This window comes from Zeus faber, assembly GCF_960531495.2.
Source record: "Zeus faber genome assembly, chromosome: 3".
Classification (NCBI taxonomy): Eukaryota; Metazoa; Chordata; class Actinopteri; order Zeiformes; family Zeidae; genus Zeus; species Zeus faber.
The window spans coordinates 16,834,130-16,896,629 of NC_137190.1; the positions used below are offsets into that span (position 1 = coordinate 16,834,130).

A 62,500-nucleotide genomic window follows, 5' to 3' on the forward strand; every position below is an offset into this window, starting at 1 on the left:
CGCCCTCGCGCCGTGTTTTTTCGATCGGCCTCACCGCAATCACCCCGCTCGCCCAGGAATCTAGATTAGACAGATCAATGAAGGGGGGGCCGAGGGTCAATGTCTCTTTGGGTGAGTGTAATAACGGTAACGGTAATGGATGAGGACATTTAAAGTTAGCGGCTCCTCGGGCCCAGACGCGGGCCCGTGTGCGCTTTTGTGGTTAGGAGTGTACTGGAGTGAGTAAAATGTTCAACTCCGCTGTCCCTCTGATCTTCCTCCACTTCCCGGTGCCCCCGCAGAGAGAGACCAAAGAGAAGCACTTCTTAATCAAAGTCCATTGGATTAGCGAGTAGGGGAGAGAGAACATCACAGAAATATCTCCTCACAGCCATCAGACGGATTGGAAAATAACCTGAATCACAGGAAGCACCGCTTCAAATGATTGCTCCGCGACCCCGAAATAAAAGGACAGCGTTTTAATCTTTCTGTTAGTTGGTCCACATATTAACATCTACTATACAAATGAAGCAAGCGGTGCAGATGCTGATGCCAAGTGTGTGTGTGTGTGTGCGTGTGCGTGTGCGTGTGTGTGTGTGTGTGTGTGTGTGTGTGTGTGTGTGCGTGCGTGTGCGTGTGCGTGTGTGCGTGTGCGTGCATGTGTGTGTGATTCTAAGCGTACGTGCATAACGGAACGCCGTTTCCGTTGTTTCCGTTTGTAAAGTGTAAATTTTAGCCGGGGCCGCGTGTGCGTGTTTCGATTGCTTTTCTAGATATATGACATCATTAGCCCGCGGAGCCGTGTCGCCGCTCGATAACATCCAGGCATGTTTTATTTACACACCTGCCGTGGCTCGATCGCTCCGACTCTTATAGACTCGCACACAAGCGAGCTCACACACGACTCCATCCACTCCGTGTATTTTTGATGGGCCGTGCCACGCTCCAGCCTTCCATGTTTTGCTGCTTTGCCTGATATTGGCATGTTTGCTGTGGGATCTCAGCATCAGAAGGAGTTGAATGATCACTTTTTTAAGGCAATTATAATCTGTTAATAATAGACTCGTGCAGTGGGGTCAGTAGTGCTTGAGTATTTGCTCAAATAAGGCCTGTAGAGCATGAGTCTTCGCATTGTACCCGCTCAAAAGGTCTATACTGCCATCATGTGGCCTAGAGTGGAACATACACTGACTGGGGGTGGGGTCTCAGTGTGTGTGTGTGTGCGTGTGTGTGTGTGTGTGTGTGTGTGTGTGTGTGTCTGTGTGTGTGTCTGTGTGTGTGTGTGTGTGTGTGTACGCATGTGTCAAAAAGCTACTCTGGGATTTTACTTTTACACAAAAACCCTCAAAGTTACTCCAATAAAAGTGAATATACCAGTGCCATTTAAATAAAAGAAAAAGTACTTGCTCTTTAATGTACTTAAATAATTAAAAGTAAAAGTACAAGTCATATCCACTGCTCTGATTTGACAGAGCAGCATAATACTGCATAAAGGGCCTTAAAGGGCCCTGTACCTTTTTTTCTACAAAATGAGAGCCCAAATCTTAAGGAATATTTACTATAGTAATAGTATAGATGGTTTCATAGTCATTTTTGAACATAAATCCTGTGTTTTTATACACGCACAGAAATCAAATGCTTTTGAGTTCTGAGAAAAGCACTTTGTATAAGTGTATAAGCACTGTATAAGTACTTCCCTGTTGTTTTTGCTCAGATTCTTGTTTTTTATTATTCTCCTTGGCATTGTTCGCCTTATTTTTTATTATTCTCCTTGGCATTTTTTGGGCTAAAAGTTTCTGGCTCACGATAACTGCTGAAACCACGGACATGGTCGAACCGGGACGTCTCAGACATCTCGTGGTTCAAGTTTGATCCATATCGATCTGTATTTGGAGCAGGAATTAGTAAAAAAAAAAAAAAAAAGTGATCGAAAATGGCGGAAAGTTGGCGTATCGCCGAAGATCTACAACTGCCGGTCATGTGCTGGAGCGAGATGAGTTTGTGGAGCGTGAACCCGTTATGACATCACCATCCAATTCGTTATTCGTTATCTATGTGCAAATTGTGGCCGTGGGGGTGCATTGTCTTCGTGCAAGGGTGGTGTCGACTCCATCGGTCCGTAGTGGTTGCTTGGAGGAGTATCTACGCTGGGTCGAGACAGCCTGACACATACTCTCCTTTGATGGTTTATCTCTTTTGCCTTTTTTTGTAAATAAACACATTCTGTTCTTATTTTGCAGCATTCGAGCCAGTCGTAACTGGGGTTGGGCACCGAAACCCAGGGCTTAATTTGTGCTGGATCCTGCCGGGACATGGTCCGGGACCTCCCAGATTGGGACCGGCACCAATTTGATTTGACCTCCACCTCCGCACAAGCTGCGGAGCTGTGGCTCGACCTTCAAGCTCCCCGTTTCTCCATACAAACCAAATGGGAAAGAGTGAGTTCTGAGATGATTATTTTTTAGGGGCTGTACCCGACTCGAATCAGATTGGCACCCGTCTCACTCTCCGACGGTACGGACGATGCGTGAGCCAGCGACGGGCTGCCCGCCGTCGTCGCGGCAGAACGGTGTGTTTTTATTTGACGTCTCCTTGCGTAAAAGAAACATGCGGGTGTGGAAGGAAACCGCGCGTAAACGGGGACACTTTCTCCGTGACTCTCTCCCCGATCGTGCCCTCTCCATGCGTTATGCGCAGAAAACAAACTTCACGAGTCTACGAGTCGTGCCCAGTTTCCTCTGCGCCCCGTCCCCACACTGGTTTGAGTTGTTTTATTTGGAAGAACGGGGCTCGGCTCTCCGTGTTGATCTCCACCATGGGGGCGCACAGAGACCTGTGTCCGGGTTCGTGTCCGCGTCCATGTTTGGACGCAGAGGATTCACGCATATAAAAATATATTTATGATTCCCCTTATTTGTAAATTCCTCATTGAAATGTTATCCCTGTGCATTTTGTAACTTTCATCTGTTTTATCCTGCTATTGTAATGCACACTGACCGAAAAAAAACAAAAAACAAAACTGCTCGACTTGAAGAATCTCAGTGGACTGACTGGTTTCCGACCCGTGATTCGACTCGTCGACTTTCAGGGGGCGGCCCTATTATTTTTGATTTACATTTCCTTATTGAACAAAACAAAAGAAGCCCTGTGCATCCCGTGCCGCGTCACGCACGGCAACCTAGCCCTCCCCCCGTGTGTTCCATGTATACGTCCCGTGACTTTTCTCCTCCGCCCGACGCGCGGGATCGGCAACCTCTCCGTCTTCTGTGGCACATTTCGGTGCCTGAGCTGTCGATTTAAAGGTCTGCCCTCTGGAACACCAGCAAGCGTATTTTCATCGTCATCGCGATGTGAACATGCGCGATAAACACATCGCAAAACACTGAAACGCGACGAATACGAGAAATCATTTCACTTACAGGCGACATGCATTGTAAGCTGGCGGAATTTAAATGCTGACATTCCTTACTCACCCCTCCCCCCAAGTCAGTCAAAAACATATTCCGTCTTCGTGTCCTCACACATGAGGTTTGCTTGCAGCTCCAGAGGAAAAAGGGTCAGTTTAATTTTTAGTCCCAAAAGTGAATGGAACCGTGTTGTCGGGAACTCGCACAGGCAGTGATTTGCTGCCACAGAGACACCGTGAGGCAGGACTCTGTGGACTACAGGTAGTCGACAGCCACAAACTGTTATGTAATGGCTCAGGCTTTTACTTTCTCCTTTCTACCCGAGTATTCTACAGGCAACGCAAAAAAAAGTTATTTTCAACATTATTTCATTTCCGATCAATGAGAGCAGCTGTTACATGTACTTCAAGAATAATGACCTTTAAATCCATAATGATCTGTGGCTCGATTTTAATTTATTAATACATTCCAGTTCACTCTGCGGCTTAACTCTGAGCTTTTAATCAAATGGTGATCAATTATTAATGTAGAGACACTGAACTTTGTGCCGGATGCCACTTTTTACACTTTTTTACCGGATCACACATCAGCCAGGATCATACGTTTGGAGTTTTAAAGGTAATTAACACTCTTGGGTATCTAGGAATCGATTGGATCAGCAACTTTGCAATAGTTTTTCATTTGCATTTTCATTTAAATTCTCCATTGAAGACATCACACATTACATGACATTAAATTATATAACATGTAATTACATGTAATTACGTAACATAACATTTACTTATCTATCTATCTATCTATCTATCTATCTATCTATCTATCTATCTATCTATCTATCTATCTATCTATCTATCTATCTATCTATCTATCTATCTATCTATCTATCTATCTATCTGTCTCTTGCTATCTATCTGTCTATCTGTCCGTCTGTTTGTCTGTCTGTCTGCCTCTCTGTCTGTCCACAATTATAGATCTAAAGTTTAACAACACAGTTTGTCTGTCTGGCTGTAGTTGTGTTTTCAGTTTTATATATGATTTAATGGAATTTTATTTTATATCTATCTCACATTTAAACAAGATTATCTTGCTCATAAAAAAGGTATTTGATGAAGGGATAAAGGGACAATAGAATTTTTAATAAATGTAATCTCACATTTCATTATTTAGCCATCTGAGTTAAAGTACAGAAACTATTAATAGGGGTCGAGGCCGCAGCCCTCGTTGTCAATGCTCTGGGTTTTTTTTGCAAAAGGAGAGGGATGAAAAGAAAGAATCCGCCATTTTCAGTGAGGTCTGGTCAGATCAGACCCTCGGTCAAACGACCCCGCATATGATCACAGAGCGCAGATTTGGGAACCTCAGAACCTCGAAAACCTGTAATACATATCTAATATGACAAAACTGAAGCCTGTGTATTGCTTTATGTATTATTATTTAAAAAATCCAGATTTTTGCATATATATATAATTATTTTATATATATTTATATATTTTGTTACTTATTTGATTTTACTTTGTGAAGCCGTTTATTACATATCACTTTTAATGTATACTGTATATTGTCTATATATATCATTCCCCCTACTGAGGTGCTGCAATGCCTGAATTTCTCCTACGGGGATCAATGAAGTATTATAATTTTATTTTCTATTATCTTCAATTCTGACTACCAATATATTAATTTATTAATTTATTTATGTAACTGTGATTAAAATGTAGCAGGGTGAAAAGTACAGATGTTTGCTTTGAAATGAAGTGCTGAAACTCAATATACTCAAGTAAGTACAGATACTTAAAAAAGGACAAAAGTAGAATAATGAAGTACATGTTACTTTCCACCACTTGTGTGTGTGCGTGTGTGTGATTGTGTGTGTGTGTGTGTGTGTGTGTGTTGCTGACACTGAGATATGTGTCTCCTCTAATGAGTTCTCGGGGCTCCAGATGTTCCTGGTTAGGGAGATGTGTGTCAGAGATTTAGGACGGTGAGACCTGCACCCTGTCCCAGTCACAGAGGAGCGCTGTTTTACTGTCTGACCTGCATCACACCCACACCTCCACACACACACACACACACACACACACACACACACACACGCCGAAACATCCATCAAGCCCACATTAGTCTTACTCAGACAACACTGTGGATCAACATTTATTACAACTTACAAAAACATATAAAATACAAAAAGGAATGTTAAAAAAGAAGGCCAGCCAAAATATCACATATATACAGAGAAACAGAATGAATGTCATAATTCATACATCTATGGTATAAGAAGTTCATGGTACCCATAACAAACAAAAAAAAAATCTCTGCGTTCCACTTATTCTTGATTAAGTAAGAATCACATTCATTTCCTAAATCCAGTTTTAATGTTCAACAAAATATTCTTGGTGAAAAACAAACCCCCCCCCCAAAACCCCCCCCCCCCCAAAAAAATACAACCCAGTGCAACTAAAATGAAACATTCAAAACTGCATATCAACAATTTTCCATCCTAGGGACGAATCTTTTATCTTGGCTCAGAAGTGTTATTGTAGGTTCGACATTTTCTTTAAAGGCCCTCAATAACAAACCGAAAACGACCAGAATAAATGCTAGGAAACTTTTATTCTGTTTTTTTTTTTTTTTCGTTTTTGTTTTTTTCATTTTGTGCTCGTGGTGTCTGGCGAGACAGCGCATCGCCGTCCTTCTCCGCCAGTTGGCAGAGCGCGGCGTCGGCCATGTTGTCCTCCGGCTCCCCCTGCCTAGAAGACAGACTGCAGCTTGTTCAGGTTCCTCTGGTGCATGCTGTGGTGGCGCACCAGCTCGTCAGAGCGGGCAAACTTCTTCTGACAACTGGACCAGCGGCAGGTAAAGGGCTTCTCACCTGACGGGGCGGGGGAAGAGGAGGGAGACAGTGGAGAGGTTCTTTGAGTTAAAACCGAGTCTGCGTCCTGCTGCACTCTGGCTGAAACCTCGGGCGACTGGTTTGAAAACTGTCAAGGCCGTGACTAAGACATCCGCGGAGAATAGAGGAGGAGGAAATAAAGGTATACGCACTTGTTTTACCTGTATGAGTCCGAGTGTGCGTCTTAAGGTGGTCTGACCGTGAAAACTTTCTCTCGCACGTCGCACACTGGAAAGGCTTCACTCCTGCTCAGAGACGACAGCGGTGGTGGTGTTTGGGGAGATGGAGGAGAGGGGGGAAACACAATGTGACAGAGGGAGGTGAAAGGGTCACAGGGAGAAGCGTTCAGTAAGATGCGGCATCAAATTAGCAAACAGTGTCTCCTCATAAGACTGTGGGAGGGGAAGTGAAGGGAACAAAAGCTCGGTCGCTGCGTACCTGTGTGTCGGCGCTGATGTCTCTTCAACTGGTCCGACCGAGAAAACCTGCGGCCGCAGTCGGTGTAGTCGCACTGGTAAGGTTTCTCTCCTGCACCACCCACCCCAGATCCCCACCACAGTTATCACCAACATAAACACCATCATCATCTCAGATTCATTTGACACAAGAAGCGACATCGTGCCAGAACATCTTCCAGGGAGGCTGAAAGGCAGGAAGGCTTTTCTATTTTTCAACCCAGGTCTTCAAATATTGTTGGTTAATGTTGGTTCCCAACATTCACAACTTTTTATGGCACACCCTCGCTGTGCGCTCGACTATTGAGAAACATACCACTCTGCTGCAAGCTCTCACTGTGCTTCAATGCAGTCCAATGGGGCAAACGTTTCCACATCTCCTTCTCGGAAATGGAAAACTCACATTACAGTATGTGGTGCGGGGATGGTGTGGTATGAGCGGTCACACCTGACCTGGATCTCGAAAATTTGGGACCCAGGATCAGAGTGGCCCTTAACCTGTTGCTCGTTGGTTGGTCTAACGAGCAACAGGCATAAACCCCCGTCCCCACACACTCAGGAGAGAGGAGCCCTGTCATGACATGTGTCCATCTGCTATGGGGCTCGTTCTATCAAGCTCCCTTTCCATAATAAACGTGTTTGTTTTCTACCCCTTCATCTGTGTCTCTGTGGGCCCTGAATACACCACTTGGGTGGCGTGTGGCAGGGGAAACTGCCACACTGGCACCTGAAAAGGGACTCTCCGGCACGGGGGAGGGACATAGAGGGGCCGTCCGAAGATGCCCTGGAGCCAGCACATGGGTCAACGGGCAGCCCCAGCACCAGCCCTCTCCCGACTGGCAGAAGCCGCACCCAGGGGTCCGGCGGAGCACCAGGGGGGAAGCAGCCGCGGCAACCACCACAGCTAACCGCTGGCAGCTAGCTTCTCCGCCCAGCAGCCACCGCTGGGACCATCCAGCAGCCCAGCAGCCAGGCCACCCCTCCAAGCAGCTCCCACAACAGCCAAGCGTGACTACACCTCCACCAGCCAACACAGCGGCTCGAGGCCCCACACTCCCGAAGGGAGGAAAGGAGTCTGCATCGTCGACCCGGGGGAAGGAAGCCGGTGGGCCATGCTGTTCCGGGGAACCAGGTCCTCTGGAAGGGGATCAGTTAATTATTTATTTTCACTTTTGTTGATTAAAGGTATGGGAACCCTGTTTCAGAGAGCTTAAACGTTTGCCCCATTGGATTGAATTGAAGCCCAGTGAGAAGCTGCAGCAGAGTGGTGAGTTTCTCAAGAGTAAATCATTCATTTAAGTTGTGCTATGAACTGTTGTAAATGATGGAAACCTACATTTTAATAAGGCCGGAGTTGGAAAATTGTGCAGCTGTCCTTTAAATGTGACGAGGTAGATTCCCGTTTCACCGCTATCATCCAGATTTACCCCCAGGTCTGAGATTTGACCACAGAACTCAAGTACAGTAACGTTTGGATTACAAAGTGGTGACCTTTGAATTTTTTTTACTCTTAGCTGGAAAAGTGGCATATAATTATATAAATTCCTGTCACCTGTGTGCTTGCGGCCATGCATCTGCAGGTGGGACAACTTGAAATATTTCTTGCTACAGCCAGGATAGGCACACACAAATGGCCGCTTGTCATTCGTCTCTGTGGACCTGCCCATTGGTGCAGCGACAGCAGGCATCCTTCTGACGTCCTGCGAAAGAGAAACAAAGGCACTAGTTAATGGTTGAAATAATGTATTGAATCAACTTGCTTTGCTTGTGTTTGTGTGAGACTGACCTGAAGTCCTCTGAAGACGCCGTGTGTGTGTATGTGGTACTGTGCACTGCAGCTGAGGACCACAGGCTGGGGGGGTACGGGGGCCTCGCTCTCATAGCACGTTGAATGGCTGGTGGCACGAAAGTAGGGAAGGTCATGGACGGTCTCATCAACCTTCTTTATTAAACATATACTCGCACATATTCACACCCTGAAATGCAATAACCCGAACCCTAGCCCCTTAGCCTAACCCCTAACCCTAACCCTAACCCCTAACCCCTTACCCTAACCCTAACCCTAATTCTAACCCTAACAGCTAACCCTAACCCTAACCCCTAACCCTAACACGACATGCCCTTTCTGATTTCCACAGAAAAGTTCTCACAGTTAATTTCATTCATCTAACTATATGTCTCTCTGTCTGTCTGTCTGTATGTCATTCAATTTTCTCGACAACCCGTTCATCCGATCTACTTCACACTTCCAACATGTGTAATGATAATAAACAGTATGCGACCACCCAGCTCTATGCAGTAGGGCGGGGCTTCAGGGCTCTGCGACTGAGTCACAAAGAGTGGCGGCCCGCAGGGTTTGCTGATCAAGCAGGCTTCACACTCTTGCTCAAGGTGAAGAGACAAAGAAGTGCGGCTTTCTCAGCAATGTTGTTTATTAAGGGGTGCTGACGAGACAACGGATTTACAGTCCGCATAAACTGAATCATTCACAGAAGAAGCCTGCACTCGACTGATCCTCCTGAGGTTCTGTTGGTTATTGTGGCAGGTACACCTGCAACAAATTACCGAGTTGCTTTTTCAAGGCCCCTTCAACACAGAGACACAGGCGACGGTGTTGAAACCTATCAGTTTATTAAAGAGAGTGGGAGAGATGGAACAAGCCCGGAGCAGATGGAAACATGTCATGACAAAGGCTCATTTAATGTGTGTGGGGATGGGTGATTTAACCTGTGCTTGTTGAGTGCTTACGAGCAACAGCCCTGATCCCAGGCCCAATGAACTAGACCCAAGACAGCTGTGGCTGCTGAAACCACACCACAGTTCTAATTTACAGTCTGCATCAACAGGACTGAATCATTGACAGAAGAAACGGGAACCTAGTGCCTTTCAATTCCTGTTGTATCTGTTGTGGTGAAACCCACCTTTTCATGGAGGAGGGCAGGCTGTTCACTGGGTTCCACGACACACACTCCAGCTGAGATGCCATTTGGTACAAGTTGTCACTTTATGAGAGATAAAGTCATTGGTTCAGTGTGGGATAAATGCGATTCTACTGTGTAAATGGGATAAAAAATTGCAATTTAGCCTTTATTTCCCTTTGTACTGGCACAAAAAAACACATAGCCACAGGTGCAATTTTTCTTGTGTAATTTTGAATTCATTCATGGATTTATATTCACTATGGAGGTAGGAATTGCGGACTTTCCAGACTCTTATTAAACTGTTTCCTAAAGTCATCATTTCTGCTGCCATCTATACGTGCTCTGAGGGCGATAATGTGTGTGTGTCTCGGTGTGTGTGTGTGTCTCTGTGTGTGTGTGTGTGTGTGTGTGTGTGTGTGTGTGTGTGTGTGTGTGTGTGTGTGTGTGTGTGTGTGTGTGTGTGTGTGCGTGTGTGCGCGTGTGTGTGCGTGTGTCTGTGTGTGCGTGTGCATTCCTCCTGCTCTTCCTGTGGCCTTTTATGGATATTGTAATATAATTCTGGGAAAATCCAGATAGTTGCCTTGTTAACAAATCCTGTCCGCTGGGAGATGTGAGGCGAGCGTAGCCGTGCCTAGCACACCGTAGAGCCGTGCATGACATCACTCAGTCCACCGGGCGCTAAGGGTGGGAGAGAGTTTCGGGGGGGAATTTTCGGGAGAAATTCTGTAATGCGGCCTTGAGTGGAAGGAAGGATGGAGGAATGGCCGTGACTCTCTCCTAATCAGCTCGAAACTATGCTAAACTATGAGACACTCCCTGACATCTCAGTCGTGTGTGTGTGTGTGTGTGTGTGTGTGTGTGTGTGTGTGTGTGTGTGTGTGTGTGTGTGTGTGTGTGTGCGTGTGCGCGTGCGTGGGTGTGTGTGTGTGTTTGATGGTTCCGAGTTCAGAGAGTAAGTTCTACAAACGTGGAAATCTTATGTTTCAATGTTATGTTATCAAATGCTGTTCCGGTATTTGAGTTCCACATGTTCCCCCCCAGTAACAACAAAAGGGGTGTAGGCATGCCAGGAATTTTGTCTTAATTTGCCCCGTGAGATGTTTTGCGTCCAGTCGAAAACAACCTTAAAAAGCATAACAGAGGCAGCAGCTAAAATGAGAATCTTCCCAGCCTTGAGCCTGCTCCTCTTTTCTTTTCCTTTTTTTTTTTTTATGGGTCCGTTTGGAACTGCTAGGCCTCTTCTCACCAATCCACTCTCCTCCTCCCTCTTCCTCCCGGAGGCTCGGGGCAGATCAGGCAGCCGATCGCCCCCGGTGTTGGCTTTGGCCCGCCGGGCTCCGACACGGGGCTTAACCCTCAGATCAGAGGGAGTTTACACCTCTGGCCCGGAATAACAAACAACGTGTAGAGCGGAACGTGGGGATGCTACAATGACCACCAAGGATCCATTACCAAACGGTGGAACTGTGTAGTCGGGGTCAAATGCCGCGGGAAGCGCAAGCGTACCTGTTGTAGTTCCTGAGCAGCAGGGCCTGGCTGCTCGGACACGACTCTCCCGGGTTGTGGCAGCCGAACATGGAAGGGGGGACGGGGTACTGCTGGTCAACTGGAGGCAAAGGAAGTACATAGGCCGTCAAACATACTCACCCAGTCCTGCTGCGACCCAGATATCCGCTCTCTCACGGAGTCGGTTAACCATTTCCAAGAGCTTATTACCGCTTCTCCAGAAATGCAAGCGTACGGCCGTAAAAAAAAAAAAAAAAAGTCATCCCAGTCCTCACCGTCACGACTGAACTGACTGGGGCTGACACCAGCGGTGAGACACAAAGCCCCTTTTTCAGGTTCATAGACCATATCACCCCCGAAGGAATTGCGGACTTTCCAGACTCACATTCAACTGTTTCCTAAAGTCATCATTTCTGCTGCCTTCTATACGTGCTCTGAGGGCGATAATGTGTGTGTGTGTTTCTGTGTGTGTGTGTGTGTGTGTGTGTGTGTGTGTGTGTTTTCACGGCCTGTACGCGTGCTGCCAAGTCTCCCGAGAGAGTTGAGAAAGAAAACGGATGCTATCATTCTTCCACACACGATGGGTTACTCCGACGGCCGCCTTTGGTGAGATCATGCCCGGCGGTGGGCGCTCTCCTACCCATGTTGGTCTGTGAGGGAAGCGGCTCCTCGTGTTTGAAGGCCAGGCTGGACAGCTGAGGGGTGTGGTGCGAGGGAGTGTGGCCGTAGCTGGAGGTGCCGTCCAAGCCCACGGCGCCGTAACCTGAGGGAAAGACAGCGCTCTGGTGACTTATCCACTTTGCGTAGTATTTAATAGTTATCACTTTGTTATTACCTAGTAGCTTATTAACCGTCAGGCCAGATATCCCGACGGCCTGGAAGCTCCGTTAACAAGCCTCTGGATTTCATTATTACATGCTGTTTATCTCACTATCAAACTTCCACCGTGTTCAATTTTTTCACTTTTTTTTTTTATTTCTTAGGCCTTTTGCTTGAAATATTTTTGAGACGGAAAGATGGAAAAAGGAAATTTGGAAACAATACCCAAGATATTTTTAACCACAGAACCAGGAATGTGTGCTCGACAAGAGGCTGAGTGATCGAAATCACTTCAAGTAGAAATTACAGAAGTGCAAGTGCAACATTGTTATATGTATCACTTGTGGAATTTAAACAAGACAGAATATTAATTGATATACAGTAAGGAATGTGACTTATGATAACACACATACTCAATATAGACACACACATACATACACACATGAATGCACAGAGCTTTAGACCTATACTTTCACAGCCCTTGAAAAGTACATCTGGTCTAAGTCAATTACCTCAGGACTCATCTTCTTTTCAAACTCCCACAGACTGAATAACATCACAAGAGAATGCGGCAGCCAATGATAATTACTTTCTGCATTTTTGTGTTGTTTGTGGGAAACTTTGCATCTTTCTAAGGTGGACACAAGTCGTTGTCATGTCGGTTCCAAGAAAAACAGCACACGGGTAACAAAGAAAATAACTTTGAATGAATATTAATAACTAAGTCCCCCACAGTGAGAGATAAGCAACAGTGCCACTTGGCTGAAAATATCCATTTGTAATTAATGGCAGTAATGATAAAAACAACAACAACAACCTGATAAATAGCTTATCACGCCCACACTTGCCGCGAAGGAAAGTGGCGAAAAGATTTCCTTTCCAAGCTTTTTTGTCCTGGGATTCCAGAGACGGTCTGAATAAAAAAATGTTGACCCTGCGCCGTTTATCTTTTCCGTTTGCTGAAGGAGCAGCTTTTTGTGCTCAACTTAGCAGTTGCGGGTAAGAGTTCCTTTGTTATGAAAAGAGGCATTCATCAAGCGAAGCACAAATACAGAGAGAGGTCAGGAAATTGTCTGCAGCGCAGTTAAGAAAAAGTTAAACGTCAAAAATAATCAAACAAACACAGTACCCCTTCCCTCGTTTATTTCTTAATCAATATGCCCCTTTTCCATTCAAAATAAATGATCCAAGTGCTCGGCCTTCAGAAGCCAATGGACACGTTATTCCGTATGCATTGCAGGAATATCCTCAAGCCGTGGGAATATAAAGATAATTAATTGAGCAATGAGATAATAAAAAAAATGTTGGTTTTCAGTATCAGAAAGAAGGGTTCATCAGGAAATCATCCGATTCAGCCCGACAGTATTGATTAGGTACGGTGGGGGAGAAGGTGCATAATGTAGATGCAATACGTTTTGACGTAAAACCCCAACATGTTACACGTCATTCCTACGCCATGCATTTAAGGCGACGGTTTGGAGCTGTTTGAGACGTCAGTGTGACCAGTGAGCAGGCGGCTTCACTCCCAACACAGAACGGAGTGACCTAGCGTAGGACGGCGCTTCCTGTTCAGACACAACACTATCCGTCATATCGAAACAGAGTGAACCGGAATTCTGCCGCTGCCGCAGATCTGCCACAAGCACGTCCAGTGCAGTGCACCGTTTAAGTACCAACAACACATGAGGACTCCTGGTTGCAATGGTAGACAATATACAATATACTCAATGTCATACATTTTTCACAGCAATTTATCGATTCTTGGATTCATTCACGGATTCCAAAAATGAATGAATTGCTGTGCAGATGAGCGCGGTGTAGAGTGGAGTTACCCTGGTTCCGTGGTGCCGGAGGACTGTCCATGCAGCTTGGGAAGTAGGCTCCGTTAGAAAACACCCTGGGTTGGCCGGCGGCGGACTCTCCGAACGCCCCGACCCGGCAGGGGCCCGGCCCAGTAAACTGTCCCGAGAAGTGCACGGTGAAGGCCCCCAGGCCGCAGTGGGGGTCTTCCAGCGGGTCCGGGTTGCCCCAGCCGGGCTCCTGCTTGACGAGGGCGGGGTGGGAGCTGTAAGTGGAGCCCGGGTGGAGGTCCAGCAGTTGGGTCCACTGGCCGGCGCCGACAGACATGCCGCAGCCGCCGCCGGCCCCCGGTATGGACCCTACGGGGGGCCCCGGAGGTAGGAGAGTCAAATCTCGAATGTCTGACCCCACGGAGCCCATGGCCCCACACGGCTCAGTCAGCATCGTGGAAGTGCCGTCGCAGGTATTCCACAGGAGGAGAGACGATATCCAGAGGGGAGTGTTTCTGCTTAAAACATATACGGCGCAGCTTGTCAACTTGTCCTCAGCCAACTCTTCAACGGGATCCCAACTTGCTCGGTCCACTAAGGAGCCATGGCTCCCTTCTCGCTAAAGGCTGTGGTTGGCGGCGTGAGAAGCAGGAGTGGGGCCGGCCGGTGAAGGAGCTGCCCAAAGTTCTGGATGATAAACCCTGAGCCTTGACTGCCTCAGTGTGCAGTGGACCGCAGCCTGGAGTAGGAGTGTCAGCGTGTGTGAGGATACCCACGTCTTGTCCCTCTCTATCTGAACTCTGCCTTTTCTTCCTTCTCAGAAGAAGGGCTCCGACGCTGCATAACTTGGCAGTGGGAGGAGTGAGTGCCTGGGAAGGGGATGACTCCATCGCTTATTTTTTCGCCAACAGAGAAGCTGCACTTCTGAGGTTATTCTGACTAATGTCCCCTTTGTGCTTGGGCGGGGGCGTTTTTTTAATATTTTATTGTGCAAGGCCATGTGGTATGTACGCCGTGCGTGTGTGCGTGCGTGTGTGCGTGCGTGTGTGTGTGTGTGTGTGTGTGTGTGTTTGTGTGTGTGTGTGTGTGCATGTGCGTATGTGCGTATGTGTGTTTGTGTGTGTGTGTGTGTGTGTGCGTATCTGTTTGTATCGTCAAGGTTTGAATGTTTCGTGTGTTTATAAGGAATACTTATTTCTTTCCAATTTTCTTAGTTGTCTGCAGAACGAAAACAAATTCCTGCTTCTACAGTTGAAAAAATGTATTGTGCATAGTCTGTCCTTGGGTCGAATTTAAACCCTGATGTGAATTAATGCAAGCCGCAAGATTTCTCTACAGTAATGTAGTTCTGTTATTTTGCATGTATCAATGGAGTGATCAGGCTACATGAGTTAGGAGTTCAGCACAGCTGCATTGGTCCATTTGTTAATATATAGTTTTATTATTTAGCGTCACGTTGCGGTTGTGTCAATACATCAACACTTTTAATTGTTAATGCCCAATGACCCTCGAAGATAATCCTACATTCCTCGTATGCGTTCGGGCTTGGGAATAAATAATTACCTGAAATTACAGTTATCGGACTACGTACACTCAGTCAAGAAAGTGATCTAATTATAGAGTTATGAAAGTAATTCTGTCATATTCTGCATATTGTTTTGTAGAGGACATCATTAAAATGTTGTTTACTTTAAACTAATGATTTTAACTTCAAGCCAATCAATGTATCTTTTAATGAAATGGGGATAAATGAGCCAGTCAAGTGGATATAGGTATTGTAAAGGCCAATTAATTCAAGAAATAGTTATTACAGCCCATGACTACATTAAAATATTTAGGTCAATCGGGTTATAAATGTGACATGAAGCATGAGAAACATGATGATGATGAAATAAAATAGAATAAAATAAAATAAAATAAAATAAATAAATAAAATAATAATAGATTTTCAATGTATTACTTTTAAATCCCTTAGAGTCCTATGTAGCTGTGTACTGACTATAACCTCTTAACCTTTGAACAATTAAAAAACAGACACCATACTTGAGAGTGATAAATCACGCAGAATTAACCCCGCGCACTCACTTAGTACCCTCCTTTCGGGGCGCTGTCCGTCGCCCGCGTGCTCCACCTTGCATTCGAGGCCATCGGAACGCGGGGAAGAGGGAAGCAGCAGGCCACGCGTTGCAACAAGGGGGGGCCGGCCGGCCGATTCCTGTCACCATCTCCGATTCTATGTGCCGCCATCTGGAATATCCGTCTGGGATCCCAGTGAAAGACGCTGACCTCCAATTCAACTCAGAGCGTCGGGATGGGGGGGGGGGGGGGGGGGGTGCTCGGTGCGGAGGTGGAGGATGGAGGATGGAGAGATGAAGTCAGACATACCTTCCACAGAGGCTTTTATATCACCTTTGAAATATGGGCTACCTGCGGCATGGAGCTTTCACAGTGGTCTTTTATCCAAGCGACTGGCCCCCCTCCACTTTTACTCTCCCAGTTATGAAATTAGCGCGAGGAGAAAGTGCTGAGGAGGCATCGAAACGCATCGGTGTTGCACAACGTGGATGGGAGGTCGTGCCGAGAGTAATTGTTTCGCCTTAGGATTAGTCGTTTTTTGTTATATTTTTGCGTTCGTTTTGATTTTGTGTTTTCGTAATAGGAAGCGGTTTGTAACCCTGCAAGTTCCACTCGAACAAGGCTGAAAATATCGTCGCCCCCTTTGAAAGGGCCCTGATGCAACTTTGCGTGGATTAGGAACGGAGGAGGTTTTTGATTTGTCTTGTTTTAAACATTCTGCGTCCGTCTGATGATGGTTTCGTTTTACTGCTAATGACTATTTTTCTTATTACGCTACCGACCATTACTGCCCTTCAACCCACTCCCCTTTTAGTCAAAGAACACCATATTCAGATGTGATTTTTTTTTTTTTTTTTTTTCTATCGGGGGTCATACAAAGTGCTCTCCGACTATTCTGTTCTATTCTAGGATATAAAATAGTGCAAAGGCGCTCCTGCTTCCCCGAGGAACCGCCCGGCCTCCCGACGATGCTCGCGCCGGCAACTTAAAATCACGAGACGGGAAAACACATCGGTCCCAAAACCCATTGAAAAGAAAGTTCAGTTGTCCGCCCACCACCGGCAGAACGCACGAGCGCTGAAAAGCAAAAAAAAAAAGAATGATCTACCGCCGGCGTGAAATATTTTTTGAACAAATAAAAAATATCTTGCCAAAAAAGAATTCGGCGAGGAAGAAGTGCTGACCCGAGGCCTTCCCCAGCGGAGGCTTCAGCGGGGATTTATCAAAGGTGACGGGGGAGCTCCGAGTCCCCGAGACGGATGGTCGCCCCCAAATACACTCTCATTCCTCAGATCAATCTCCCGGTTTAAAACAACATCACTGTTGGGGGAAAGGGAAACAGTCAATACAGACTCTGACCCCGTTACGTGAGGCCTGTTTGGCCGCGGCTGAGGCTGCAGCGCTCTGTGGCCAAAACAAGAGGGAATTTGTGAATTTGAGATTGTTTTTCAGCCAAAACCTGACACGATAAAGTAAAAACAGTGTGTCTCACTTCAGGATAATTGCGAATGTATCGATTTTTTTTTTTTCAATTCAAACAAAGAATGTATGTTTGGGGTTCTCTCCCCAAACCCCTGCAGGGTCCGATGACCCTGCAGGGGCCTTTGAAGAGGTTCCAGCGGGTCCCCCGCAGAATGATTAATAGTTAAATTCCACTATTAGGGAATGTACAATAATGTCTGCTTTGGTCATTGTTTCACTGTTATCTCCTTCACTATTGTGTAGACAGGTATGGAATTTGGGACTTAATCATATATTCTATAACAATAACAATTTCCTCAGAGGGTCCCAGAGACTAAATCTTATCAAATGGAGTCTGTGGCCAAATGCAAATCAAATTGAGGATCCCTGATCTGATTATGGTTGAGAATCACCGGTTTAGAGTGTCATGGTTTGTCTTTAAATGTTCTATCAAAGCAAAGAGTGTCAGCATTTGCATAATAACATACGAAACAACACGCCAGAGGATCCTACTATGGGGTGTCATGAGGATGTGCTGACTGCGGTGCAAAAAAACCCAAATAAATAAATAAGGCATCGTCTTTGTCTTCTCTGCGCCAGCTTCACAAGAAAACAAGGCGATATCTGACCGGCATTGTGTTGTAATATTTCATCATTTCCCCTTTCTGTCTGCTTGTGGTTTGCGTAAAAAAAACAAAAAACACCCATCCACTGTAGAAAAACCTCCGACGCAAAATTACACTCAGCCGGAGCGCTGTTGATTATTATGACGGTTATCGTTACAACGACAGCAAACAACGACAACGGAAAAAAAGTGCGTCGAATTAGGAGAACTGCGGTCAGATTTACCCGGCAACGGTTTTTCCCATCGGCCCCGCATGTTTCGGGCCACGTTGGCCTTTTTACATTTTCTCCGCTATCAGCTCGCGGGACACTTCAAAGTGTGGGGTAGCGGAGCGAAGATAGCGGGGCTGAGTGAGAGCAGACACTCGGACGTTTGTCTCTTTATTGTCTGCGTGGTGACGCTTCACTCCCGGACTCCTCCGCGATTGCAGATTACCTCTCCCCTCTGCGCCGCAAACAGCCCCAAATCGACCTAAATATTGTGTTCCACCAGGGCGCCTGCTCTCAGGCGGTTATGCAGCGGATTACTCAGAATTTGAGTGGGCTCCTTCGCACAATGGGGTTGAATGGCGTGCAGATAAAGCGGGAAACATTTTGTACGATGAAGAGGGAGGAAAAAAAAAACCTTTATCTTTTCGTCATAGACTTGTCAGACATAAAAGACCAGTGAATTATGTGACTAATTAGAAAGCAGATTTATTGCCATACGCCCATGCGTGGAGTAATAAAGTGTGGAATAGAGAACCCATGGCCTCGCAGCATGTACTGTACGTTGGGAGAAGAAAGGCTGGAAAAAGGAAAAAGTGTTTTTTGCTTTTTCTGTTTCCCCTGTAGAGCGCCCTTGGGGCTGCATGCAGGGCACTTATTAATTAAAGTTAATATTTTATTATTATTAAGTGAACGACCTTGTGGCGGTTCTGACGTCCTTCTAGCAAAACGTCAAACATTACAGCAACACCAGAAAAGCGCGACACCAACATCAATCGATCCCAGTGAATTGAATGATAACTTTCAGCAATAAGTCTTTGTTCCAATCAAACCACTAAATAAACAGACGTGGCTTGTTGGCGACCGGCAAATACAAATGTCGCCGAGAGAATTTTATTTTCTTCTACGTTTCGGAATCAGGCTTTATTGGCTTTGCACGCACAGCCTGCTTGACTTTTGTCGGTGACTCTGAGTTTACTACAGAACACACGGTAAAGTGTGATAGGGAATTTAAGGAATGTACATTGAAATGTAGTATATATAATTACGTTGTGTAGGGTCTATAATAAAAATTATATAAAGTCAGGTCATTGTATTTAGAAATTAAAAGATGAGTGCCATAATGAATTTCCTTGTTGACCATACTTAGTATATTTAGTACACTGATTATGTGTTACTTTTGACAACCAAAATAACAAGTATCGTAAGTTTGGTTAATATCGCTTAAGTGTACTCGCACTACAGTTACAGCATATTTATGACTCGTATACTAAAGCTGTACTTTAAAATGTTTACATAATAAGAAGTAACAAAATATATACTTTATATATATATATCTAAAAAAATATGCTTGTGGTATGGGAAAATACCCTTTTTTTCCGACTTGGGCAGCTCCAGCTCTGGCCTTGTGTCTGCTCACCTCTCTAACCTCTGGCTCATCGCAGCAGGTGCCGGTGAGTCAGGATGAAGGACACATTATCACGCCATATCTCACATTATCAGTGTTTTACAGTAAACCACAGCCTCTTCTTCCCCGTCCACGCCCACAGCAGCTGCGGTAGACATGCTGACCGTCAAAACAGAAACAAAAAACATTCCAGCTCTTTGTCATGGGTGACATCTGGCCCTTCTATTATCAGAATTTTTAATAACAAGGAATCTTTTTTTTTTTTTTATTATTATGAATTTTTAACATTTCATCGTTTAATATATACGTTAAACATTGCCGAAAACATATTTTCCAACCCCAGGCACAGTTATAAGCCTTCATTTTATCATTCATTAGGCCTACACATACATTGCTTGTGATAGGGCGTGGCTTTTTACAAGTAAATGATCATATTTTAATACCAAATAATGTTTTGACATTTTGAATATAATAGGATTGTGACAGTAATACAGCTTTTAATCTGTAATATTTGGGATGCAACCAACATGATGACTATAGTATACTAGAGTATTTATAAAAATATATATATTATTATTAATTTTAAATAACAGTTTCTCATACAGTATGTTATTAATGAACTTTAAATTAATAGTTTCTATCTTGGCAAACATTTTGGCAGATTGTTGTGCTTTATAGACGTTAAATGTTGTGGCCCGAAATGGCACTCCATTCATTTACTGTATGATGGTGAGGGGCTGGCAGGGTGATGGGAAAAAGGATCCGGATGAAGGCCGTCCATCGCACGCACTGTGACAGTAAAAGCTATGACTCTAAGAAGAAATTTGCAAGAAGAAGAAGAAGAGGAAGGAGTTACTTTAAAGGAAACGCTCGCCTGTTTCATCACCCAACAGCCCAAAAAGGACAATGCAGCACGTCGTGGATTTCTGTTGATGCCTAAATATAATTCATGAGTTTATTCATTATTATTATTATTATTTTTTTTTTTTATTATTAATAAATTAGTCAATTTTTGAAATGCTATTTTAGTTAGAAATTGATATGGAGTGTAAAATCTCCCATATTTTTGCCTTGATAACTTAGTAATATGACATTTTGTTACATTTCCAAATGTGTTATTAACTATACATTTATTTTTCACGTCAATTATTATTGAACCGTTTTGTTTATCATTTTACTCTTTACATGTTTTATGAAAGAAAGCCAACACAGTCATTTCCTAATGTTTGTCATCATTTATTGAATGTGATTGACGTGGTTTTTGGAAATGGGAGGTAGGGGGGGGGTCAGTGTTTGTGGTTCATTTCAACTTTCCGCTTCATAAATATTCACCATTTTATCCCCGGAGGAACAGAGATGTGTTGCATAACAAAGTGCCGCATACTCTACGCTTCCTGTATAGCCATCGTCGTCAGCTATTTTTCAAAAGTTCTCTCCCAAAAGGCCGTTGTGCTTCAGACGTGCAAGCGGACAAAGGTGATCACCGCCGATCTGCGGTCACCTCCGAGATTTGAAATGAAGGGAGTTGTTGTTTCCGCAATTTAAGGCCGCCTCGCTCCATCGAGATCATTTCGACGAAATCAACTTTTTTTTTTAAAATTATTTTACTAATCAATGACCTCAGATCAGTCCGTCCCTCGACACTTCGGCCACGATGCTGCAGCGACTTCACCCGTCCAGAACGGCGCCTCCGTCGGAATTCCTGGGGAGGGGAGATCTGAACGTTCTTTTTGCTCGGGCTTTTAGGTTGAAACAAAGCACGACAGCATTCCACAGATAGCTACGCACCACCACGAGGAACCCACTGTGATGGATGAGAGGATGGTGCGGGTTCATCACGTGATACCGCGTCCAGATAACAACGGTATTTTTTTATATCGACGCACTTTCACGGAAAAAAAGACCCGCAAAGTGTACCTATAGTGTGGTAATCTATTGGTTATTCACTATTGAAAAAAATGAAAAAAATCGAACTTTAATAATGTTAGTTATTCCTGGTGGTTATGTTCTTTGCTGAATGACTCCTTATTTCGTCAGATCAACCAACCCTTATTAAAGAGAAACAAAGCAGCCAAAAACAAACATGTGGGTTGGCGCAAAAAATAGTTTATCTATTGACTCCGCCGAGGGAAGTTACTCATGTGAAGCATCCTGACAAGGTCACCGGCTGACAGATGAGCACAAGCAGGGGGATTTTCGGGAGGTTGTGAAGGTGAGGGGAACTGTGGGAACCGGGCAATTAGTGGGTTAGAGACGCGGGCAGCCATGTTGGATGACGACCATAAGATTGATTTACACGGCTTCTAACTACTTGGCTTGCCGCGAAGAAAAGAGCCGACACCTGGGCTCAAGCAAGTCAATTTACAGTCATTCATCTTGCAGCGGGCCGAGCAGGCAATTTGCCAGCAATTTAGGAAGAACCCCCCCGCCCCCCCCCTCCCCTACAGCAATCATTTTCAATTATACAGGGCAAAATGTGGTTAATACACATTGACCAAATAACTATTAATAAATCTACACAAACTGGATATTTCACCTAAAAACAGGGTTTTTTTTCCAAGCCCCCAACCCTTGGATTTCTAGGATTTTAACAAAAGTAAAAATGTTAAATGCGTCATATGCAAACAAACGTTGTTTACAGTAAACCAGACGGGCAGGCATGGCTTTCATTGCCTATTCACACGGGCAAACGGGGGCAGAAAGGTGCACAACTAATGGAACAAAAATCATAACGAAAACAAATAATGAAAATAAATGAAAATATGGAATAATTGTATTTTTTTCAATGAACTAATGAAAAGAACAAACCCTTAACGAAAAAAGTGGGCCTGATATATATATTTTCAGCCTTCAATTATATTTTATACATATTTCATATGCTTTTTTTTTAGGTTTCATCTGTCCCAATTTAGGTCATGTGTTATTCCGTCACTTATGCTGTGACATCACCGATCAGCCACAACATTAAAACCACTGACATGTGAAATGAAGGGGTGGGACATATTAGGCAGCAAGTGAACAGTCAGTTCTTGTTGATGTGTTGGATGTCCTGTTGGAAGCAGGAAAAGCGGGCAAGCGTAAGGATCTGAGCGGCTTTGACGAAGGCCAAAAAAATGATTGTTCAAAGCAGGCCCGGTTGCACCTATTATAGTAGTATAGTCGCCATGTTTGTCCAGTACCTTCCACCCAGCTTTCCAGTGTTTTATTCTGTATGCTTGCCTGCCTGGTTCTGACTGTTCCTTCTGGATTCAGGATTTACCCTTCGCCTTCCCCCTTTTGGGGACGTTAGCCTTACGGACTGATTTGCGGGTTTGACCTCCTGGCCCGTCTATGAGCCCCTTTAAAGGACTGTTACGTCTACTCGATCGTGTCTGTGGTCGCGCTGTTGGGTTCAAGTCCGTCTCAGCCGTTACGGTCTCCCACGATTCCTCCGCACCCCAACAGAGGGCCCGCCTCACAGTTAGTCATGGGCCCATTACGTCCTTTAATGAGGAAAAGATGCCTAACACTGCATAACATGATCATTATATATCCACATTTGTATTTATATTTTACATAATTTCACAATATCACAGGTTGTATAGTAGGATAGAAATAAAATATTATTGAAAGTTGTGGTGAGCACTATTGAAAGGAGGAGTGAATATAAAGTGAAGTATCTAGCTTGACAAACGTAAAATTTTCCACTAAAATTTGGAATTTTAAATAAACTCAAGGGATTAATAGGTCTGTCTAATAATAGGAGAGTGAGAACTGAAACCTTGACGCCCACATATGTCGGTTTCATCCTGTCAGCGAGGTTGTGTAAATAGAAACGATGTCCGCTGCCAACAGATTAATTTATTAATACTGTAATAATAATAATAATTATAATAATAATAATTATTATTATTATAATAGTAATAATAATAATAATTATTATTATTATTATTGTTATTAATATAAAAGAATGAATAAATAAATAAATAAATAAATAAATAAATAAATATATATATATATATATATATATATATATATATATATATATATATATATATATATATATATAAATAAACAAACAGATAAATAAATAAATAAATAAACAAACAAACAAACAAACAAACAAACAAACAAACAAATAAATAAATAAATAAATAAATAAATAAATAAATAAATAAATAAATAGATGATCCTGTGCATTAAGCATACAGTATTTAGCATATTTTGTATATTTATATATATATGAACATTTTCTGTTTTCTATTTGTCTATACATTCTTTGGGATATTTTTATATATTTTTAGAATTTAGAAGAATTCTTCTAAATTGTATTTTAGTTCACTATTTATTATATATATAAACTTTATTTTTATTTATTTATTTATTTTATTCTCCATTTCTTTCAGACTGTTTTGTTTGTTTTATTGGTAATTTTCTGTAGAGTAACGCGTAAAACCTCACCAGGACAAACTAGTATATGTACATGTACCTGGGGAGTAATACTCATTTTAATTCTGTGGTTGGAGGTGGTGTGAAGACTGCAGAGTCTTGCAGAGGTCCAGTCTGTTTCGGACTTAAACAGACTGGAGCATCCTTACAGATCACTGTTGTACCAGGCACAACGCCATTTAAGGGAAAAGGGTTTATCTTGCTCCACATTTACCTTGGCAAATCATTCTCAGGCGTACGGCCATTAGTGCTACGCAGACGGGCTATGGATCATATTCCATCCTTGCATTTATACGACCTTTGGAAGAAGGAAAAAAATAACCAATACATTGTTTCGCTTGCACCTGGTGCATCCATGTCTTCAGAACTTCAGAATTTCGGACTTGAAATATACCAGGCACTTGACACCAGCTGTTAATCAGCTAATGAAACCTCAGCGTTGCACAAGTGCACATGTGGAGACGTTCCCATAAATCCCCTGCTCTGACCCCTCACAAGGGCAGGGGAGAGAGAGAGAGAGCGAGAGAGAGAGAGAGAGCGAGAGAGAGAGAGAGAGAGAGAGAGCGAGAGAGAGAGAGAGGTGGGATTTCTCTGTACCAGGCACTTGCCTTCCCAACACAATGACGCGTCCTACGAACGCGGTGGTGAAACACTCAGCCAGTCGTTTCCCCTTCCTCCAACACTATTTATTATAAGAGCTTTATCCTGCTCAACATGATGAATAAGAGTTCCTCATGTCACAGTAAGCACTGTGTAATACTACGGCTGAACTTTCAAGGAAAAATGTATCATAGACCTCCACACACGCACACACACACACACACACACGCACACACACACGCACACACACACACATGCACACACGTTATTTTTCTTTATAGCAGAGGATTTGTGAGGAATAAGTGCTCAGCTTGATGTGTATGTGCTTTTTGCTTAAATTTCTGAATATTATTGACCCATTAAAAAAAACATTCTTGCTCTATTCAGTAAACAGTAGAAAATGAACAAACAATTAAATAAATAAATAGACAAACAAATAAATAGATAAACAAATAAATAAATAAATAAACACACAACTTAACAAACAAACAACCAAACAAACAGACAGATAGATAGATAGATAAACAAATAAATAAATAAATACATAGACATATAAATAAAGAAATACATAGAAAAAGAAATAAAGAAATACATTTACATAATTAACACAAATAAACAATATAAATAATATATTATTCCTTGGTTAAGAGCGATACCAAAACAATGCAGTAGTGTTTCTGGGCGTTTCCTCCAGAAAAAAAAAAAGGTCAAGTGACAAGCGATGAGGGCGACCCTAAACTTCTAAACTTCACCCTGAAGCACAGTCCGGTTGACAGTTTAACCGTCGGTAACCTAAGTCCAGGTTTTAGGATGAAATAGCGATCCACTTCGCCTCTTGACCCGAACCCAACCTCAATCACCGTGCCTGCTGCGGCGGCGACTCTCCACGGGAAGACGCCGAAGCAGAGTTTGGTCCGGGGAAGCCTTCCCCTCTGATGCTGCCGTTGTTTACGGCCTACGAGGCTCCGGGGCCCCCGCGGTGGTCCACGCGGAGAGATGCGGTTCAACCAGATAACCTCTCCCAAATATCACCCCCGCCCCTTTGTGCAGTAACTCCCATCAAACCCTTCTCCGAGGCTTCGTCCCCCACGGAGGAGAGGTCGACGCCTGGATAAGAACGATGGTACCGGTCGGATCACCGCCGGCCTGGAGCTTTTCGTGACTCCTAAAACTGGGGGAAATTAAACATCACAACGGTGGCAGAGTGACGATGTGTTGTATCTTTTATTTTTTTATTTTTTTATTTTTACCACGCTATTTATTCCCCCGGTCCATGCAGACCAGCCGGGCGACGTACCTACTGCAGCGGGATCAGCAGCAATTCTACAAAACTGAGCTTTTGGTGAAAACGTTCAGTCGAGCGGCAACGACCGAACATTTCAGAATCGGCATCAGAATCAAAAAGACAGAATCAGGAGCGTTTATTTCCGCCGGGTATATTAACGTGTACGAGGGATTTATTCCGGTGAGATTTGGTGCACCGCAGCACGGACCATAAGCATTAAAAAAAAATAATAATAATTAAGTAAAAAAGCTTTACAGTCAAGAAGGGAGAATAATAATAATAATAATAATAATAATAATAATAATAATAATAATAATAATAATAATAATGAAATCAAATAGAATAGAGCCCTAGGATAAACAATTTCTTAAATAAAATTAAAAAGTCAAATACAAATGATCAAAAATGCGAAACAGAAATTGTCTGATATTTGAGATATACAAATAAACTAATGTGATACTATGTATTATGGTTATGGTGTATAGGTTAAAAATTACAAAATGATAATATATTCAACACTATTGGATTACCATCTTATTACAGTTCACGCCATTTACCAAAGGGGGTTGTGTGGAGCGCTGCGTGAAAACATGTATTTGCGTTCGGAGATGAATGAAGTCAGAATTATCCACAGGAGTTTGACGTTGATCTCAGAACACTGATTTTATCCGAATTCTCAACGCAGAGTGACACGTCAAGGTGAAACGCAGATCATTCCAAGCCTCAGCGGGAAGAAAAACAAAACAAAACCACCGTTTGTTTACTTCGTCGAACGGGCTCCTGTCCCTTTGAGAGCGTGACCCGGAGGTGAAACGCGTCGCCGGGGTCCTTTCCTTTCCGGGTTCGAGCTGTGTCGAGAGCGTGGAAATCCGTCTGCGGTCAGAAGTCACCAGCCATGAGCGTCCCGGCGTTTATTGATATAACGGAGGAAGACCAGGTGCGACATTTAAGACCAGAACTCAAGTCGTAAAGAGAAACAAACTCGCCGTGTGCGATTGGTCTGGGCGCACTTGTGCTTAGCACGGCTGCTAGCTTAGCATGCTAACGTTAGGTTGCTGGCGAGTGCGAATCGCAACGGTGCAGCGTTAGCTCATGGCTAATAGCAACATGCTAATAGGAGCGTATCAGAATCACAGTGTTTATTTGGCCGAGCACATGTTGATATATAAGGAATTCACGTTGGTACGGGTTGGTGCATTGTAGTGCTATAGACTATGACAGGGACTCAGCGGCTGTAATATGAAAGGTTATTTACACATCCATGATGCTTCTGTACAATTCCATGGACATGGATGACAACAGAGAAGCATTGTACCATAGGAAACATTCTAAATTACAAGCGTTACATAGTGAACTCCTTCATTGAAACATTACCGTAGAATGTGGATATAATGTTCATTTTGTCTTTGTCACTGATATAAATGTTGTGTTGGCAGGCCTCAGAGCTCAGAGCCTACCTGAAATCCAAAGGAGCTGATATCTCGGAGGAGAACTCCTCTGAAGGTGGACTTCATGTGGATCTGGCCCAGATCATCGAGGCGTCTGACGTCTGCCTAAAGGACGACGACAAAGGCGGGATACCAGTACATTACTTGTAGCTAGCTATCGATCTGTCTTGCGTCAATCCTCCACATCCTCTCACCCTTGTTATGGTTCTCTCTCTCCCTCTGCAGATGTGGAGAGTGCCATGAACAGTATTGTGTCGCTGCTGTTGATTCTGGAGACAGAAAAGCAGGAGGCTCTCATTGAGAGTCTGTGTGAGAAGCTGGTGAAATCCCGCGAAGGAGAGAGACCCTCCTTAAGGATGCAGCTGTGGGTCCCATCACCTGTTTTACTCTAAATGAAGTACAGAAATATTTTTTCTGTTTGTATAATGTTACTTGCATCCTTTTGTTTGTACAGGCTAAGTAACCTGTTCCACGGTATGGATGAGAACACCCCAGTGAGGTATACCGTGTTCTGCGGTCTGATCAAGGTGGCAGCTACCTGTAATGCCATCGCCTTCATCCCAACTGATCTAGACCAGGTATTTGACCAAACACACGTCTATAACTGGGAATATATTCAAGTACAGTATTTATATTAAGAGAAAAGGTGTTTAACAAGGCTGTTACAAAAATGTTGTGGTTCAATGAAATCCCTGCCGAACAAAACCCCTGATGTTGTTTTTAAAATTTTGTTTCTGCTATTGTTCAGGTGCGCAAGTGGATAATTGACTGGAACCTGAACACAGAGAAGAAGCACACACTCCTGAGGCTGGTGTACGAGGCGCTCGTCGACTGTAAAAAGAGGTAATTGTACAAACTGCTTGAGGAGTTTGCTCACTCTAAGTCTCAACGTGCATGTGGAAGAGAACTTGTTTTTCCATTCAGGTATCTTATAAGTAGAGCTGGGACTTCCAGGTTGGTTCAGAATGTAAAAGTCCTCCCTATTATTTTAAGTGAATATATCAGAATTGGCTAATTGGCAAAATTCTGGAGTCCAAATAGTGAGTTAAGTCAGCTTCAACCACTGCATTGGTGGAGCAAAAACACGGCAGGACCTCTAATGGTAAACATGATCTGTGTGTGTTGTGTGACAGTGAGGCTGCAGCTAAAGTAATGGTGGAGTTACTGGGGAGTTACACAGAAGACAACGCTTCACAGGCGCGTGTTGATGCCCACAGGTAAATATAACTCACCCTTTTCTCAGATGTCATTCAGCCCAAAGGGTCAAAAAGTGAGAAAGTAACGACTAATTCTGCTCTCTATGGTTCTTCTTAGATGCATTGTCCGTGCTCTGAAAGACCCAAACACCTTCCTGTTTGACCACCTGCTGGCCCTGAAACCTGTTCGCTTCCTTGAGGGAGAACTCATCCACGATGTGAGTACTAGTATGAAGTCTAAACTTACTGATGACCTGTATGTTTGATCGTTACTCATTTTACAATTTTATGTGTCTAATTCTGGATGATGTGATGTCACCATAACCACTTTCATTACTCAAAAACATTCAGGATCCACTATTCTACATAGAGGCCTCTATAGGCTTCTTAAAGCAGCTTGTAACTGAAAAATTTAGGTGAAAAGCTTTAAAACAAATAATGGCCGTCTCAAACCTAAGTCTTATTAGTTTTGGGTCAAATAGTATTTCATAAAGCATTTTAGCACTAAAACAAGCTCCTAAATCCTCAAAAAAATTGTGGATTTCCATCTACTATGGGCATTTTGTAAATCCAAAGCATAAATATGCTTGTATGTAGGGCTGCACCCGACTCAGAATTTTGTCAGCCGAATTGGATTTGGCTGTTCAATGTCGCCCTCTCAGAAGGCACAGACGATGCGTGTGCTAGCAATGCGCGTGAAGCGGTGCCTGCAATCGGCGCACCAGAACAGTGTGTTTTTATTATATTTTACGTCTACTTATGGGACGAAACGTGTGCGTATGGAGCAAAACTCTGCGTAATGGAGACGCTTTCTCTCCGTGACTCTCTCCCCGATCGCCCCCTCTCCATGCGTTATGCGCAGAAAATAATCTTAGCGAGTCGTGCCCCGTCCCCACGCTGTTCTTTGTTGTTTTGTTGTTTTATTTAGAGGAACGGGGCTTGGCTTTCCGTGTTGCTCTCCGGCATTATGGCGCACGGAGAGTGACTGACTGACAAAAAAAAACAAAAACCGCTTGACTTGAAGAATTTCAGTCGACTGATGATTTGACTCGTCGACTTTCAGGGCGTAGCCCTTATAGTTGTAGTCCTCATTAATCAGAGAAAAGTTGATGTGTATCTTATTACTATATTTTTATCTGTAAATGTACAGGATTACAGTTAGTGTTTTTATTGTAATTTGTGTTGCACCGATGACCTGCCCTTCTGGATGCGTGCCCTGCTGGGTTTAGCGGTTGTGGGGGGGGGGGGTTGTTTATTTTCTGTTTTTTAGATTTGTTTGGATTTGTTTATTTTGATGTTTACGGTGATACAGTCGAAATATTGCAAACCGTATGTCTGAATTCATTTATCAAAGGACAGTTCTGTCTTTTAATACTAACTCACCATGTCATGTCAGGATGTAATATTGAAAGTTCATCTTTCCTTCCCCCTCTACCATCCCCAGCTCTTAACCATCTTTGTGAGCGCGAAGCTGGCAGCGTATGTCAAGTTCTACCAGAGCAACAAAGACTTTATCGATTCCCTTGGTGAGTAGCTGTGGTGTGAGATTAAATGCGTTCACGCAGGGTCCCTGAAGTGTACTTGAATTTAGCTTTTTCAAATTAGGTCATTTGTTGCTGCAATGCAATTGCTGGTTATACAGTAAATATAATTATCGAATGAATATAATGAAGCTAGTTGAACAGAAAAGAGGAGACTTTAGCAGCGCTCAAACATGAGAACCATATTTTCTATAATTGTGGAAATGCCTTTATGTTTACTGAAATGTTTTTATTATAGAATCTCAAGTGCACTTGTGTAGTCCATATGAATAAAGGCGAAAGGATCACTGAAAGTGATAAGAAATGCTTCCTTTTTCAAGGGTCTTATTTTTCATATAATTGTATTGAGTCCTTGTTAATAAAAGGAAAAATGTCATCTTGAGATTTGGATTTCAGGGCACTGGAGCTATTTTTTATACACTCAAACAGTCTGGCCTAGTGATACCGGAATATCTTTCAACAACCATTTAGAAATTGTACCATATAATTAATAGGAAACACAAACGGACATGCTGGTGTGTCCACTCTGCTGTGAACACACGGTGGAATGTGTGTGTCAGCAGTACGTCCGCGTCTCTCGCCGCTGAACGCTGAGGTCCCATTACAAAACTGTGTAGGACGGACTCTAAAAACAGAGGGTGTCAAGCGGTGTTTGTATTAATGAGTGGATTCCCTGAGCACATGCTCCTAAAATGGAGATACAATTAACAGAGGGAAACTCCCCGAGTGAAGTGTAATCGAGCGTGTCTGTGTTGTGCTTAATGATGCTTGTGTGTTGCTTTCCAGGCCTGTCCCACGAGCAGAACATGGCCAAGATGCGGCTGCTGACATTCATGGGCATGGCGGTGGAATTCAAGGAGATCTCCTTCGACACCATGCAACAGGAGCTGCAGATCGGCGCTGATGACGTGGAGGCGTTCGTTATCGACGGTATATCACAGGCCGCTAATTAAAATCTTAGGGTGTCAGCGGTCTTTAAAGAGCTTACAGAAAAATCAGTGGGCACACATATTTTGCTAAGCCCTAGAGCGGTTTCCTGGTGATCACGTTTTTGTGATTTTTTTTGTGTGTGTTTTGTGCATTTACCTGTTTTTGATCATTTGAATGTGAGAATATGTGAAACCTACTTAAAAATGAACTCCTGACATTAACATTTGTTTGTCAAAGTTACTTGGTTGTACTGTCATTTGTGTTTGTCAATTCCATGGTAAAGCAATGACACCTTCCGCCTTTTCGAGTGGAATTAACAAACACAAATTATGGCGCGTGTTTGTCAAAGTCACTTAATTGTGCTGTGATTATATAAAAATATTAAGGAAAATGGTCAGGGGAGAATGTACAATATGTGTGCTGACAGGTAAACTGCCTCAAACTCGATTTGCCACTGATCAGATCCTTTAAGCGTTGTTAGTCCTGAAATAAGAGCCTGTGATCGACTAATGAAGTTAAAGACTGTCCCCCTTTAACTATAATGTAGTTGACTTCAAAAACTGACACAGCAGTGAGCCAATACTACAGAATGATTGCTTGTATATAATTATTGAAAAAGAAAAGATCTTTATAATTTTACCAGTCAATGTACATTCTTTCTTAAGGGTTGATAAAAGCTTAGTTGTTCTGGTTCTTCAGTGCTACACCTGTCTTACTTCCTCTCATCTGTTTTTTTGTTTGTTTGTTTGTTTGTTTGTTTGTTTGTTTGTTTTTTGCCAGCTGTTCGGACCAAGATGGTGTACTGCAAAATTGACCAAACCCAGCAAAAAGTCGTCGTGAGGTATAAAAAAAAAACAAAAAAACATATGTATTTTCATTTGATTTCATTTTTGCTTTGCCTCGTTTTTGTCTTCGCCGTGGTTTCCCGTAAGACGGTGTGTGGATGTGTGGTTTGAGACACCAAGGTCAGGCTTACTGTGACGGTGCTAGGATACTTTTAACACATTTAGAACAACAGAAACGCAGGGTTTCGTGTTGGTATGTGGCGGAGTTCAGCAAATTGGCAAAGTGGCAGCAAATTCGAGAGCAACTATTCACCATATCACCATTCAAACCTGGACCTGTATCCACTGGATGAACTCTGTTCTGAAACCGGTGCCACTTGGATGGTTCCTGATAAGCCCGTGCACGCGAGCTGGTGCTTTTTGCGAGTTCAGGCGGAGTTCGTAGCACGCCCATTGGTCACGCTTAAGGTACGCTAAGAATGGTGGAACCCTCTGACCGCCAGTACCAGTGACTGGCTGATTTACCGCTCGCTGCTTGTTTGTAGAACTTTGTTTTTATATTTAAAAAAAATAAAATAAAGGAGGCAAGGCCAGGACTCGAAATACAGCCGCCGAAGCGACTGGCGTGTGGCGTGCTGGAAAGACGACGTATCAAACCGGTCAAATGTTTGACATCACCTCCTCCTGATGTCCATGGTTCCCTGGGTTCTTTTAGGGGCGGCTATGTTCGCGTGTAAGTGAGTTCTGGGCCTGAATCTCTCCTCTTTTAGTTCAAGTACCTTGTGGCTTTTGTTTCCATTTTGTACAAGATGAGTTCCCTTTGCCACAAAAAGGCACCGATTTGAAATAGTTGTATTTTTATTCTAACCCTTTCCCCGTGTTCTCTAGTTCTATTTGCGTCCTTGGCCTGCTGGGTTTTTTTTGGGGGGGGGGGGGCTTATTTTGGACATTTTTTCATATGTATTCCCTCTTTGTTTCCACCCGATCAGCCACAGCACTCATCGCACCTTTGGCAAGCAGCAGTGGCAGCAGCTGCATGACAGCCTGACCTCCTGGAAGGCCAACCTCGCCACGGTGAAGACCAGCCTCCAAACCCTCTCCCCCTCCGCCTGACTCAGTCCCCACTCAACTGCTCTGCTCTTTGAATCACCATTTCTTTTATAATAACTAAATAAACAATAATGGAGATCCTCTAGTTGCCTCTGTTTTATTTAATCAACGAATATCGTTGAAGTCGGTGTTGTCTAGAACCAAAATATTAAGCCCTGAAATATGTCCGTATTACGTGAAGGTATTTGTATTGTATTTTTTTTTTCCCCAACTTGAGCGACATTGAACTGTATTTGAACTGTTAGGTCAGTTTCCTCTCTCTCCAGAAAGTTATCTTTCTGTATAATGTTTATTTTTGGTTCTCTGCAGTGCATCACAGATGGTTCCGGTTAGTATTAGATGAGCCGTAACTGGGAATGAGAAATAGACAAGAAATAGTCAAGTATTCCAACAACTCTGGAGACATAACCTGTAGATGACCCACCGAGGCTTTAACTGTTATTACTGTGGAATCAACCTGGTTGACTGGGCGGCTCTTCAGTGTCCAATATGATTTGCCCTGTTTGTTTTTTTTGGGTCTTTCTTTCAATCGAGAACTCTTAACCTTAACAGCATTTACATACTGCTAATGTCCATATTCTGGTCCCTGTGAGTTTGCTGAAGTAAATTGCGGTATTCCCCAAAGCTGTGTTAAAACCTGGCACCAGTCCAGGGCCTTAGAACGTGAACTCTGGTGATATATGGACGAGGCATTAAGTGTAAAAGGGGTCTGTCGAGGGTTTCTCTCCCTGGGGCTGTGATGAAATCTGCACAAATTGACAAAGTGCAGATGACTGACAGAACACCTCAACCCCCATCCCCCCACCCCCTCCAGCAACAACACACCGGGTTTCTCTGACCTAATAGCGCTCATTTACCAATTTTAAAAATTAGGTGGCGACAAATGTTTAACTTGCTAAGTGACCACAACTTTACCTTGTGTGCTGTTGTGGTTTTGTCCCAAAACTGATGCTATAAACCAAAAACAGGTGTTTGATGAGCAAATGTTCTTGCAGATTATACCCAATGGTCGAGTGTGAGAATTATTAAGAAAAAAGCCATTAAATGCGTGGACTGCTCCAGCCAGTGTGTTTGGTGATGTGATGGGCCGTCGCCCTGAGCCTGCAGAAACTCACTGATCACTCCTGCGGGGCTGTCCGCGGGGAGCCGCTTCTCGTGGTCTTATCACGGGGAATAAATCACGCAACACATTCTCAGGAGCACACCCTCATCACAGCCACCCGCAAGGTGGAACACAAGGAGCAGATTGAACCTAAAATAGCCACAGAAGAGACGGGGATGGGGTTTTGCAGAATACTAACACAGTCTTTCCATCGCTCAATGGTTTTCCTTGTCCCTACCTCTCCACCTGTTTTTTTTATTTATTTTGTTTTTTGTTTTTTTTTGTTGTCGGTTTGGTTTCTCCATTCCTGTTTCGCGTCTCCGGTTGTTGGTCGCCGGTGTAAAGCGACGTGAGTCGTGGATGTTTTTTGGGGGTTTTTTTTATCGCGGTTTATCTGGCGCATGCCTCGTCCCCTTTCTTATCACGGGCCCGGCAGAGGCAGTCCTGCGCTGCTGAGCGGGGAGCGACGAGTGAGCTGACATTCCAGTGTTTGAGGTCAGGCGACGGGCCGGCCTCCCTCCGCACATTCAGCTCAGACCTCGCCACGCGCTGGCTTCTCAAAACAAACCTCACCGAGTCAGCCGATGTTATGCGAATACTTTCATTTTGGGGGGGGGGGGGGCGGACAAATGCTCATCATATCTCACTGTCGTTAAACGTGGCGCAACAGGGGACTCGTCGGACATTTACGCAACAGATAAGGTCAGGAGCTTTGCACTCGCAACAACACCCCTTTGCTCTCCCAATTCTCTGTGATGATTCATCTGAACTCCTGACATCGTCCACAGACCTTCGCTAGCCTGAGTTTGATTGCCTCATAAAAAGGCATTTCTGTCAACCCGAAATAATCAACATAATAGTTCATCGAGAAGTTGCTTTTTTTTGTTGATTTGAAATGAAACAATTTCTTTAATTTATTTCAAACGGATCATTTGTGAAGCAGAGCAGTGGCGTCAATGCGTAATGGAGAGGCAGCAATTTCCCGTTGCTCCAAAAAAAAAAAAAATTATAAATAAAATCAAATAAAAGTATTATTTTTTATTTTAGATGTCTTTATTATTCTCCGTTTCCTAATTGAACGAAACAAGAACAATAAAAGCCCCGGGCGTCCCGGGTCTGGCTCCGCAGAGCCATTGATACCATGAGATGGTAATCGGCATGAGAAAAATAAAAACAAATTTGGCAGTAATAATAATCATCCGCTGATGGTGATCAAATTGAACCGGACGGACGCGATGACTATAAAAGGTTTACAACGTAATAAGTTGTGGTATTTAGTACTTGGCTGCTAATCCCCACAATTGGGTGGATGCTTGAAGTCTGTGACTCATAAACTCGACTGACTATGTGCCTTCAGAATGTCCGGTTGGACCGAACGGTCGGGAGGATACTTTCCTGCGGCCTGGTAAGTGTCGTCCGTGGGTTCGTGGGTCTTTCTTTGCATGTTTTGCATCAGTAAAATCCATTATTTGTGTGTGTGTGTGTGTGTGCGTGTGGCGCTGTGGTTTGGATGAGGCTTCCTGACACCCCCCCCCCTTGCTTTCTATGACTCTGATGAGGGTTCATCACACTGCCTCATCTGCCCAGAAGAGCCTTTTTCCTCGAGCTTTTCTGGAAGACCAACCCGATCAACACCAAACGACTAAAAACTGAAACTAAAACTAAAATCCACAGCATTATGGATGTTCTCCGCGTGGCTTCTGGCGCCCTCCGGTGTCCGTCCGCGGTTTGGGCGGCCACCAGGTGAGGACGCGCTCGATTGGTTTGGTCTTAACAGGTAGTTTCGGGGGGGGCGGTTCGATCGCGTCGGACTCGCCTGGCGTTAACGACACTGGAGCACACGCCGAACCACGACGGAAAGTTGTCTGCGCGTTTGCGGGAGTAGCCGGGTCGCTTGGGTGACCGAACACCGCCGCCGCTCACGGATGATGTTCCCCGTTCGGGCTTCTATCGGGGAGTTCCGCAACGCCGCCGTCGTCCCAAGCTAAAGGTAAACACGGCGACGTTGGAGCGCCGCGCCTATAACAAAAAAAAAACCAAAACCAAACAATCAAAAACAAACAACACGCTTTCACACGATATTTCACGAATGACCCGCGTGGATTTGTGTATTTGACAATGTACGACGCCCGTGTGAACCAATGGACTTTTTATTTTTTAATTTTATTTCCCCTCCCCTCCCCTCCCCTCCCCTGCCCCCTCCGCGTTAAGGCTCCGACCGTCGCCCCACCCTCCCCCGTACAGGTGTCCGTGCGGCTGGCCATGGCCTCCGTTCTCCTGGTGTCCGTGCTGTGTCACCTCGTCCACGCCGGGAACTTGGCCTGCGCCGGGAGGCCGTGTCCAAACGCAGCGCCGGAGGACCGCCTGCCCGCCGAAGGCAAGGCGTTCCGGCCCCGTCCGTCACCGTGAACTCCAGTGTTGATTTTATGTCGATGTTATACACCCAGGGTGCACTTTGTCAGGTTGTCAGGCTTGTTCATTCTACTTTTATAAACTGTATAAAGTTCAGTTTTTGTTGACATCGAGTCGGAAAATGTGTGAATAAAAAGATACGTTTTATGATGTGGTGTCGTACTGAACTACCTTATATTGAGAGCTGTTTCCATTTTTTTTGTCCTCCCTTATTGACGTACATGAGGGGGACATCATATTATAAACAGCTTGAATATGATGCAGCTCAGTACACCACCAGCAACTATGACCCCGATGCCGAAACGTATCACTGAATTAACACCTCTTCAATGAGGTGTTAATTCAAACGCTGCAAAAAAAGACAAAACATCCTGAACATTGTAGGCGAGACAGCAACATCTACGGTCGAGCTGGTGGAGATTAGGTCACACTGTGTCGCGCGGGTGTTCCCAACTTGATTTTTTTTTAATTTTTTTTTTAAATTGCTGCCCTTTTCCAGTTTTCGTGGCGGAGGAGGCGGCTCACCGCTTCTTGGGACGACATCTGCTGTTCAACCGGTTTGACTTTGAGATTTTCACCCCTGGAAACTTGGAAAGGGAGTGCAACGAGGAGGTGTGCAACTACGAGGAGGCCCGCGAGGTCTTTGAGAATGACCAGGATACAGTTAAGTGGAACCCAAATGTGCAACACGGACCACCCCAGACACCCCCAGACAACAGCCTTGTATGGGAATGTGAAGCTGAAGTCACGTTGCCGGAGGGGGGGGCGCTCCGACTGTGAATGCCGGTCGGCATCTTGGTGTTAACGGACGGCTCGGTCAGGTCGTGTCCGGTGGAAAAAGTGCCGCGGAAAGTCTTTCGACCGTCCTGTGCGAAACCTCGACTTTTCTTTTCCTCCCTTTCGTTTCTCCCGTCTCTGAACATTCCGTATACGTTTGGGTTTCCCTCTATGCGATTGAGCGGAAGCGATCCTCCAAAAATGGCGACCGGAGTCCATAGCGACCCATAGCAACCGCCGTCAAACTTCACATTCCCTGTTGGAGGAGACACGAAACTGATGCTGCTGCTTTGTTTTGCAGGAAGCCTTTTGGAAGAAGTACACAGAGGGTGAGACGTGTGTGTGCGTGCGTGCGTGTGTCCTTCCTTTCTGGTGGTTATCACTCAAAGACACTATACTCTCTCTTTTTTTTCCCCGATTACGAGTCCTACATTGCTTGAGGATATTCAGACAATTAGGGATTAAACCCGGGACCATTTAGTCGCCATATCAACACTGCAAACCCGCCACTTGAATCACCACCTTTTGTAACTGAACATATATTTAAAAAATGTCTCCCAAGTGGATCCATAAACCTGTTCCCCCACCTGTCCCATTAGCAAAGAATTGTACTCTGCAGTGACACACGTTCCTCAACATCTACTTGTGAGTTGTCACTGATATGGCAGTTAGTTATAGTTCAATGGGTTTATGTTTCGGTCTGCTTAAATTTTTCTCTCATGCGATCATCAAATTGGATAAATCACAGTTGTATTCACAAATCAAATCATAAACACCGCCGCAGTGTTGTGTGCTGCTTTTTCAGTGAATCCCGATTCCCGAAAGTAGTCCCTTTGTCTCATAAGCGCCAATTTGATCCATAGCATTTTCCTGGACAATCCTCATGTATCTCTCTATGTGGAGATCAATAGAGCGCACGTACATTTCAAATCAACTTGAATACTGTTAGAATCAGCACGAGCCCAGTGTTAATGCTAATTTTGAAACTGTTAAAAGGGGTATGTGGCTGTTGACGTCCTATTACGCTTGTTTTATATCTTGTCCTTTTTGTATACACAAGTTATTACTATTATTTTTTTTTATATCCACTCTGTAACCTTTCTTGCACCTCTAGAATGATTAAAATAACATTTTATCTGATAAAGATGACATTTGACATCTCGATTAAGAGGCATCTGCCCTGTAGAGAATCAAGTCACTTTTCACTAATACTGGATATGGTTTCAGACTGCTGCTTATTATTTTAACCAATATTCTGGTATCATTATAAGTGGAACCGACTTCACTGCTGTTTTGGAAATGAATGACAGCGTCTTGTGAGATGTTTCTCACTTGCCACGGTGTTATTTTGTGTGGCCTGTGCTGGTGTGCAGATAAAGAAAAACGGCCTTCAAGATTAGACATCACGTCTCTGCTGGTGGGACTGATTGCTGCCGGGGTGGCGGTGGTCATCGTCAGTCTTCTGGTCTGGTACCTCTGCCAAGGCAAATGTAAAGATGATTTCTCCCGCTCCGGGTATGTACAAAGCCCCCTTTTTTTCCCCAAACCCTCATTAGTAGGCAGCCTCAACCCGATCGATCAAGAGGGGATGACAGTGTCTGTTGTGGATCTGACCTCCTCCCGTAGCACCATCAGGGTGCGTCGCAGGCGCAGCAACGCCACTCTGATCATGCGGCGTCTTGAGGAGATCTCCCTCCAGCCCGTGCACCCGCACGGACCCCCGCCTCTGATGGAGCACTCCGAGCCCCCGGGCCTGCCTTCCTATGAGCAGGCCATAGCCAAAAGTGGATCCCATGATGCTCCACCACCTCCCTATCCTGGGTATTTAATTCTGCTTCATCCACACGTGGTTGGGTCATTCTCAGGAAACCACCAGAACACCATCATTGTTAAAAAAAAATGAAATAGTACATTGTTACAGTAATGTACAATTATTTTTTTAAGTAAATATCCATTTTTAACATGCCAATATAAAGAGCAGTGAGCGATGTTCTTCCCAGGTCCTTGAGGTGCTTGAATTTCGTCCTCAGAAATGTGGACTCCTTTTGTGTGAGATGAGATTAAGATTATATAATATTTTAATTAATAAAGGTTACATTGAAAACTCCTTGAAAATGAAAAAAGGTACTTGAAAGTCCTTGAAAATAATTTTGTAATGCCAGAATGAACCCTGTGTGAGGGAATGTGATGGTGGAGTAAACATTTTAGGGTTTTTTTGACATTGCGCGCTCTGCCATTTTACGATAAGCTAAAGTTTATTCATGACCGTAATCATTCCTCTTTAATTGTCTGGACGTGTTGCGGCAATTAACTGTATTGTGACAAAAGCACAGAAAAACAATAAAAAAATAACACTGAACTCTAGAATAATATAATAGTTACAGCAAAAACACATAAGTGAGCAACGTAGTAGGCATTGTGAATGGAGGTGGTGGTTTGATGAGAAGGAGCCGGTCACAGTCAGTCCTTTCTGTTCCGTCACGTCGTTGAATAAATGTGTGATTTTTCTGTGAGAAACACGATCCTGACCGTTCTAACATTTCTTTTCTTTTTTTTCCCCCGTCAGCTCACAGCCTGGAAGTATTCGGCGGTCCTAGCTCGGATGTGAGATATTTGCGTGTTTTGCAACCTTAACATTTAAGAGTTTACATTCAGATTGGTCCGGGGTACTTTGCCAGATCACAGTGCCGGTACCATTTAATATCGCAAGAGAGTTGCAGGTTTGTACGACGGGTGTCGTTTTTCCCCTCTTACTTTTTTCTGTATTCTAGCTCCCGTATTGATTTTTTCAGCTTTTATCACTGTGTTCCCAATTATTCTACATTGGCTTAAATATTCTAATGTCATGATCGTGGATGGAGCGCTCGGTAGTATAATAATCTGACAGCCTCATGTCGGGTAACCCTATTCATATGTAATTTGCCCGGTCAGCAGATTTGACGTTGACAAATGAAGACAAAAAATAAATCTAAAGCTGGGAGTACAGTGAAAGTACAATTTTAAATATGGGCAAGGAGTTGATAGATAAAAATTGGACTAAGAATGATTTACAATACAAGTGCTTTTATGTGACAATGTTGAGGGGCTGATCTCAATATTTGAATTGTATTGCGTTCAATTTTGATTATTTTTTTAATTTTAGTTGAGAGAAGTATTAACTGAATGAAGAGAGAGGGATGTGTGTATCAGGAGTGAAGGTCGTTCTCCGTTTACTTTGAAGGAAAACCCCCTTACCATTCTGACTACTGATATTAACTTAAAAGAAGAAGCTTCTAATCTTTATAGTTGGAGTGTTATCGGCGACGGCCAAATGAACCCCTCGCTTTGTGAGGAGTGGGACTATTCAATGGACTTTTCTTTCGCATCCTACCCTAATACTTCTGAAAAGCTGTTGTTCCGACCATAAAGTCCCCGTGTTTAGAACCATTCACCAGCGAGGAGCCTTCGAATAACCTCCTGAATGTCCTGTTTTGTGGATAGAGGGGGGGAGAAAAAAAAAAAAAAAAAAAAAAGCTTTGTAAACCTGTTGATCGTCAGGTATTTCTACTCATTAATACACCTGAAGAGCAGCGAGAGGAGAAGCACTTTATCCAAAGCTACATTATGTGCCAGGGGTGGCTTTTTTTTTTTTTTTTTTTTTAAAGAAAGCGAGCGGCACCGCGGTGGTCGCCAAGCTAGCCGCGGCTTTTGGGCGACACGCCCCGACGCCAAGCTTCGATTTAACTCTGGAACACGTCTGGAACGCTAGAGCGTTATTTGAACGTGACCGTCGGATACCGGCGTGCAATTCCGGACGGTGACGCAGAGGCGCGGCACGCGTCACTGCGTCGCCAAGACTCGAGCTGCTAACCCCTCGTGGGGGCGTCCCCGTTCGGAGGCCGGGGCTCGGGGCGCGGCCACTGAAGTTTGGTCTCGGCCATGGGTCCGGGCGGGTCTGCGGAGGGATCGTGAAATGTGACCACTTGAAATTTGTCTGTTTTTAAATAAATATTTTAATCAATTGCCTCTTCTTACTTTTGATCCTAATCCGCACATGCACGTGTGTTTTGCGCTTGGTTGAATGGCTATTGCAGGCGATTCTCAATGTTCAGGGGTTTAATAAAACAATGTATACGGTTAAAATACTTCTATCAGCTGGAAGCTAGGGGACAGGCGACGGCATTTGTTGTGATCTTAATCTCTCCTTGAGACGTATGACAAGCAGCCAGAATTATATTAGATAATCGTGTGTGTGTGTGTGTGTGTGTGTGTGTGCATTTTACTATTTTTACTATTTCCAAAAATGTTGGAATGCATTGTAGTAAATGTGGAAAGTGAGCTCTTATAAGAATAATAATGGAGTAAAACAGTATGTAAACAGACAGAGACAGCCAAGTGCGCCTCTGATGGATGGAAATGTTGCATTAACTTGGTCACGGCCTGGTTGTAAAGTGAAGTGTGTTAAACCGTTTGGGTTTATGACAGACCGAATACTGAGCTGACACCCCCGCAATCACATTTGAAACCCATGAGATGATCAAGACCCAGAATCCCGTTCGGAAATGTCAACATGTTTTATCCCCCCCCCCCAACATACAACCAATCCGTACTTGGATTGGGCCCTCGTTTTTTTTCCTCCTTGGGGGTGGTGGGGCGTTTCGGCGGCCGCGGGTGCCCTTTTCGTCCATTCGTCTCCGTGATGATGAATTATGGAGCGGGTTCCTCGCTCGTGCCCGATCAGTGGTGGTGGTGGTGTTGTTGTTGCTGTTGTTGTTGTTGTTGTTGTTGTTGCCCGGTGAAGGCGGACCCCGCCACCGACGGTGAAAACCGCTTATAGAGAGCGGCACATGCGTGACGCGAACACCTTTACGTGCTGTTTCTTGCAAGGAGTCGGACTAATAAACACGGGACAGGTATTAATTCTACATTTATTTGTATTTATTTTTTGTTCCTCTCTCTTTGCGGATCAACACTTTGAACGTGCGCTCCGACGATCCCGCAGGTGGGAGTAGAATAAGTTCCAGGCAGGCGCCGCGGTGCATTCTGGGAAGGGAAGCCACACTGGGACTCGAAACCATGCAGTGCCTTCACCGCTCCTCCGCTTAGTCGGCGAGGCCACCGACGCACCGACGCCCCGCAAGCCGCCGCTCTCGCCCCGGGACGCCGCTCCGCCGCACGGACACGGCGCGTTCCTTCCCGCGCACACCCCCGTCCCCGTCCCCGCACCCACTCCTCTCCTCTCCTCTCCTCCTCCCGCCCCCCACCCCCACCCCCCTGTGATGTGACCGTCCGCGGGCCTCCGAGCCGCGATGTGCGCCTCCCGCCCCACCGAGCTCCAGCGGGGAAGAAGAGCAGCCCTCACCGGATGATGGACAGGAACTACCCGGCCTCCGGCCTGGCGGACGCGCTGGCTCCCCCGGCGCAGAGCGCGGCTTCCTGGGCCTACGAGCGGAGCGCGGCCGGTGTCAAGTCCAGGTAAAGGATGAAGGGGGGAGGGCGGGTCACCTTCCAAGGAAAGGTCGGGGATGTGGGGCCTAGTTCTGGGGCATGGTTTATTCGTCCCGCGGGGAGGGGGGGGATGAGGTACACGGTTTACGTGGAATGTGGTGAATATGGCTGCCCCAGATTACCTGCTTTGCGGGAAATTGCAGTTTACTTGTCAGTGATCAAAGCTTTTGTACCCTTTCACCCAACGTTAGCCAGTTTAGCTAATGCTGAGAAATGTGTATATATATTGTATTTATTACACGTTCAATATTTATGTTTTTAGCCATTTGTTTTGGGTTTTTTGGGGGGGTTTTTTTGCACATTGAAATGTTATTCTGTTTGTTTTTCTTATTGCATTATTATTATCATTATTGTCGCCCATTGTTTTGGTGTGTGCTGCTGTAACACATCCACAATCTATCCCCATTCCTCCACATAGAAGCAGATAGAGGCAGGATTAACCCAAGCTCACAGGCATCAGAGCAAGACTCTAGATGCCTCCCATCAAGTCAGAACCAGGAGGGGAATCCGGTGTCTTCTTGCCCCCGCCACTAGTTTTATGACGGCTGAACACAGTGCGTTGTGGCTCATGGCTGGTGCCGTGTTTTGGTTTTTGTGTCTGAAGTTGATAGCTTGGTCTTTAAACTCCAGTGAACTGACTGCACGCACGGCTTTGCTGTCTGCAGTTCCCCCTCCTTCTGCATCAGTCAACGTTTCTGTTATAAAAACCTGACGCCGGACTCTTTAATTCTGGCCTTCATACTGATGTTATACTTACCTGTGGAGAGAAATCCACGACAACCCTTGTCTTTAACTGTCTCAAGTTATGTGGAAAATACATATATTTTGATGTACTGTATTACAGGACATAATCACTTACTATATATACACACCTACTATATATATATATATATATATATATATATATATATATATATATATATATATATATATACCTCTAACTTGTACCAAATGGATAGTAATTTCTATTTATATATATATACATGCAATATTTGACTGAGTGAGAGAGGATTTTTTCCAAAGATCAGTCTTACATTTCGTTAAAATTAAATTAAATGTATTAAATTACACACTGTACCTGCATACGTCCTGGTAATAAGAACGTCTAATATGAAAGTCTGGATTGTTTTGCTGGAGTTAAATGATGAATTTGAATGACAGTCTTTGAGGGAAGATTTAGCAAACGCGTTGCTCATTCCTTGACACCTGTGGTGAAGAAGCGCCATGTCTATCACATCGTGGGTTTTAGCCCAAATGAAGGATCTGCTTAAGCCCTTATGAGGTTAATTACCACTTCGTTCATGTTACTCGAAGGCTTAGAATTTGTCTAGACTTGAACAAATAGGCTGGCAATTTGAAATTAGTGTTGAATCTCTTGGAGCAATAAAAGTAAAAGGGTGACGATCGAACACGTCCAAATTCCAGGTATTTAAGTTAGTGATTATTTTGAATGGTCAACAAAGAGAGCCGTGCCATTGTCTCAAGCAAACTAGAACAAGAAAGCTTTTTGTGTGCATGTAACCACCGATGGGTTTAGAATTGGAGGCAGATGACATCCTCCCATGATTTCTTTCACCAGATGTGTGCCTCCTGGCACAGAGAGCCCGCTTGGATCAGACCGCCGGTGTTAATTCCATCTGACTACATCCCCTCTTACTTTTAAGAGAAGATTTTACCAGATTTTGCAATTCATCTTGGCCACATATGACCCTTTTTTTCTTTAACTGAATCGCTCTGCCTTTTAGCGGTACAGGCCTATGTTAGCAGCTTTTGGATATCAACTGTAGTGGATGGTAGAATTTGACTTTTCCCATATAAAATGTTGACACAAAATAATGGGTGGGGTCCCCTTCCAATGTGGCTGTTAGATCTAATGGGTTTGCTTTCCACAGCAAAGTGCCTTCGTTGGGCAGAGGATTGGGTTGTTGATTGTCTGAAGCATTGTCAGATTTGGTGATTGAAATTGTCCCTGTTATAATTTAAAACAAATTCCACCACTCCAGCCCACATTTTGAGAATTACCATCTATATAATCCCCACCTAAGCTGGCTTTCTAAAACAAATATAGGTCACAGCTAATTATAAATGAGTTCCCTCCTCTCACATGCACTTTTTTGTCCAAATGCATGTGAGAGGAGGAATTGTATGTTGCACTTGTTTTTATTCCTTTACTACATTACATTTATTTTTTTAGGCAATGCCTTGCAGAACAATCACATTTCAATGCATCATAGAAAACCCAAATTTACATCCGACAGTCAATATGCATTGGGGGGGTTATACGTGTTTAACTTAATCAGGATCAACGTATACATTAAAATCAACTGTCATCTTTTCTATCGCTTGTGTTTTGTTGCAGTTCCAGTTATGGCCCAACACACCTTGACACAGAGCTCCTCCAGCGACAAAGCTACACCTCCACACATCAGCCTCCCACCTACACCACATCGCACCATCCCGCAGGTCTGTCACAAATTCCATTTACCGCCATGCAGCAAGCATCATGTGTTCAAGTTTGAAACAGTTATAGTCCATTTTTATTTATACTATTGTACCAACTACACAATTAAAAAAAACAAAACCTACAATTTATCACATTGTCCATTAATTTTTATTTTTATTTTTTGACCTACCTACCAGGTATCCCCGGAGTATTTGATTCAAGTAGTCATAACTCTGAAACATCAATCATAAGCTTCCTCTCAGCCATGGAGTCCAGAAGCCTTCAGGCTGGTCCTGTTAGTGCCTCGCTGCTCCCTCCTTTCAGGACGCCATCATGGCCCGCCGGTGAGAGAAACATTTTTTTGCTTAATTCTTTTCCTCATTTGCTTTTCTTTGGAGTCCCGGGGCGGCATGGGAAGGTGATAACCTAAATCAAGCTGAATTTGTTTTAAATTGTTGTTAAATTACATTCTACAGTATCCCATAGTGTAGAGGTAAGCTTGGCATTGCAATTTGTGGGGGTGCAGCTAAGCAATCTATACAAATGTATTATTGCACCTGTATTACATAATATCATAATTATAGGGATACATTGTGGATATGGGGTGAGCCCCTGGTCGATCAATATGGGTTTTTCTAAATGTCTGGTGACGATGTTCAGAGAGCAGGATGGCCGATAACACTGTATAATGCCAATATCATGTTGTTGTTTTTCGTATTTATGTTTTTTTATTTTTTGCATATGTTTAATCTGCCTTGTGATCGGCCAATGCTGATTACCTCATAATGCGCGAATATCGGCTGACCACTAGTGTGAGCTTTACAGAACAAAATCCCCCACATTTGTTTTTGGTAACACTTGTTCGTTTACTTACTTTGTCTTGTTCTCATGCTATCAACCCTGTCTCGCTGCAGGTACCAACTCCTCCACCACAGAGCTCTACTTGACGGGTGCGCTGCCTTCGACTGCCACTTTCCCTTCACCCGCGACTCTCTCTTCCTATCAGCACACCGGTGCCTTCCCATCGAGGAGCTATGCTTCCACCCCCTCCCTGGCCCTCCAGGACCCCGCCTTCACCACCTCCACCAATGGCCTGTTCTCTCACCATGATCCCCTCCTCCAAATCAAAACCAGCCAGACTGTCCTCCCGACAGCATTGGCCTTCAACCACATCTCCGCTCCCTCTCTGGGCTCTTCTCTCCCCATTCAATCCTCCACGTACCGCTCTGCCCAGGAATCGGCCCCTCACCTCCTTCAGCCCCAGTTCAGCCTGCTTCCTTCAGCTCTGCCTTCTCCTCACGGGGCCCTGCAGCCATTTGTAGCCCCGGTCTTCTCAGGCAGTATTGAGCGAGCACTTCAGCGAGAATGTAGTGTGATCAAACACCACCAGAGGCCTTCCAGTTGCCACACGGCCTCAGACCAACTCTCTAGCCCACAACACTCCTTAGAGGGGTACTTGGGCTCGACCAGCGGAACGGAGCTGGCCTACCAACAGGACCCTTCCCGTCAGACCCCCATATCCTGCAGCCCCTCCTCAGGGGAAGACTCCTCTCAAGGAGTCAATGGTGCCCAACAGACCAAAACTGAGTCAGGGACTCGGGTCTATTCAGCAACTTCAACAGCCAAGTTAAAAGACTGTTCTTCTGCGGGTGGAGAGGGTCATGGTGACTCTCAGAGCCTAACAGGGGGGTCTCCTGAGAGGTATTCCTCCCCAGGACACAAGCAGAGTTCGGTGATTGCTAACCAGCAGTCGGTACAGCTGCCCAGCCTCCTGTCCAACAGCATCCCTCAAACATACATCACCTCACGCACCCAGTCTCAGACGCTCCCGTCCACCTCAGATAAACTGCCTTCCCTTTATAAGACTCTGCCTTCTTTCTCTAGCCACGCTGACAATGTGACAGCTGTTAATCAGACACTTCTCTACTCCTCTAGTCCTGGCATCAACCAGGAGCAGGAGGTCCAATATGGAGCCCATGTCCAGAGCTTGTGTCAGGGGAATCTATCGGAGAGCTACCACCCCTCCCACTCTCAGGGTACTGCCAATGTGACGTACTCATCTCAGTCACAGGGGCAGGTTTCACTCGCTCAGACCTATGCCACAGGACAATCCCTCACCTACCCATCTACATGTACCCACAGTCTACCCACCTCAAATTCTACACAGGGCTACACCCTAATGCAGTCATCAGTGGGAGAGAAACCGGATGGGAATAAGACCCAGCAGCAGACACAGTCCCAGAAATACCTTATGTCTGCTCCATCTCCTATTTACTCCTCAGTTGCTAATTCGCAAGCCTTACAGAACGATGTTGGGCCCCCAGTACAGGATCTAAAGCCCTCCTATGCCAAACACAAACTTGAAGACCTTCCTATTCAAGACCTCCAGGCCCCCATGGAGAACTCTGACAGCAGTATGGGCACAAACAACAATGTGGTTTATGTTGTCTCAAAAATGGACGATCGCTACAAGACAAAAAGTGTAATCAGGAGCAATTCACGTGAGGATCATCTTATGGGACTAGATCCAACAAGCATCGCCCAGGTGAAGGAGGAGAGGCTTGACTCTTACCACCAACAGCACATACAGCTAAGCAGTGCCAACAATCCGGGAACAGATGATTTGAAAACTACGAACTCTAGTATTATCGCTTCACATTTAGCTGTCAGCTCAGAGCAGCTCAAGCATCACTCTCTCCTTCTTAAATCCCCCGACCCGCCTCAGCAAAACCATCAGAGCCACAGTCTAAACCAGGGGCAGAACCCTGAACGGCAAACCCATTTCATCAGGGTCCCAAACACCCAGGTTGTCCTCGAGCACAACCAGATGATTCTGCTTCAGCAGCCCCTTGCCCATCACAGTCAGAACGTCTCCAAGGCAGTGTCATTACATATGCAGTCAGTGCCTATGTCAGACCCTGTTCAGGTTCAGTACCTCCATATGGATAGAGAACTTTTAAGTTCTGGCGTCAACGAAAGCCAGAGTCAGCAGGGCGTGGTAGTATCTGAACAGAGTTCGGGAGGCACGGATTCCTCTAAACACCTTCTAACATCAAAAGACCACTACAGCCAAGTGACAAACCACCAGTCACACGACGCCAAGAACCACTTTACTCTCAACTCCATTTGCTTTCCGGACTCGATGCTTATGGTGGATGAGAGGAACATTCTATCCAATGTAGATGACATCCTCGCTGCCACGGTGGCTGCATGTGGTGTCACACCACAGGACTTTGTCAAAGCCACATCTGCTATGGAAAGGGAGATGACAGTGATGACAAACCCAACAGAAAACAAGGGCCACTTTCAGTCCGTGGATGTGAGGCATATGTCGCCTAGTTTTTCTACGGAGCAACAGGCGGTCATGACCAACTCAAACTCTCAGACTATGACACAGAATGGAGGTCACACTACTACAGACTGCCAAGGAAATTCTGTTCACACCAACAACGGTTCTGACCTCAATCCAAATGGTGATGGAGGAATATCGGAGCGTGACTACCATCTAGCCAGCCAGGTGTTTGACTCCTCGGGCCTCCAAAACAGTGTCAAGGGCAACATAAAGGATATCAAAATAGAAGACAGCCTCATAGAGTGTCAAGGCTCTGATGGCTTTGGTAAAAAGAAGGCTCGGTCAAAGTCTGTCACCAAGTCATCTGGTCCAGAGGAGGAAAATGCACAGGCCAGACCAGCCAAGCGCACCGGGCCAGCCAAGAGGCAGAACTCCCGAAGTAGTGACCCCAGCTCTGCCTCCACCTCGCACACACAGTACGACGGTTATCAGCAGCAGGAAAGAATCAGGCAGAAGATTCGGGAAGTAGAAGAGAAACAACCAGAGGTCAAAACTGGCTTCATCGGTTCCTTCCTGGACTTTCTCAAATCTGGCCCGAAACAGCAGTACTCTCCCAATCCTGCTCGAACCATCAGTCGTCCCAGAAAGCCTTCCAGCTCGTCCAAACAGCCTCCATGCCCCCTGCCTTCGTTGCATACCAAACTGCAGCCTCATTCAGGGCCTTTGATTTCCCAAGAATGCCACGGGGGCAGCTCTCAGCAGAAACGGCTGGATGAGGATCTTCATAAGAACCTTGAGACTCTGCCATCGTTCAGTTCAGACGAGGAAGAGAACACCGGGAAGAACCAAGCCCTCCGAAACAGCATCAGCTCGGCCCTTTCATCCCTGGATGAGGCCTCTGATAGGAGGGCCAGGACAGGTAATGACACCTTAGCACAGATTTTTTTTTTTTTTTCTTTTTAAATACTCGCTTCGCAATCTCATATTTAAGGTGTGAAAATGGCTGTAATCAGCTGTAGTAGAAGCAGCTGTTATTGTCATCAAGAAGTATTAAGTTGGCACCGTGTATTAAAATGTGAGTCTGGCCACTTCTGTCAATATTAAAAAAGAAATTCCTCTTATTTGAGAAGTTACACTGTGGGCTAGGCTTGGGCGATTATGCAAAATTCAGATCACCGGGGGGGGCACTCCTTTCGGCAACTGACTATTTTATCAGGGGGGTTGTGCACGCATGCAGGGGGTGCCCGAGCACCTGCCCGTTGATGACCCATGGTGCCCCTTTTCTCACGTGGGTTTTTTTTAATCACACTTTCAGGCGCCTGTGCTCAGTGTGTTTGCCCAGAGTGGCAAAATGCCTAGAACCGGAGCTGGGGACGCATGTGCCTTTTTTCTTCTTCTATTTATTTATTTATTTGTTTGTTTGTTAATAAATCATCTGTGATTAATGGAGTCGATAGACTATTTAATCATAAATCAAACAGTTTGTGATAAATGATCATTATGAACTTGGTTGTATGGTTAAAAGACAAACACCAGTTGATGGAAACATTAATGATGTTATAATATCCTAAAAATCATAATCCTACATAAAAAATGGAGGTTAATTGTGTCGCTGTCGTTAAAAAGATCTTGACACATTCCCACTCTTAATTAAAACTAAAATGATTTAGATTCATTATTAAGTGTAACATAATGACTTTACAAGGCTGGAATTTTAATGAAGAAATATATATTAAAAATATATTTTTTTAACCTCCAGACAATGGCATACCTTGTTCTATGATGAAGTCAGACCACGCTTCTACCTTGCCGCGGGCTGTTTCCGGGACCCAAGTGGTGCACACGGCTGCACCTTCTAAACAGGCCGCGGCAAACGCCTTGCCGGCAGCGTCAGTGTCTTCGGTCCAAGAGGCATCGAAGGAGCCTCCTCCAGCTCCAGGCCAGCTGGCCGTCCAGTTGCCCAGTGTGGCGATTGAGGGACTGACCGACGAAGAACTTTCGGATAGCGGAGGGGAAGGAATGTATCGGGAGAGAGATGAGTTTGTCGTCAGGAATGAGGATATTGAGAGCCTGAAGGTATGGATTTAATTGTTGTTTTTTTAATTGTTATTTAATTTAATTGTTGTATCATTGTTTGCCATGCAAATGTTGGTTAATATTAGCAGAGATTACCTGCCCTCGCAAGAGCCAGACCATGCACAGGAGGTTGGCGTTGGTACAGAGCGCATTGCATTTCAGAACAGCAGCGGCGGCTCCCGAGGACAATTGTGCCGATGCAGCCATAGCATCAGTTTTAGCAGAAATAGTTATAACATACAACAATATAATTATAACAGTTTTAAATATAACAATATAATTATTACAGCAATAAAACTTTCGACCCATCTTCCGACCGGAGCTTGATTTATGAGCTTTCCCCGTTGGTGATGAAGATGTTGTTCCAGAACAAGAATCCGCGCGTTTGGTTAATCTGATTAGCCGAAGGTGTTGTCTGTCAAGGCGTGGATCAATGCTCACTGCTAAAGGCCAGTCTCGCTTATGAGAGGGACTGTATAGACCCTGCAAGAAAGAGCGGGCTACAGTTTTCCTTGTTGTGCCGGAAAATCAAGCACCAGAGCTCGGTGGTAGGTCCTGGGAGTAGACAATTATCATCTGCTTCACAGCTGAAACCACAATTCGATTTGTGAGTTTTGTAATGTCAGTATTTGAAAGTATTCGCCGTGTCCCGTAGAAACATCTTCTTCACATTTCGCCAGAAATAGCTTTTGTGATTTGGAAAAGGACTTCCGTAACCACTCTCCCCAAAATGCCACATCAGGATTGCGCCGGCATGTCTCGTGTGTTTTTCAACATGGACAGTGTATTTTAATTAACGCCTGAACACTTGGAATATCCTTGTTAATAGCTGTTGCTTCTTGCTGAGGCCTGTCCTGTGTGAATGCGTGTGTGCAGATTACCATGAGAGCGGGACGCGAGCCTCCGGCCATCTGGAAGGTACAGAAGGCTCTGCTGCAGAAGTTTGTCCCTGAGCTGAGAGACGGCAAGAGGGTGTTCTCTGCCACCAACAGCGTGAGTAGAAGAGCACACGCACCCCTCCGCAGTTTCAATATCACAACATTCAATGTGCTTTGCGGTCAATATGCAGGGTTTTTTCTAATCACATTTTTAAGCCATTGTTTCTTTTATTATTATTTTTCCCTCATTTGTGTGTAGTACCTTGGTTATTTTGGCGACGCAAAGTCCATGTATCAGAGGGTGTACGTCAAGTTTCTGGACACGGTCAACAAGAGGGAGTACGTACGAGTGTGTAGCCGCAAGCCGCGCTGCAAGCCCATAAACTCCCTGAGGTAATCTCGAACAAATTATGACCTATGCACATCCAGTCTTTCCGCTGTTGTTTTTTTACTTTGATCTGTCTGATCGTGCTTTTCACCGTGGCCGCGCTCTCTCGTCCTGGAACCCAGGGGTTCTCAGGTGAAGACCTTGCTGGGCTTGTCGACGCCTTCTTCCGTCACCCTCAGCCAGAAGCCGCGGCCGAAGCAACCGAAGACCAGAGCGGAGCCTCCGCCCAAGAAGCGGAGGAAATGGAAGGAGTTTGCCTCGACCCCTTCGGGCTCCTCTGGTGAAGAGGGCGGCGATGATGGTAAGGAGTCCCTTTTTCTCCCCATGAGGGCGTGATCACCTGTGGCTTAGAGAGCGTCAGTGCTGTTTTGTGGGGTTTTTTTTTTTTTTTTTTTTTTTGTGACAGTTCATTCCTCACTGTGTCGCACCATTGATGGCATGTGTTGTAACATTATCATTAAGTAGCTAACTTCATTCATTCATCATTGTTCAAGTATGTTAAATATTTTGGCATCGCATCTGCAGTGGAATTGCAAACCTGTCTAACTAATCGCTGAATCTAAACGGGAAGATATAGTAAAATGACGGCAGCTGTCTTATTTCTTTCGAATTGACAAAGTCCAGTGTCTGTGTGTCTCTTGTAGGCTTGGGCAATTGGACTAATAAAGTTTATCAGCAAATGGAGTCCATTAGCAGTTGTTTTTTTGGGGGGGATTTTTGTCCTTTTTATTTTGCTAATTGAATGACTTGTAAAACACAATTCAAAGCGTGCTGAATAGGACCTGATATTGGGCGTTGCCGCTTTAACCACACCCGGTGCTTTTCTACCCATCTGGAGAAATCTGCAATAGCCTTGGGCAGATTTACTATTATATCGGCAATCGATGTAGTCGATTTAATTGTTTTAAGTAATAGGTTTTTTTAAATCGTTGTGATTTAATTGATTGACATGAATGATAAACGATTACAATTTTTTTATTTTTATCCGCCAGTAAAAATCTGAGTATTGAAAAGGTTTAAGTGCCATGTTCTGAAACTGGAGCAGAGAGGGGAAGGGAGGGGGCAGAGGCTCTCCCACTCTCCACTCAGAGCTATCGAGCAACCACTTGTGATCGGATCTCACTTTCCTCGCTCTACAGAGCAGTGACTTTTAAAAGGGGCAGGTGCTCAAAAAAAAAGAAAAAAGAAAAGGCACATGGATCCCCAGCTCCGCCTCTAGGCATTTTGCCGATCTGTGCAAACAGAGCAGCACGGCGGTGCGCAGATCACGGGCGCCCCAATGGTGCGCATCGGCACGCCCGGGATCTGCGCTGCGCCGTGCGCACATCAGAGGTGCCCTGAGGACACGTTTTCCTCCTGAATATGTCTTGCCCAGACAATTCCGCTTCCTCCATGTCCATTCATGCTTAAAAGAAAAAGGGGGGAAAAAAATAAAATAAAATAGAAAGAAAAAAACGCGCCTGATTAAAAAGAGCATCATGGGGCAAAGGGGCAGGTGCTCGGGCACCCTCCCACCCCCCCACCCCCCCACCCCTACACCCCCACCCCCGTACGTACCCGCCACTCAATATGCAAATCTCGTGATTATAATCTAGCAATGTATAATATAATCTCATAGAGAAAGATTTTGATTTATTTGTTTCCTTTGTTTCTTACTTGTAAGGAAAATGAAAAACGTAAAACTTACTCAGAGAATTTGAGCAGAGGTTTATTTTTTTATTTTTTATTTTTTATTTATTTTTTTTATTTTTTATTTTTCCTTCCTCCAGACAGTGCTGGACCATGCACGCACGCCGGCTCCCGTGCCTGTCTTTATTTAAGATTTATTTATTTATTTTTTGTTTGTTTCCTACTTGCATCAAACACAACTGAGTTAACGGACCCGTGTCACCCCACAAGGGGAGAACGATTAATTATTTTTTATTATTATTTTTTTTTATTATTAATTAAAATATTTGTTACACAATCTAACCAATAGCAGCCCCTGCCCACCTGTACCCATTTTGTGTACCAACTACGCAATTCAAAATACGCAGGTACGAAATGCCAGCTGAAACTATGCAAAATGATAAACGAAATGAAACGTGTGTGTGTGTGTGTGTGTGTTACATTACATTACCTTACATTTAGTCATTGATCAGACGCTTTTATCCAAAGCGACTTACAATTGTTCAAACACCGACGGACGCAGCCATCAGGAGCAATTAGGGGTTAAGTGTCTTGCTCAAGGACACTACAGCATGCTAGCAGGAGGAGCCTGGGATCGAACCAGCAACCTTTAGATCACTAGACCACCAGCTCTACCACCTGAGCTACCGTGTGTGTGTGTGTGTGTGTGTGTGTGTGTGTGTGTGTGTGTGTGTGTGTGTGTGTGTGTGTGTGTGTGTGTGTGTGTGTGTGTGTGTGTGTGTGTGTGTGTGTGTGTGTGTGTGTGTGTGTGTGTGTGTGTCAAGGCGTACCTGCCTCTCAATGCCCATGTCTCCGAATGGAACGAAGCCGTGCATAATGGGGACACTTTCTCCGTGCACCCCGATTGTTTTAACCCTCGGCGCTGCCCCCGGTGAGACCAGGTGCGCCGGCCCTTCCAGAATAATGAGTCTGTTTTGTGTTTATTTTTTACCTTTTTTTTTTTTTTTTTTTTTAATTGAATGAGCATAAAGCTGTCCCTGAGCACACGTCGGCGCACCGTGTATGTGGACATGTGCGCGCAGCATTTTTATAAAAAATAATACATTTCTGCTGAAACACATATTTTATATACACATGTTTATACAACCTATTTTCCAAATGTTATTTTTCAGATTCGAACAATTACAAGGCTTGGAGTTAAATCAATGAGTCAACATTCTGTTGTGATTGTTTTTTCTTTTTACAATTCAGTAGTTAAATAAAGATATGTTATGTCAGTTCATCTCATTTCATCATAACATGTAAGCCTGGACTACAGCAAGAGCAGTTTATATGTTGACTGTATCCATTTTTGTGTTACTTTTACTACTATTTTACTATTATTTACTACGGTTTTTGGTGGTCATACTATAGAAGGATTTATTGCCTGTGTTTAGTGAATAATACGAAAGATAAGGAACTTATCATACAAAATGTCATAGTAAATCGCAATATTGGTTTAAGAAAATCGCAATTCCATTATTTTCCAAAATGGTTCAGCCCTGGTCCCCACTGTTCCATGGCGCGTCACGCACGTCTTCCTGTTGCTTCGGGACTTTATTTAGTCAAAACTAGATGTTTTTGTGAAAAATACTTGAACTGTAAATAATAAATCCTGCACTATTGTAATGGGGAGACTGCATTCACCTCATTATTTCATGTTCTATGCGCACGTGAGCCCAACCCCCCCTCCCACTGCAAATATATCGGCAATCGCCAGTTGTCGGGCTGACGGTTGCCGGTAGGAAGATTTTGACATCTCACCCAACCCCCCTGTTGTCTCTGCGTCTTTCAAAACCTCACTGACCCCACCCTGCTTGTGGTCTGTGATTGTCCTGTCATTGTCCATTTATAAATGTGGTGGAGTTGAGGGGGAGGTGGGGGGGGGAGAAAAAAAGAGAGAGGTTATTGGACCTTTTGTCGTGTGAAAGAGATTGAGGAGAAATAAGCGCTCCAGTTAATAATTTTCATGTTCCCCTTTTCATTCGAGGGGATAAAGAGTATCAGTGATTTGTAAAAGTATAATGACTCTTGTTCTCAGCAGATTGATAAAATAATGAGTCCACTCTGGCTGCCCCAAAATAGTCGACCAAACATTAGGCAATGAGGAGCGTCTTAGTCGACCATCACAATGAACCTTAAAACCTGAAGGGCTGACCCATGTTTAAAACACTTGAGGGCTTTTCATTAGAATTTTTTTTTTTTTTTTTTTTTTTTTTTTTACCCAAATAAATTTAAAAATAAACCGTTTTCTTGCTGGTCTTTCCGACACATTCAGAAGAATAATCACAGCTTTTGATAAGTTGTTTTTACTGGTAATTAGCAGGCGCTTGTCAATTGAATTGATATTTTAGAGGCTTGTTATCAGTAGAGATGTAACGATCGATCCGTCGGTGACCGGAATTGGTCTGTTTTCAATTTGAATGGCCGCGACCGGCCGATCAGATCACTTTTTACGGTATATCGATATATTTTCAAACAAGATATAGGAAGAGACAATATTGTTTTTTAATTTATATATTGTGTGCGTGTGCGCGCGGTTGGTTGTGAAAATCTGACTAGCAACTTCGCTATTTCCCCCATTGCAGAGGTTCCCAACCGCCGGGCCGCGAGGAGGCGGGCGGGAATTTCTTTCAGAATCGATCCCAGCTCAGATCGTGCTGCAGAGCTGCGTTTTATTTGTACAAAAAAATTCTCTGTCCAGTAACTTGGAGCGCTGTTTCATTTTGAGATTTGTTTGGGTGAGAGCGGCCTCATAAGTGTAACAGATGTAATGTTTAACCGGTGTAATTAAACAGGCGGCTCGCTGAGTGCGAGCATGTTAATTAAGGTTATATTTTAAAGGCTGGTTATTAGGTTTTGTATTTATCTGTAATGTAGCACAGTGTTAACTGTGTTAGTTATAACATTCTTTCTCAGCCCTGGAACTCAAACCATTTTCGGATGCCCAAAAAACACATATTTAAATAATTAAATGCATATCATAAACGTGCGATGATTAGTCGACTAATGGCTTGAACTGACGACTAATAGTCCACTGACCGTTCCACATAAACAGAGGGCAGTGAGCGCTCTGTTCGTCCTGTCTTTCAAAATGTTCCCTGTTTTTCCCCCTTTTACTCAGAGTTCACTCCTCCGGTGCCGTTTTCCTCGCGGGTGCTCAACACTCGGAATATGAAGGAGACGTTCAAGAGCTTTGTGGAGCTGCTCATCAGCATCGCCTTGGACGAGGACGTGATGGCTGCGCTTGAGAAGAACAATGGTGGGCAAAAGCACATTTAATCCAGATATCATTCCCAGTGCTTTAAAACAAAATATATATAAATATATTCTTATTTTTTTTAAATCAAGAAAAGATATTCAGTCGGTCGTCTCGCGTTTCAGACGAACTGTTGCTGCCTCATATGAAGAGGGTGGACGGGATGATCACTGACAACAGGAAACGCCTTCTTCACAAGCTGCACATGGGACAACTCCTAAAGGTGGGTGTGCCGAAATGAGTTTTTTTTATTATTTATTTATTAATTATTCATAATTTATTTATTATTCATTATTGATTTCGTTTTTGTTTTGTAAAGGTGCTTTTTAGATAACTCCCGTGCTCTGCTTTCAGACGGCCATGGACAGTTTCCCAGAGATCTCTGTGGTCACTGAGCTAAAGAAGGATGGGGAAACTCCGGCTTTCAAGGTGCACCTCAGCGGCAAAGCCTACAACAGGAAGAACATGAAGCCCTACAAGATGCCCAATAAAGTTCCCCTGGTGAGGCCACAGCACCGCCCAGAAGGGACCAATATCAACCTGGAAGGACTGTATGAGAGCATCTACAACAGCCTCTTTTGTGTCATTTGAGAAGTTAAAAATATTAAAATGTAACAGTAAGTTACCAAAAAATAATAATAATAATTACCAAAGTGCAGTGTTTTGTAGTAGAAGGGAATTAGAAAGCCTTTATCTAGTTGGCTTACTGAGGAGCTTTTTTTGTTTTGTTTTTTTGTCCCCCAATAATGCTTATGTTTACATTTTTATGCTCTCATAACACAAGAGGCTGTTGATCAATGTTTAAACACGCTTTTGCATTGACATGTTTTAAACTGGTGACCTATTAAGATATCTTGACCTTTGCAAATTATGTTTTAATGCTTTGGATAGCATATTAAAATATCTAGCTGCGTGTTTCTTCATGTTTGCCTTTCATTTTATGCATTCTCACCCTGCTCTCTGGCGATCTAGGCAATTTTCATTGAGCTTTTCAATGAGCTCTGTTGTAGACTCGTTTGTCCAGTAGATGGCGCAATAGCACACTTTAATTTTATTTTTATTTTTATTATACTTTTTGAGGTATTGTGTTTGCTTTTGGAAAAATGTGATGACATGTTGTATTTTCTGTGTCAAGGAGTATACAGTGGACCAGCAGAAGACACAGTGGTTCTCTCTGTACCACTCTCTGCAACATTACAAGTACCACACTTACCTCATGTGTAAAGATGAGGTAGGACACATTCAGGGACCTGGCTCCCGCTCATGTTCTGTGTTGCTATCTTTGCTGGTTCTAGCATGTGACGTCGCCATTTTGTGTGTCGATTTAATTTGTTGTTTTTTTTTTTTTTTTAATATTGACACACACTGATTGACGCCTCCCGATTCCCTTGTGTTCGACGCCTTGCAGATCGCGTCTCTCCAGCTGCAGGCGGGGGAGCTGGGGCAGGAGGAGACGGTGCAGAAGTGTCTTCAGAACGGGGCCTGGGTGGAGGGGCTCTTCGAGCGCTTCGGGGAGCTACTCAACCATGTGCAGCAGGCCTGTCGATAGCCCAGCTGCTGTTGGGAGGATAAAGAGAGAGAGAGAGAGAGGGAGGGTGGAGGAGAAGGCCTTGCCCGCACGAGAAGGAGGGGCTTTTCCTCCTGTGCAAAATGGAGGATATTGGGAGTCTGAGGCTCTGCGTCCAGCTGTTGGCTTTTGAACCTGCGGACCTGCCAGCTCACACGCCTGAGAAACTTTTTTCGGGCCTGCAGCCTACGTTGGCGTGGGATGAGGCAGAACGTTTTTGAGCGCCGCTGCTTCTCCAGGGCTTGAAAGCACAGATCGTCGGGAGGACAACAAAACTGTTTGGTCAGCATTTAGGAGGATCTCAAGACACTATCTCTTCCCTTTGTAGTTGTTTTTTTTTTTTGGTAGTAACGTGCCATCATAGAATGGACATTTTAATAGAATTAAATGACGTGTTTAGTTTTTTAAACGGTCTGTTTTTGAATTGATCATAATGGAACGTAACGAATGAGCATGCACTAGATTGTTAGAATGAATAGAGCAGTTAGGGAGAAGAGCAGATAAAATGCAGATTCTTGCTTACCTATGTTAAGCCTACAGTCATTTGCTAAAACAGCTTAATACTAGTTGATTGTTTAAAAACGTATATACATAGATTTATATATAAACTTATGTGTAAAAATCCATTTTTATAATGGTGTGCCAAACGTACATATATAAATATATACTGTACATTTTGTATAAAAAAAAAAACAGAGTAGGGGTGCTAGGAGCTGTTTGCAGAAATTCTTTTAAGAAAGGATTTTCTAAACCATAATATAGATCCATACTTATCTTTTTGTCTTTCAAAAATCCCTAAACGTGCAACATCAATTGTGATTCTGATGGAGTTAGTGCAATTCCAATGCTTTTTATGAACACTTTGGTAATGAAATGTTACTACCTTCTTTTATCTGTGGGTACATGGAAAAAAAAAAGTCTTTATATTCTGTCTTCATGGACCTAGCCCACATTTTATCACAAATAGAATTATTTTTCACAGAAGGAAATATTGTTATAATGGTTGCTTGTTCTTTACATTTTGTAAGACACTTTTTTCATTGTTTTTCAGAGATTTTCCTAAATGGACTCCTTATACTTAACATGAGTTACAAATTCTATTCTATATATAAAACTTACTGTAAAGATGGGGTTTGTAAGTTGCATGAAAAAACGTCACCTACAATAATTGGAAGACTTCAGCGTCTTTATTTCTAATAATCCTTATGGTTATGTTTTTGCATTCTTATTTCGATAGATTGTGAAAGCCCCCTTTTTAGTGAAAAGTTCAATCCCACCGAAACCCTGATGATTCATTCTGTTAACTCCAATGGTTACTATTTTAGTGCCTCAACCCTTACAAACTGCATCTTTATCACAGGAGACACACTGCAGATATTTTAGATGTGAAAATAAATTTCCTACTTGCATAAAATGGCTGTGATTTGTTTTCCAGTTATATGAGGTAATCAAATGCACCCTCTTCAGCCATTTCTCAAACATGTCTATCTGTGAGCAGTCATTTTTTATTTTATTTTATTTTTTTAATGCTGTGAACACTAGATCATTGCCGTGCCATAATTAATGTTGGTCGTAAAAATATTCAGTATACACCACCAAGTTTTGGTCCCTGCCTGAGTCCAGTTTTTTTTTTTTTTCTTTTTTCAATCGACACCCCTTGTCTCACCACTATTCAACATTTGTGGCATCGGTGAATGTGGAGCTTTTGACTTAAATTCCAGGTTGGTTCAAATGACATGATCAACTCTGAACATTTGGCTCTCAGCAGCACTAAAAGGGCCAGTGGTCTGATGTCACAGAAACAAGCTGCAGTGCTTTAGTGCCACATTGAGAGTGAGATAATAGAATGTGGCTTTACATAGTTGTCATTATAATAATAATTTCCTGATTTCCTTACAACACCCATTGTTCCAGGGAGGTTTCAAGGCATACAAGATTTGTGACTAGTTAAAATAATTGTATTATTTGGGTCCCACACAAATATTTAATGGGTATAATCCATTAATAATGATAATGCATTATAATTGGGTAAGACCATAACAATTCATTGTATGTTTAAAAACGTTCAACAGGCTAAAGAGGAGTTTTAGTTAGTTTATGTTCTTATTTAATTGATTCAAGGTTTAAATACACCGATGAGCCACAACATTAAACCCCAACTAATAAGCACCAATACTGTGTGGTTCCCCCTTGTGCTGCCGAAACAGCTCTGACCCGTGGAGGCATGGACTCCACAAGACCTCTGAAGGTGTCCTGTGGTATCTGGCACCAGGACGTCAGCCTCCGCCGGCTTGCCTTCTTCCCATAGTGCATCCTGGTGCCATCTCTTCCCAAGATAAACAATGCACACGCACCCGGCCACCCACATGGCGTCAAAGAAAACGTGATTCTTCAGACCAGGCCACCTTCTGCCATTGCTCCGTGGTCCAGTTTTGACGCTCACGTGCCCATTGTAGGTACATTCGGCGGTGGACAGTGAAAAATGAATCCACCAGAAAGTCTTACCTTGGATTGATTGCTCATGTCTCTGTTCCCTATGAGGGGGACTGAAACATCGTTTGATATTTCCTCGGGTTCAAGCAGTTTTTCGTCCCATTATAGAGGAAACGCAGCGGAAAGTCACAGGCAGTCTTTCCATCTGGGAGAGCTCGACAATTGCCTGGAGCCCCGTGCGCTCAGGGGCCTCCTGAATTTGTGTTCAATTTCTTTTTTTCCCCCATAAAAACTGTTTTCCTTTGTCACTCCAGCGCTATGCATCACTCACAGCCCATCAGTATCCCAATGATTATAATGAGAATAATAATGAGAAATAAATATATATATATGTATATATGTATATATATAATTTTCTTTCCTCTATGTCTAGTCCAAAAACAGACATATCAAACACTCAAAATGGGTTTTAGACAGGTCTAAACAGTCCCAGGTTCAAGTGCTGCTTTTTCCATCCATGTCCTGTTTCTTGAATCAAATGATTGTAGAGGACAACCAGGCTTCATAAGACTCGTGGTTCAAGGAGATAAGTCGTTGGATGCAAAGTTCAGTGTTGGAGGACAGCGTTTGATGTCGGGTGACCTTTTTTGCAGACTCTGCCGACACAGTTTCAAGTCCATATTTTTCCGTGCAAGTGTCTGTTGTCTGAATGAAACAATAAGGGGAGACGACCAAGCTCCGCAAGACTCGGTGGCTCAAAGAGGTAGGTCGCGCTCGGAGACCTTCAGGGTTTGATGCCAGGTGTTCTTTTGAAAGCTGCTGTCACAGCTTCATGTCCTGATTTTATGCCGTCGCTTGAATCAAATGATTGCAGGAGACACCCAAGGTTATGAGACTCAGTGGCTCAGAGAGATAAGTTGTTGGATGAGCTTTTGAAAGCCGGCAACACAAATGTGCATCAAAGAGCGTCTGGAGACCAACACTGAGCGCGACGGCACCCAGGGTGGCCTGATGGTGTTATAATCGGGCACCCAGTCACATCTGTGGATGTCAGGTGAGTGGACGCTTTGACTCCCTCTCCGCCCCAGTAGCCGGAGCGCGACAACAACTCCTGCTGGGGTGGCTCTGGGGTGGATTTTTTGAGAGATGCAGTGTTGACGTTTTGAAACACCTCAGAACTCACTGTTCTTGTAGTAGAGACAAAAAAAAAAATCATAATGTTGTTCCCTGCAGCAGGTACTGTTTTACTGGAATTTGTCGTCTTGTACTGTCTAGCGTCTCAAACATCACAAACTCTGAAGGCTTCGCTCAGGCATACGCATCATCTATGAGACTGATATTAAACACATGCTTTCTTCTTCTGGACACTTATCTCTACAGCTGTTGCCAACACCAGTTCGGAGGTGTTTCAAATCGTCGGCCGCACATGGCTTTCTCTCAGAAAACCCCCTGGCACCATTGTTCCCGGAGGGGCGCGAAGTGCCCCCCCCAAGACCCAGTGGGATTTGTTGTTGTTGTGATCCCGCTACCGGGGCAGAGAGGGAGTGAAACCGGCCACCCGCCCGACGTCTGCAGACGTGTTCCCGGGAGCACGATCGCAAGACCCTCAGGCCACCTTTGCGCTCAGCCTCGGTCTCCACGCACTTGTGTTCCCGGATTGAAATAGCTCACGCGGCATCGAACCCTCAAGTCCTCCGACACTGTAGCTCTCATCCAGCGACGTATCTCTTTGAGCCACTGAGTCTACTGAAGCTTTCCAGTGTCTTGACCCGTGGAGACTTAGCGACTGGCGCTTGTCTCCAGACGCGCTCATCTGATTTAACAAACGACGGCGGCGACTCGGAAGATGACA

General features: G+C 44.2%; 4 protein-coding genes across 4 annotated transcripts; 3 read left to right on the forward strand and 1 right to left on the reverse strand.

Moving 5' to 3' along the window:
• Window positions 1-6,133: 6,133 nt before the first annotated feature.
• On the reverse strand, window positions 6,134-14,221 carry wt1b (WT1 transcription factor b; the record flags this gene model as incomplete). Its single annotated transcript, XM_079997901.1, has 9 exons — window positions 6,134-6,255; window positions 6,429-6,521; window positions 6,715-6,804; window positions 8,284-8,431; window positions 8,518-8,626; window positions 9,653-9,733; window positions 11,159-11,258; window positions 11,799-11,921; window positions 13,810-14,221. 9 exons carry the CDS (start codon window positions 14,219-14,221, stop codon window positions 6,134-6,136), a joined length of 1,278 nt encoding a protein of 425 aa, XP_079854027.1.
• A 12,470-nt stretch (window positions 14,222-26,691) lies between these two features.
• On the forward strand, window positions 26,692-32,951 carry eif3m (eukaryotic translation initiation factor 3, subunit M). Its single transcript, XM_079997742.1, has 11 exons — window positions 26,692-26,793; window positions 27,293-27,428; window positions 27,530-27,668; window positions 27,759-27,882; window positions 28,053-28,147; window positions 28,438-28,521; window positions 28,619-28,718; window positions 29,945-30,026; window positions 30,828-30,971; window positions 31,752-31,812; window positions 32,746-32,951. Exons 1-11 carry the CDS (start codon window positions 26,752-26,754, stop codon window positions 32,867-32,869), a joined length of 1,131 nt encoding a protein of 376 aa, XP_079853868.1. The 5' UTR covers window positions 26,692-26,751; the 3' UTR covers window positions 32,870-32,951.
• A 3,714-nt stretch (window positions 32,952-36,665) lies between these two features.
• prrg4 (proline rich Gla (G-carboxyglutamic acid) 4 (transmembrane)) lies at window positions 36,666-41,074 on the forward strand (the record flags this gene model as incomplete). Its single annotated transcript, XM_079997247.1, has 6 exons — window positions 36,666-36,684; window positions 36,880-37,043; window positions 37,459-37,486; window positions 38,531-38,672; window positions 38,784-38,978; window positions 39,724-41,074. The coding sequence occupies 6 exons, from the start codon at window positions 36,666-36,668 to the stop codon at window positions 39,752-39,754; spliced, it is 579 nt and encodes a 192-aa protein (XP_079853373.1). The 3' UTR covers window positions 39,755-41,074.
• Window positions 41,075-45,303: 4,229 nt separating this feature from the next.
• qser1 (glutamine and serine rich 1) lies at window positions 45,304-59,607 on the forward strand. The gene is made up of 11 exons (XM_079998296.1): window positions 45,304-45,431; window positions 46,002-49,298; window positions 50,139-50,455; window positions 51,332-51,448; window positions 51,593-51,726; window positions 51,844-52,022; window positions 56,514-56,651; window positions 56,774-56,871; window positions 57,003-57,149; window positions 57,784-57,879; window positions 58,057-59,607. Exons 1-11 carry the CDS (start codon window positions 45,353-45,355, stop codon window positions 58,195-58,197), a joined length of 4,743 nt encoding a protein of 1,580 aa, XP_079854422.1. The 5' UTR covers window positions 45,304-45,352; the 3' UTR covers window positions 58,198-59,607.
• The last annotated feature ends 2,893 nt before the right edge of the window (window positions 59,608-62,500 follow it).

Excerpts from the sequence above, each read along its gene's own strand:
- eif3m (XM_079997742.1), top strand. The coding sequence starts at position 26,752 with ATGAGCGTCCCGGCGTTTATTGATATAACGGAGGAAGACCAG. Across the intron at positions 27,669-27,758 it reads CCCTCCTTAAGGATGCAGCT|GCTAAGTAACCTGTTCCACG; the intron begins GTGGGTCCCATC and ends TTGTTTGTACAG. Across the intron at positions 28,522-28,618 it reads GCGCGTGTTGATGCCCACAG|ATGCATTGTCCGTGCTCTGA; the intron begins GTAAATATAACT and ends GGTTCTTCTTAG.
- qser1 (XM_079998296.1), top strand. The coding sequence starts at position 45,353 with ATGGAGTCCAGAAGCCTTCAGGCTGGTCCTGTTAGTGCCTCGCTGCTC. Across the intron at positions 51,727-51,843 it reads AAGCCCATAAACTCCCTGAG|GGGTTCTCAGGTGAAGACCT; the intron begins GTAATCTCGAAC and ends CCTGGAACCCAG. Across the intron at positions 56,652-56,773 it reads TGCGCTTGAGAAGAACAATG|ACGAACTGTTGCTGCCTCAT; the intron begins GTGGGCAAAAGC and ends CTCGCGTTTCAG.